This window comes from Somniosus microcephalus, chromosome 4, assembly GCF_052327205.1.
Source record: "Somniosus microcephalus isolate GS21.2 chromosome 4, FLI_Smic_1.0, whole genome shotgun sequence".
Taxonomy (NCBI): Eukaryota; Metazoa; Chordata; class Chondrichthyes; order Squaliformes; family Somniosidae; genus Somniosus; species Somniosus microcephalus.
Window position 1 is genome coordinate 68929473 of NC_140990.1, and position 56351 is coordinate 68985823.

Below are 56351 nucleotides of genomic sequence, written 5' to 3' on the forward strand. Positions count from 1 at the left end.
GGAGATTGGTGTCAGTGACTATGGGATTGGTTTATATCAGACAGGAGGAGATTGGTGTCGGTGACTGTGGGGTTGGTTTATATCAGACAGGAGGAGATTGGTGACAGTGACTATGGGATTGGTTTATATCAGACAGGAGGAGATTGGTGTCAGTGACTGTGGGGTTGGTTTATATCAGACAGGAGGAGATTGGTGTCAGTGACTATGGGGTTGGTTTATATCAGACAGGATATACTAGTCAGCATTGGAGATATATATTATATGATGTGTCAAAGAGTTGATTAACAGAGCGGGGAATCATCTCCCTTTGATTTCTATTTCTGACGCCAGGCAACAGAAAAAGGTCATTACAACATGACATAAACAGACTCTTCAGGTGTGAGACATCAGACTTCAGAACAACACGTCTGCCAGCTCTGGCCACAAACCTCAGTACAGTCAACCTTTCAGCAGCTGCAGCCCTGATTAAATAACTAGTAGTTTAACATGTCCAGTCGAGCTTTTGTATTTATATTCAAAATAGAAAAAAAATGCTCATTGCTGCTCATCAATATCCAAACAACAGGAATGGACACATTTAAATTCCAACATATTTCACTGTTTTTTGAGGATAGGTTTCCCTCCAAGGAGGACACACACCCTCTTTACCTGGTTCCCCTCCAAGGAGGACACTCGCCCTCTTTACCTGGCTCCCCTCCAAGAAGGATACACGCCCTCTACCTGGTTCCCCTCCAAGGAGAACACTCGCCCTCTTTACCTGGTTCCCCTCCAAGGAGGACACTTGCCCTCTTTACCTGGTTCCACCCCAAGGAGGACACTTGCCCTCTTTACCTGGTTCCACTCCAAGGATAACACTCGCCCTCTTTACCTGGTTCCCCTCCAAGGAGGACACTCGCCCTCTTTACCTGGTTCCCCTCCAAGTAGGACACTCACCCTCTTTACCTGGTTCCCCTCCAAGGAGGACACTTGCCCTCTTTACCTGGTTCCCCTCCAAGGAGGACACTTGCCCTCTTTACCTGGTTCCCCTCCAAGGAGGACACTCGCCCTCTTTACCTGGTTCCCCTCCAAGGAGGACACTTGCCCTCTTCACCTGGTTCCCCTCCAAGAAGGAACTCACCCTCTTTACCTGGTTCCCCTCCAGGGAGGACACACGCCCTCTTTGCCTGGTTCCCCTCCAAGGAGGACACTCGCCCTCTTTACGTGGTTCCTCTCCAAGGAGGACACTCGCCCTCTTTACCTGGTTCCCCTCCAAGGAGGACACTTGTCCTCTTTGTCTGGTTCCTCTCCAAGGAGGACAGTCGCCCTCTTTACCTGGTTCCCCTCCAAGGAGGACACTCGCCCTCTTTTCCTGGTTCCCCTCCAAGGAGGACGCTTGCCCTCTTCACCTGGTTCCCCTCCAAGGAGGACACTCGCCCTCTTTACCTGGTTCCCCTCCAAGGAGGACACTCGCCCTCTTCACCTGGTTCCCCTCCAAGGAGGACACTCACCCTCTCTACCTGGTTCCCCTCCAAGGAGGACACTCGCCCTCTTTACCTGGTTCCCCTCCCAGGAGAACACACGCCCTCTTTGCCTGGTTCCCCTCCAAGGAGGACACTTGCCCTCTTTACGTGGTTCCTCTCCAAGGCGGACACTCGTCCTCTTTACCTGGTTCCCCTCCAAGGAGGAAACTTTCCCTCTTTACCTGGCCACCCTCCAAGGAGGACACTCGCCCTCTTTACCTGGTTCCCCTCCAAGGAGGACACTTGCCCTCTTTACCTGGTTCCCCTCCAAGGAGGACACTCGCCCTCTTTACCTGGTTCCCCTCCAAGGAGGACACTCGCCCTCTTTACCTGGTTCCCCTCCAAGTAGGACACTCACCCTCTTTACCTGGTTCCCCTCCAAGGAGGACACTCACCCTCTTTTCCTGGTTCCCCTCCAAGGAGGACACTTGCCCTCTTTACCTGGTTCCCCTCCAAGGAGGACACTCACCCTCTTTACCTGGTTCCTTTCCAATGAGGACACTCGCCCTCTTTGCCTCGTTTCCCTCCAAGGAGGACACTCGCCCTCTTTACCTGGTTCCTTTCCAAGGAGGACACTCGCCCTCTTTGCCTGGTTCCCCTCCAAGGAGGACACTCACCTCAGTCCGTCTCCACCACTCCCACTGCACATGCTCAGAGCACAGTCCAGTGATGAGCCGGCGCACTAGGATCGGGTTGTCATTGATAGGGCTGATTCTGCCGTGTCACAAATTCCGGGTGAAGAATTGAAACCCTGAATTGGTGAAGAGAAAATTCATTTTTTTGTCGTCCGATTGACATTGGGCCATTTCTCACCACCTGTAGGGGTGACTCTAAGTTACCCCAGTGACACCAGATGGGAGCAAAACCCATTGAGGCAAGTGCCCCAGTGCCCCACAGATATTAAACAAACAATAACCGGTTACTTGGGTTTATAAACAGAGGAATAGAATATAAAATCAAAGAGATGATGCTGGAACTTCATAAATCACAGGTTAGGCCCCAGCTGGAGTGTGGTGGACAATTCTGGGCCCCACACTTGAGGAAAGGTGTAAAGGCCTTAGAAAGGGCCCAGAGGAGGTTTACCAGGATGTTACCCGGGATGAGGGACTTCAGTTATGAGGAGAGGTTGGAAAAGTTCGGAATGTCCTCCTTGGAACAGAGAAGGTTCAGAGGTGACTTAATAGAGGTTTTCAAGATGGTGAGAGATTTTGACAGAATAAATAGCGAAAGAAACATTCGCTCTGGTGAGTGGGTCAGTAACTAGAGGTCAAAGATTCAAAAATATTGTCAGAAGATCTAGAGGGGAGATGAGGAGAAATGTTTCCACTCAGAGAGTTGTGGGGATCGGGAACGCTCGACCTGAAAAGATGGTGGAAGCTGATTCCGTTAATAATTGTAAAGCAGAGTTGGACGGGAACTGGAGCAACTGACAGGGTTACGGACAAAAAGTGAGGATGTGGGACTAAACACGACGACTCTTTCAAAGAGCCGGCACAGGCACGACGGGCCGAATGGCCTCCTTCTGTGCTGCAAGTTTCTATGAATCTATTCTATGAATAATAACTGTGTACAATACAGCGACACTCTCAAATAATAATTACATCATAATGTGATTGTGAGGATCGATTATCGCCCCTTTAACCCGAGGTGCCCACCGGTCGAGGAAGGTATCAAGTGAACCGGTGGACACCGCCTGCTCCCTCTCCAGGGCCACCCGGGCAGGGACAAGACCGAGGCAGGCAGTCAGAGCGAACCCGGCCACCATCGGCCCCATTGATCCTGGTCCTACAGATTGCTGTTTTCGCCAGGCCCAAGAACAGGTCCAGGAGAAGATCCTCCGACTTACCCACCCCCCTCCGCACCGGGCGGGCAAAGATTAGGAGCGTGGGGCTAAAGTGTAACCAAGAGTTGAGGAGCAGCCCCTTCAGGTAACTATACAGGGGCTGCAACCTCTCACACTGTATACACGGCCCATGGACTCCTCTAGGCTGCAAACATCACATCTGGCCTTGGAGTCCGGAAAGGAGTTTAAAAACTGTTGCGCACGACAGCTCCCTGCAACAGTTTCCACCCCAGAACCCCAATGGTGCAGGGAAGGACCCCCGCTTAGAGAGCCCTCCATTGGGGGAACCCCATCTCTGTCAGACGGCAAGATGACCCACCAGGCCGGTTGAGCTTTTCGTTTAGATTCATTCCTGGGATGTGGGCATCACTGGCATGGCCAGCATTTATTACCCATCCCTAATTGCCCTTGAGAAGGTGGTGGTGAGCCGCTTTCTTGAACCGCTGCAGTCCACGTGGTGAACGTACTCCCACAGTGCGGTTAGGGAGTTCCAGGATTTTGACCCAGCGACGATGAAGGATCGACGATATACTTCCAACTCAGGATGGTGTGTGACTTGGAGGGGAAGCTGGAGGTGATGGTGTTCCCATGCGCCTGCTGCCCTTTGTCCTTCTAGGTGGTAGAGGTCGCGGGTTTGGGAGTTGCTGCCGAAGAAGCCTTGGTGAGTTGCTGCAGTGCATGCTGTAGATGGTATACACTGCAGCCACAGTACGCCGGTGCTGGAGGGAGTGAATGTTTTAAGAAGCCTTGGCGAGTTGCTGCAGTGCATGTTGTAGATGGTACACACTGCAGCCACGGTACGCCGGTGCTGGAGGGAGTAAATGTTTTAAGAAGCCTTGGCGAGTTGCTGCAGTGCATCTTGTAGATGGTACACACTGCAGCCACTGTACGCCGGTGGTGGAGGGAGTGAATGTTTAAAGTGGTGGATGGGGTGCCAATCAAGCAGGCTGCTTTGTCCTGGATGGTGTCGTTTCTTGAGTGTTGTTGGAGCTGCACTCATCCAGCAAGTGGAAAGTATTCCATCATACTCCTGACTTGTGCCTTTTAGATGGTGGAAAGGCTTTGGGGAGTCAGGAGGTGAGACACTCGCCGCAGAATACCCAGCCTCTGACCTGCTCCTTTAGCCACAGTATTTATGTGGCTGGTCCAGTTAAGTTTCTGGTTAATGATGACCCCCCAGGATGTTGATGGTGGGGGATTCGGCGATGGTAATGCCGTTGAATGACAAGGGGCGGTGGTTAGACTCTCTCTTGTTGGAGATAGTCATTGCCTGGCACTTGTGCAGCGCGAATGTTACTTACCACTTAGCAGGCCAAGCCTGAATGTCATCCAGGTCGTGCTGCATGTGGGCATGGACTGCTTCATTATCTGAGGAGTTGCGAATGGAACTGAACATTGTGCAGTCATCAGCGAACATCCCCACTTCTGACATTATGATAGAGGGAAGGTTATTGATGAAGTAGCTGAAGATGGTTGGGCCGAGGACACTGCCCTGCAATATTGGGCATTAAACAAAATTAATAAATAAATTAGACAGAAACCTGAGTTCCCGGGTCCTCAGCCCTGGTGCAAAGGACATTAGCCTCCACTTTTCCATTCCTAACTCACACCTCAGGTCCCGCCCAGTCTGGTTTAATTGCTGAATGTTTTCTAACTGTGATTTCTAACTCGAGTTCAGGCCTGTCATTCTGACGGAAACATACAAGGCCTCATTTTTTTGTGTGACTTATCTGGGAAGTTTTTAAGTTTTAATAAACTGGCAAAAAGATTTTTTTTAAAACACACGGGATGGAGAAATCCGTCAGAGCCCCTGCCACAGGACTCGATATCCACCCCCTCCACCACTGGGGCACTATGTCTGTAATATGTACGGTCTACAAGATGACCACGGTCAGGCCGTGTGGAGTCAAAGGTCAGGCCATGTGGAGTCAAGGGCCAGGCAGCAAAATGGATGGAAAGATGGCAACAAACTTCCCTCAACTCCAACCCTCTGATTTCTGTTTTACATAAGAACATAAGAATCAGGAGCAGGAGTGGGCCATACGGCCCCTCGAGCCTGCTCCACCATTAATAAGATCATGGCTGATCTTCTACCTCATCTCCACTTTCCTGCCCTATCCCCATATCTCTTGATTCCTCTGGAGTCCAAATATCGAACTATCTCAGCCTTGAATATACTCAACGACTGAGCATCCACAGCACTTTGGGGCAGAGAATTCCAAAGATTCACCACCCTCTGTGTGAAGACATTTCTCCTGATCTCCATCTTAAAAGGCCGACCCCTTATCCTGAGACTATGGCCCCTAGTTCTAGACTCTCCAGCCAGGGGAAACAGCCTCTCAGCATCTACCCTGTCAATCTCCTTCAGAATCTTGTATGTTTTAATGAGATCACCTCTCATTCTTCTAAACTCCAGAGCGTATAGGCCCAATCTACTCAATCTCTCCTCATAGGACAACTCTCTTGAAGGGATTATTACTAGTCCTAGCCCCTTTAGAGCTACCCCGGATCAGGCGTATTCCCCAGACGTTCACTTTCAACTAAAGTTAGAGGTAGCCGAATCCTAAAGATGCTTAATTAGGTCTAAAGGTCCAGACTATCTCTCCCTAAAGGAAAGAAACAACCTGAAGATGTTACCATCCTCCAGATAGCACTTTTAATAAGTTTAGCTAGACTGTAACGTTCCGGATATTATGAGGGTCCGGAAAACTCCCTCAGAATTCTGCAACTCCTCACCAAAGAGCGTACAGAGATTGAGTTCGCGAGTTTGATACAGAAGTACTATGTGAAACAATTCTAAAAATATATAGATTTATTAAAGAACCGACATGTAATGACAGTAGGTGTTTCAATCGCGACATTAACAGTTCCAAGTACAAAAAACTTTTACAATCTTATTATCAGAGATCCTTCTTCTCAAATCTTAGCTTCTCTACATTTTTACAGTTCTTAGTTTATTCCAGGATATCCACCAAAATCAAATACATTTGATACCTTGATCCCCGAGACTCAGAGTTGTAGACTTACAGAGCTTGCCTCTGAAGCCGAGAATTGCTTTGCCCCTTCAAGCGAATCTGTCTTCCCATTTAAAAGTTCAATTTTTATACTCTTTCTCAGTGGTATTTCCTTTGAAGTTTTCTGCTGATGTAAGCTAATTATCTCTCGTCATTTTTCTGTTGACCCCTGCTATTTTTACAGTTAGATCAGCTTGTAGCATTAAGAATTATATCTCCTGTGTAGGTGTCTCAAGCTTAACACAAAAACAATGTGATGGCTGGTGCATCTGTTTGATGTCATTCTTACCACGGTCTTCTGTTTGTATCTTTTTACAACATGTAAATTAAAAACACCTCAACCGGGTGCACCATTGTCTTCTTAGTTACCTCAACTGGTTGTAACACAGACTCGTGTCTCCGTGTTTCATTTGATGTCATTTTTACGAAGGCATATGTTTCTTTAATTTATGTGATTCTTTACGAAGTGTTGGTTTAAGACACTTTAACTGGGTGTACCATTGTGTTCTTTCCAAAACTTCAGACTTTCAGGAACCTTTAACCTTCTGTTTCAATAAGGTGATTGATTCAGTGTCAACAACTTATTTTATCTCAATAGCTTGTATGCTGTTTACAGCTTTTCCATTGTTAAGGCTTTTAGATTTTCAAGCCCAGTATGTCATGTTTCAATAAAGTCAGAATTCTTCCATAGGATGGTGTATTTTTCTGAATAGGTATATTGCTTATTCCTTCACACTCTCATCCCAGGGATCAATCTAGTGAACCTTCGTTGCACCACCTCTAAGGCACGTATGTCCTTCCTTAGATAAGGAGACCAAAACTGTGCACAGTACTCCAGGTGTGGTCTCACCAAGGCCCTGTACAATTGTAGCAAGACTTCCTTACTCTTATACTCCAACCCCATTGCTATAAAGGCCAACATGCCATTTGCCTTCCTTATTGCTTGCTGTACCTGCATGCTAGCTTTCCATGTTTCTTGTATGAGGACACCTAAATCTCTCTGGACACCAACATTTAATAGTGTGAGCTATGGGGGCGGTTTGTGGTGGATGGACGGTATGTGGCCACCAGATGGAGACAAAGTCCCCCTCTCACTCCAATTCAGGTGAAGGCCACACACCTCCAACACACCTGAGGCAAATCTACCCATTAGCTCAGCAGTTTAAAAGGCAAACCAGTGCATCCCTACAGGGCTAGTACCTGAGGAGAAAACCAGCTTGCAGCTATCACAGAGAGGTTTACTATTGAACCCGGGTGGAATATTGGTTCGTTCTGAGAGCTTGATATGATCCCTGGACCGGCTGAGAAAGCTCCAGTGGTAAAGTAACCCTGGCTTATTGTTTTTGGAGGAAATTGATTTAAGGACTGCCTTCCTAACCACCTGGGGTGGGTGATGGTTTTGTTCTTCACTTTTCCTTTTGAATGTCATATGTTGGTGGATTTTGCCAGATGTGAACCTTTTTTCTGTTTTCTAAAATAAAACACAGCTAACTGCTGTTTTTCATTTACCAATCTTGTGACTGTGCTTGTGTCCTCCATCCCCCACATCAATGCACCCTTCGGTCTAGGTGGTGCTAACATTTGGTGGAGAATGCTGGCTTTAGCCCTCTGGTGGCTGGGAGGACAAAGCACACATTGTTGAAAACCCTTTGGTGAAGACCGAGCTTGGTGAAGACCGAGCTTGGTGAAGACCGAGCTTGGTGAAGGCTAGTGGGGTGATGTCAAGCCCCAGGGTTCATTGTGGGACCACTGACATTTCTCATTTACATTACTGACTTGGATTCAGAAACGAAATGTGGGTTGGTCAGGTTTGCAGATGATACCAAAGTCAGAGGGGCAGTGGAGTTGAAGGAGGCATCCCACAAAGTCAGTGATGTGGTGATTCATGGTGAGGATTGGTCCACTCACCTGCTCCAAGTACAAGCAGTACTTCAGTCCCTAAGGGAAGCTGGGTTGACTGCTAACCTGAAGAAATGTGAAGTGGGGTGGTCAGAAACTGAATACCTCGGGTTTACAATTGGCAGAGGTAATGTTAAGCCACAAGTGAGGAAATTGGAGCCTATCTGAAATTGGCCCAGGCCTGGAAACAAGAAGCAAGTAAGAGCATTTCTGGGACTGACTGGTTGGTTATTACCAGAGATTTATTCCTAATTTTGCTTCAATAGTGTCTCCCCTGACAGACTTGATGCAGAAGCGCAGATACAGCATGGTAGCAGAGAATGGTTGCCTAAAGGTGGAGGTTGGAAACTATGATTTTTTTGTTTGGGACATAAAACTTGAAAGCCTAGTGGCCATTGTGGAAAATGGCAGAAAGCAAGTGTAAATCATTGAGATACGATTACCCTCCAATGTTCTTGGAGTTTGAACCGTATGACCAGTGGAAGAATGAGGTTGATATACGGACACAGGTTACCACACTACCAAAGAGAAAACACCTTGGCGATGTCGCTTCCTGAATGAAGTGAAATCAGAAGTAAGGTGTTTTCTGAGATTGATGCAACTCAGTTGGATAATGATCAAGGTTTTGACTCTAATAAAATTTCTGGATAAAATCTACAAGAAAGATGACCTGTTAAATGCCTGAGGCCTGGACAGAATATGATGGCTTTTGGAAATCGGACTGTTACACAATATCATGGACTTTAACAAATTGTACAAAAGGTTGACAGTTCAATTTGGGAAGTTCACTCCCTGGATCAATACTAGCATTTAAGTTACTAGATTGTGCTAAAGTGTCTCAAATGGGCAGGCAGCTGGTCCTAACTGGAGTCCAGTTCTCAGAAAAGGGGAGTCTGATGCCTTTGGAAAGTTTCATGGGAATCAGTCATTCCCTTCAGCCTTCAGGGAACAAATGAGACATTCCGCTGTGACACAAGAATAGAAGATTCGATGGTTACCAGGTCTCGAAATATTCCAGATACAGGCGTCAAAGTAAAAAGGATTAAAGACAGACAGTGGTCTGGTACCCGCCATGGGAATGCTGATGCCCTCTCCAGATGTGAGGCCCTTTGGTCTGCCTGTGCCCCTTCCTGGAAGTCGGGGGGGGGGGGGAGAGAGATATGTGAGCTATGGGGGTGGTTTGTGGTGGATGGACGGGGGGGGAGAGGAGATATGTGAGCTATGGGGGTGGTTTGTGGTGGATGGACGGTATGTGGCCACCAGATGGAGACTAAGTCCCCCCTCACTCCAATTCAGGTGAAGGCCACACACCTGAGGCAAATCTACCCATTAGCTCAGCAGTTTAAAAGGCAAACCAGTGCATCCCTTCAGGGCCAGTACCTGAGGACAAAGCCAAGACTGTTGTTGAAAACCAGCTTGCAGCTACCACAGAGAGGTTTACTATTGAACCCAGGTGGAATATTGGTTAGTTTTGAGAGCCTGATATGATCCCTGGACCGGCTGAGAAAGATCTGGTGGTAAAGTAACCCTGGCTTATTATTTTTGGAGGAAATTGATTTAAGGACTGCCTTCCTAACCACCTGGGGCGGGTGATGGTTTTGTTCTTCACTTTTCCTTTTGAACGTCATATGTTGGTGGATTTTGCCAGACGTGAACCTTTTTTCCCTGTTTTCTAAAATAAAACACAGCTAACTGCTGTTTTTCATTTACCAATCTTGTGACTGTGCTTGTGTCCTCCACCCCCCACATCAACACACCCTTCGGTCTAGGTGGTGGTTGATTACAATAGTTTACCACCATTTAAAAAAATTATTTTTCTGTTCGTCCTACCAAAGTGAATAACCTCACATTTCCCCACATTGTACTCAATCTGCCACCTTTTTGCCCACTCATTTAACCTGTCCATAGCCCTTTGCTGACTCTGTGTTTCCTCACAGCTTACTGTCCCACCTAGCATTATCATCAGCAAACTTGGACACATTGCACTTGGTCAATTCAGCTAGATCATTAATATAGATTGTAAATAGCTGAGGCACTGACCCTTGTGGTGCCCCACTAGTTACAGCCTGCCAATCTGAAAATGACCCATTTATTCCTACACTCTTTTCTGTCTGTTAACCAATCCTCTATCCATGCCAATACATTGCCTCCAACCCCATGTGTCCTTATCTTGCTTAACAACCTCTTATGTGGCACCTTATCGAATGCCTTGCAGAAATCCAAATGTACTACATCCACTGGTTCCCCTTTATCTACCCTGCTAGTTACATCCTCCAAAAACTCTAATAAATTTGTCAAACACGATTTCCCTTTCATAAAACCATGTTGACTCTGCCTAATATTATGATTTTCCAAGTGCCCGGTTATCACTTCCTTAATAATGGATTCCAGCATTTTCCTGACAACCGACGTCCGGCTAACTGGTCTGTAGTCTCTCCCTCCTTTCTTGAATAGCGGGGTCACATTTACTACCTTCCAATCTGCTGGGACCATTCCTGAATTTAGGGATTTTGAAATGTTTTGGAAGATCACAACCAATGAACCCACTATCTCCACGGCCTCCTGTTTTAGAACCCGAGGATGTAGGCCATCGGGTCCAGGGGATTTGTCAGCTTTTAGCCCCATTAGTTTCTCAAGTACTTTTTCTCTACTGATATTAATTACTTAAGTTCCTCGCTCTCAGTAGCCCCTTGGTTCCCCACTATTTTTGCAATACTTTTTGTGTCTTCCACTGTGAAGACAATAAAAAATATTTAATTCAAGTCTCTGCCATTTCCTTGTTCCCCAATTTAATTTCTCCTGTCTCAGCCTCTAATGGACCAACACTTGCTTTTGCTGCTCTTGTCCTTTTTACATACTAGAAGCTCTTACAGACTGTCTTTATATTTCTTGCTAATTTACTCTCATTCTATTTTCTCAATTTTTGTCAATTGTTTGGTGTTGTAGCCATCTTTCTATCCATTCTGCTGCCTGGCCCTTCACGCCACACGGCCTGACCTTGGTCAACTTGTAGACCATACAAACTGTTATGGATCGCAAGCTGGTTACAAAACAGGAAACAGAGTCGCAGTTAAGAGTAGTTACTCAGACTGACAAAAGGTGGGGATTGGTGCTGGGACCACTGTTGTTCACTATTTACAGAAACAATTTGGGGCTCGGGAATCGGAAGTACAATTTCAAAATTTGTCGATGACATCAAATTGGGAGGTAGAGTTAATACTGAGGAAGACTGCGACAAAATGCAAGAAGACATTAATAAATTTGTAGAATGGGCGGTTAATTGCCAAATAAATTTCCGTATAGATCAGTGTGAGGTGGTGTGTTTTGGTAGGAAGAATGAGGCCACACACTATTTGGAAAATAAGAGTTTAAATGGGGTAGAGGAGCAAAGGGATCTCGGGGTCCAGATTGACATCAAGGCAGCATTTGATCGAGTGTGGCATCAAGGAGCCCCAGCAAAACTGAAGTCAATGGGAATCAAGGGGAAAACTCTCCATTGGTTGGAATCATACCTAGCACAAAGGAAGTTGGCTGTGGCTGTTGGAGGTCATTCATCTCAATCACATGACATCACTGCAGGAGTTCCTCAGGGCAGTGTCCTAGGCCCAACCATCTTCAGCTGTTTCATCAATGACCTTCCCTCCATCATAAGGTCAGAAGTGGGGATGTTCGCTGATGATTGCACACTGTTCAGCACCATTCGAGACTCGTCAGATACTGACGCAGTCCGTGTCCATATGCAGCAAGACCTGGACAACATTCAGACTTGGGCTGACAAGTGGCAAGTAACATTCGCACCAGGCAATGACCATCTCCCCTTGACATTCAATGGCATTACCATCGCTGAATCCCCCACTATCAACATCCTGGGGGTTAGCATTGATCAGAAACTGAACTGGACCAGCCATATAAATACTGTGGCTACAAGAGCAGGCCAGAGGCTGGGAATTCTGCGGCGAGTGTCTCACCTCCTGACTCCCAAAGCCTTTCCACCATCTACAAGGCACAAGTCAGGAGTGTGATGGAATACTCTCCACTTGCCTGGATGAGTGCAGCTCCAACAACACTAGAAGCTCGACACCATTCAGGATAAAGTAGCCTGCTTGATTGGCACTCCATCCACCACTTTCAACATTCACTCCCTCCACCACCGGCGCACTGTGGCTGCAGTGTGTATCATCTACAAGATGCACTGCAGCAACTCGCCAAAGCTCCTTCAACAGCACCTTCCAAACCCGCGACCTCTACCACTTAGAAGGACAAGGGCAGCAGACGCATGGGAACATCACCACCTACAAGTTCCCCTCCAAGCCATCAGGTCCTGACTTGGACCTGTATCGCCGTTCCTTCACTGTCGCTGGGCCAAAATCCTGGAACTCCCTTCCTAACAGCATTGTGGGTGTACCTACACCATATGGACTGCAGCAGTTCAAGGCGGCAGCTCACCACCATCTTCTCAAGGGCAATTAGGGATGGCCAGCGACGCCCACATCCCATCAATGAATAAAAAAAAAAAAATACACAAATCACTAAAAGTAGCGACACAGGTTAATGAGGCCATAAAAGAAGCAACCAATGGACTGGGGATCATTTCTAGAGGAGCCTTCTGCTCCGGGCCTGGGAGCTTGGAACCATGGCCGAGAGTGGCTGGGACACATTTCTTACACACCTCAAGAAAGGCCAAAGTGCCGTTTGCCCCGCTCAGTGTGACCCTGAAGGACTGTGTCCAGGCTGAAGTTCTGTTCCCCCCCCATACGATCCTCCCACAGATTGTCCTTTCTGAGCTCCAGCCAGGTGATGCTAAACACTCAGGTGGGAAAGATGAAAATCTGCAACAATGTGTTGAACACAAAGCTGATTTATTTGACATCTATCCAGAATATTAAACTCCAGCCCAGTTATAGGGGTTAGTAACATCAGCAGAAACAAACCCCAACTGTCAGAATGAACATGGTTCAGTCCTGGATTTGATTAACAGCAGCAATAACAGCAGAATCCAACCCCTGCAGTCAGTTGTGAACTCGCTGGTGTGTCAGCAGGGTGGATGAATGAGTGAATCTCTTCCCACACGTGGAGCAGGTGAACGGCCTCTCCCCAGTGTGAACTCGCTGGTGTACAGTGAGTTCAGATGATCGCCTGAACCCAGACCCACAGTGAGAGCACCTGAACGATCTCTCGTTACTGTGAACACGTCGATGGCATGTCAGTTCCCCAGAACTTTTATAGCACTTCCCACAGTCCGGGCAGTTAAATGGTCTCTCGTCAGTGTGAACTCGCTGGTGATTCAGCAGGGTAGATGACTGAGTGAATCCCTTCCCACACTCAGGGCAGATGAATGGCCTCTCCCCAGTGTGAACTCGCTGGTGTGTCAGCAGGTGCGATGAACGAGTGAATCCCTTCCCACACTCAGAGCAGGTGAACGGCCTCTCCCCGGTGTGAATTCGCTGGTGTGTTAGAAGATCGGATGAATTAGTGAATCTCGTCCCACACTCAGAGCAGGTGAACGGCCTCTCCCCAGTGTGAACTCGCTTGTGTTTCAGCAGGGTGGATGACTGTGTAAATCCCTTCCCACACACGGAGCAGGTGAACGGCCTCTCCCCAGTGTGAGTGCGTTGGTGTACAGTGAGTTCAGATGATCGCCTGAACCCAGTCCCGCAGTGAGAGCACCTGAACGGTCTCTCCCCAGTGTGAACACGTTGATGGCATGTCAATTCCCCGGAACTTTTATAGCACTTCCCACAGTCCGAGCAGTTAAAAGGTCTCTCATCAGTGTGAACTCGCTGGTGACTCAGCAGGTTGGATGACTGTGTGAATCCCTTCCCACACATGGAGCAAGTGAATGATCTCTCCCCAGTGTGAACTCGCTGGTGTCTCAGTAGGTGGGATGAATTAGTGAATCCCTTCCCACACTCAGAGCAGGTGAACGGCCTCTCCCCGGTGTGACTACGATTGTGTGTCGATAGGCCAGATGATCGGCTGAAGCCTCGTCCACACACAGAACACGTGTACGGTTTCTCCCCGCTGTGAACGGTGCTTTTTGCTTCCATATTCAAAGGCTAATGATATTCAAGTTCCAATGAGTCGAGTGACTGTCAGATCTTGACGTGATGTTTGGTTTGAGCTTCCCATCTGCAAATCCTCCCCTTCTAATACCCTGTAAAATTAATTTAAAACAGGGACCGTGAGAGAGAACCCACTAAAGAGGCAGGTTGTGAAATTGAGCTCAATGAATCTGGTCATTTGTGGGGCCGGCACTAGAAAAAAGTGACCATGAAACCTGCCGGATTGTCATAAAAACCCAACTGGTTCACTAATGTCCCTTCTGAACTGTAACCATTCTATGATTCTATTAAATATTAACATAGAAACATAGCAGATAGGAGCAGGAGTAGGCCATTCGGTCCCTCGAGCCTGCTCCGTCATTCAATGAGATCATGGCTGATCATCCAAATTCAGTACCCTGTCTCTGCCTTCTCCCCAGAGAGGGTTGTTGAGGGCAATGCGGTTAACGTGGTGTACATGGATTTCCACCTGGTCTGGGCCTACACAAGACTCTGATCTCTATGGGAGGAGAGAGAGGTGGGAGTAGGAGCGGGAGGGGGCGAAGGAGATGGACTTTATACATCTGCAACTTGACCAGAACTTTGACAGAACCTCCAAAACCCGCAACCTCCACCGAGAAAGACAAAGGCAGAAGGTGCATGGGAGCACCATCATCTCCAAGTTCCCCAAGTCACACACCATCCTGACTTGGACATATATCGCCGTTGCTACATTGTCGCTGGGTGAAAATCCTGGAACTCCTCACAACAGCATTGTGGGAGTACCTTCACCACACGGACTGCAGCGGTTCAAGGCGGCGGCTCACCATCACCTTCTCAACGGGAAGCTGGGGATTGGTCATATATGCTGGCCTTGCTAGCGACGCCCACACCCCAAGAATGAATTAAACAAATCTGTATATGTAAACTGGATTAAAAGCCTCTACAGTTGTTCCTAAAACAATACTCTTTTACATTGTCGGGACAGTGTCTGTTTAACAACCTAATCTCCCCCAGAATCCACCTCCCTTGACAGTCCCACATTGGAAATTGTTGGGTCCTCCTGGGCTCAGAAGTACTGGGGGTTAAACCCAACAGCTCCTCCTCCATCTCCACTCCAGCTCAAACTGAAGCAACAAAAAGACCGACACAGGCGGCCAGGGACCGACTTCCGCATCCAGCGCCCGCCCTGATACAAGCCGGCTCTGGATTGGCGGCTCTGCTGTGTCGATCCAGTTGTGGTTTCTCCTGTCTGGGGGAGGCGCTGCACCCTGGGTTTCCTGGTGCCGGGCCCTGGCCGCACGTCCGCCGGGCCCGGCCGCTCTGATTCTGATTGAGTTTTTGATGAGGTAACAGAGAGGGTTGATGAGGGCAATGCGGTTAACGTGGTGTAAATGGATTTCCAAAAGGCGTTTGACAAAGTGCCACATAATAGGCTTGCCAGTAAAGTTGAAGCCCATGGAATAAAAGGGACAGTGGCAGCATGGATACGAAATTGGCTAAGTGACAGAAAACAGAGAATAGTGGTGAACGGTTGTTTTTCAGACTGGAGGAAGGTACACAGTGGTGTTCCCCAGGGGTCGGTACTAGGACCACTGCTTTTCTTGATATATATTAATGACTTAGACTTGGGTGTACAGGGCACAATTTCAAAATTTGTAGATGACACAAAACTTGGAAGTACAGTGAACAGTGAGGAGGATAGTGATAGACTTCAAGAGGACATAGACAGGCTGGTGGAATGGGCGGACACGTGGCAGATAAAATTTAACGCAGAAAAGTGCGAAGTGATACATTTTGTTAGGAAGAACGAGGAGAGGTAAAATAAACTAAAGGGTACAATTCTAAAGTGGGTGCATGAACAGAGAGACCTGGGGGTATGTGTGCACAAATCATTGAAGGTGGCATGGCAGGTTGAGAAAGGGTTAAAAAAGCATACGGGATCCTGGGCTTTATAAATAGAGGCATAGAGTCCAAAAGCAAGGAGGTTATGATGAACCTTTATAAAACACTGGTTCGGCCTCAACTGGAGTATTGTGTCCAATTCTGGGCACCGCACTTTATGTAGGATGTGAAGGCCTTAGAGAAGGTGCAGAATAGATTTACAAGCATGGTTCCAGGGATGAGGGACTTCAGTTATGTGGATAGACTGGAGAAGCTGGGGTTGTTCTCCTTAGAGCAGAGAAGGTTGAGAGGAGATTTGATAGAGGTGTTCAAAATCATGAGGGGTCTAGACAGAGTAGAGAGAAACTGTTCCCATTGGCGGAAGGGTCGAGAACCAGAGGACACAGATTTAAGGTGATTGACAGAAGAACCAAAGGCGACATGAGGAAAAACTTTTTTACGCAGCGAGTGGTTAGGATCTGGAATGCACTGCCTGAAAGGGTGGTGGAGGCAGATTCAATCACAGCTTTCAAAAGGGAATTGGATAAGTACCTGAAGTAAAGAAATTTGCAGGGTTACGGGGAAAGGGCGGGGAGTGGGACTTGCTGAAGTGGGCTTGCAGAGAGCCGGCACGGGCTCGACGGGCCGAATGGCCTCCTTCTGGGCTGTAACCATTCTATGATTCAATAAAATATTAACATAGAAGATAGGAGCAGGAGTAGGCCATTCTGCCCCTCGAGCCTGCTCCGCCATTCAATGAGATCATGGCTGATCATCCAAACTCAGTACCCTGTCCCTGCTTTCTCGCAATATCCCTTGATCCCTTTAGCCTTAAGAACTATATCCAACTCCTTCTTAAATATATTTAATGAATTGGCCTCAACTGCCTTCTGTGGTAGAGAATTCCACAGGTTCACCACTCTCTGGGTGAAGAAATTCCTCCTCATCTCTGTCCTAAATGGCTTACCCCTTATCTTTAGACTGTGACTCCTGGTTCTGGACTCCCCGGCCATCGGGAACATCCTTCCTGCATCTAGTCTGTCTAGTCCTGTTGGAATTTTATAAGTTTCAATGAGATCCTCTCTAATTCTTCTAAACTCCAGCAAATATAAGATTAATCGACCCAATCTCTCTTCATACGTCATTCCTGCCATCCCAGGTATCAGCCTGGTGAATCTTCGCTGCACTCCCTCCATGGCAAGAACATCCTTCCTCAGATAAGATGACCAAAATTGCACGCAATACTCAAGGTGCGGTCTCACCAAGGCCCTGTACAACTGCAGCAAGACATCCTTGTTCCTGTGCTTGAATTATCTCACTACGAAGGCCAACATACTATTTGCCTTCTTAACCGTCTAATGCACCTGCATGCTTACCTTCAGTGACTGGTGCACAAGGACGCCCAGGTCTCGTTGCACTTCCCCTTCTCCCAATCTATTGCCATTCAGATAATAAGCTGCCTTCCTGTTTTTGCCACCAAAGTGGATAACCTCGCATTTATCCACATTATACTGCATCTGCCATACATCTGCCCAATCACCCAACCTGTCCAAATCATCCTGGAGTTTCTCTGCATCCTCCTCACAGAACACACGCCCACCCAGCTTTGTGTCATCTGCATACTTGGAGATATTACATCTAGTTCCCTCGTCTAGATCATTAATACATATTGTGAATAGCTGGGGTCCTAGCACTGATCCCTGCGGTACCCCACTAGTCACTGCCTGCCACTCGGAAAAAGACCTGTTTATTCCAACTCTTTGCTTCCTGTCTGCCAGCCAGTTCTCTATCCAAGTCAGTACCTTGCCCCCAATCCCATGCGCTTTAACTTTACATGCTAATCTCTTATGCAGGACCTTATCAAAAGCCTTCTGAAAGTCCAAATACACCACATCCAGTGGTTCTCCCTTATCTATTCTACCAGTTACATCCTCAAAAAATTCCAGTAGATTAGTCAAGCATGATTTACCTTTTGTAAATCCATGTTGACTTTGTCCGATCCTGTCACTGTTTTCCAAGTGCTCTGCTATTACATCTTTTATAATGGACTCAAGCATTTTCCCCACTACCGATGTCAGGCTTACTGGTCTATAATTCCCCGTTTTCTCTCCACTACCTCTTTTGAATAGTGGGGTAAATATTTTGTTCTACAGAACCACGGGGCTTATAGAAACATAGAAGATAGGAGCAGGAGTAGGCCATTCGGCCTCTCGAGCTTGCTCCGCCATTCAACGAGATCATGGCTGATCATCCAAACTCAGTACCCTGTCCCTGCCTTCTCCCCATATCCCTTGATCCCTTTAGCCTTAAGAAATATATCTAACTCCTTCTTGAATATATTTAATGAATTGGCCTCCACTGCCTTCTGTGGTAGAGAATTCCACAGGTTCACCACTCTCTGGGTGAAGAAATTCCTCCTCATCTCTGTCCTAAAAGGCCTACCCCTTATCCTTAGACTATGACCCCTGGTTCTGGAATCCCCGGCCATCGGGAACATCCTTCCTGCATCTAGTCTGTCTAGTCCTGTTAGAATTTTATAAGTTTCAATGAGATCCCCTCTCATTCTTCTAAACTCCAGCGAGCATAAGCCCAATCGACCCAATCTCCTCTCATACGTCATTCCTGCCATCCCAGGTATCAGCCTGGTGAATCTTCGCTGCACTCCTTCCATGGCAAGAACATCCTTCCTCAGATAAGGCAACCAAAACTGCACACAATACTCAAGATGTGGTCTCACCAAGGCCCTGTACAACTGCAGCAAGACATCCTTGCTCCTGTACTCGAACCCTCTCGCTACAAAGGCCAACATACCATTTACCGCCTGCTGCACCTGCATGCTTACCTTCAGCGACTGGCGCACAAGGATACCCAGGTCTCGTTGCACTTCCCCTTCTCCCAATCTATTGACGTTCAGATAATAATCTGCCTTCCTGTTTTTGCCACCAAAGTGGATAACCTCGCATTTATCCACATTATACTGCATCTGCCATGCATCTGCCCAATCACCCAACCTGTCCAAATCATACTGGAGTTTCTCGGCATCCTCCTCACAGCACACATGCCCACTGAGCTTTGTGTCGTCTGCAAACTTGGAGCTATTACATCTAGTTCCCTCTGCTTTTATTGATGAATTTAAAAAGTCTGTATTAAAATCTGAGCCAGTGTGTTGTGAGTCAAAGAGCCTTGTGTCCAATAAGGGGAATAAAGGCCCACAGCCTCCCCTGGCCCCGGGCCCTGAACAAGGGACTGGAGAAACTTGCTGCCCTGCGGATCAATCAGCCGACGCTAATCCCACCCCTCGGGTTCCCCAATTTGTTGGAGGACCCGCCGCCAGCTCGCTCCTCCAGCCCCGCCCCGCTCGCTCCCTATTGGTCGGAAGCTCCCGTCAATCAGGCTGCGGGCCCGGGTCACGTGTCACCGAGGAGATCACGTGCACTGTCCAACTGACTGCGCTCAGTCCGGGGCCTCGCGGACTCTCAGGCTTTTCTATTTCTCTTTATTCTCTCCCGATCCACCCCTCCCCCCCCCCACCCCGCACGATTCTCCACCCAATCGGAGCGGAGAAAACTCACTTTGCGTCACCGATCGCGACTCTGTAACCGACACCATGGCCTTTCCCCGGAATGCCCTGCGCCGACTCCGTCCGGCAGGATCCGAGTGCACAGGTGCAGCTCCGAGTGGGGGAGGGGGTTTGGTGTCCTCTGGGCATGCGCGGTTGTTACCCTTGGTGACCGGGAGGGGTTGTTGTGCCGGACTCGGCCCAAACCGCCGTCCCGAGTGCGCATGCGCAGACTCTCAGCTGTCAATCAACCATCAGCCAGAACAGGTCGCTGGTGAGACCAGTGAAGAAAGAAAGACTTGCATTTATGTAGCGCCTTTCACCACCACCGGACCACCCAAAGTGCTTTACAGCCAATGAAGTACTTTTGAAGTGTAGTCACTGTTGTAATGTAGGAAACGCGGCAGTCAGTTAGCGCACAGCAAGCTCCCACAAACTGCAATGTGATAATGACCAGATAATCTATCATTTTGTTAACTCTGTTTCTCTCTCCACAGATGCTGCCTGGCCTGCTGAGTGTTTCCAGCATTGTCTGTTGTTATTTCAGATTTCCAGCATCCGCAGTATTTTGCTATTATCCTTTTGTTATGTTGATTGAGGGATAAACATTGGCTAGGACACCGGGGATATTTCCCTGCTCTTTCCCACATTACAACAGTGACTACACCTCAAAAGTACTTCATTGGCTGTAAAGCACTTCAAGACGTCTGGTGGTCATGAAGGCACTATATAAATGCAAGTCTTTCTTTCTTGAAATAGTGTCATGGGATCTTTTACATCCACCTGAGAGAGCAGACAGGGCCTCAGTTTAATGTCTCATCCGAAAGACGCCACCTCTGACAGTGCCTCAGTACTGCACTGGAGTGTCAGCCTGGATTTTTGTGCTCAAGTCTCTGGAGTGGGACTTGAACTGACAACCTTATGCCTCAGAGGCGAGAGTGCTACCAACTGTCATCTTCCAAAATTCTATAGATTATGGAATAGTTCCTGCAGATTGGAGGCTGGCAAATGTAACCCCACTATTTAAAATAGGAGGTAGCGAGAAAACAGGGAACTACAGACCGGTTAGCCTAACATAAGTAGTAGGGAAAATGCTAGAGTCGATTATGAAGGATGTGGTAACAGGACACTTAGAAAATATCAATGAGATTAGACAAAGTCAACATGGATTTATGAAAGGGAAATCGTGTTTGACAAACCTACTGGAGTTTTTTGAGGATGTAACTGGTAGAATAGATAAGGGAGAACCAGTGGATGTGGTGTATTTGGATTTTCAGAAGGCCTTTGATAAAAACCCACATAAGAGGTTAGTGTGCAAAATTAAAGCACATGGGATTGGGGGTAATAAACTGGCATGGATTGAAAATCGGTTAACAGACAGGAAACAGAGAACAGGAATAAATGGGTCTTTTTCGGGGTGGCAGGCGGTGACTAGTGGGGTACCACAGGGATCAGTGCTTGGGTCCCAGCTATTCACAATATATATCAATGATCTGGATGAGGGAACCAAATGTAATATTTCCAAGTTTGCTGACGACACGAAACTAGGTGGGATTGTGAGTTGTGAGGAGGATGCAAAGAGGCTTCAAGGCGATTTAGACAAGTTGAGCGAGTGGGCAAATACATGGCAGATGCAGTATAACGTGGATAAATGTGAAGTTATCCACTTCAGTAGGAAAAACAGAAAGGCAGAGTATTATTTAAATGGTGATAGATTGGGAAATGCTGATGTACAGAGGGACATGGGTGTCCTTGTACACCAGTCACTGAAAGCAAACATGCAGGTGCAGCAAGCAGTTAGGAAGGCAAATGGCATGTTGGCCTTCATTGCAAGAGGATTTGAGTACAGGAGCAAGGATGTCTTACTACAGTTATACAGGGCCTTGGTGAGACCACACCTGGAGTACTGTGTGCAGTTTTGGTCTCCTTATCTAAGAAAGGATGTACTTGCCATAGCAGGAGTGCAGCGAAGGTTCACCAGACTGATTCCTGGGATGGCAGGACTGTCGTATGAGGAGAGATTGGGTCGACTTGACCTGTTTTCACTAGTGTTTCGAAGAATGAGAGGGGATCTCATTGAAACGTATAAAATTCTGACATGGCTAGACAGACTGGATGCAGGGAGGATGTTTCCTCTGGCTGGGAGTCTAGAACGAGGGGTCACAGTCTCAGGATACGGGGTAGGACATTGAGGACTGAGATGAGGAGAAATTTCTTCACTCAGAGGGTGGTGAACCTGTGGAATTCTCTACCACAGAAGGCTGTGGAGGCCAAGTCACTGAATATATTTAAGAAGGAGATAGATAGATTTTTAGACAAAAAAGGCATCAAGGGGTATGGGGAGAGCGCGGGAATATGGTGTTGAGATAGAGGATCAGCCATGATTATATTGAATGGCGGAGCAGGCTCGAAGGGCCGAATGGCCAACTCCTGCTCCTATTTTTCTATGTTTCACTATGTTTCTAAGCTGCGACTACACTGGCGATATTTATATTTAACTTGTTTACTACATTATTGACCTGGCCCTGCCCAAACCATAACCACAAGGATATCTGTCATTGTTCTGACTGTGACCACAAGGCTGTGTCACTATCACACACACAGACCGTTTCCTTCTTTCACATCTCCATACACAGACCATCTCTTTACACATCCCCTTCCATCCTCAATCAACGTCAGTAAAACAGATTATCTGGTCAATACCACATTGCTGTTTGTGGGAGCTTGCTGTGCACAAATTGGCTGCTGGTTTTCCTACATTAGAACAGTGACTACACTTCAAAAGTACTTCCTTGTCTGTAAAGCGCTTTGGGACGTCCTGAGGTTGTGAAAGGTGCGATAGAAATACAAGTCTTTTTCCTTGGATAACAGCAATAGTTACACTGGGGTAAATCTTCAGTCATTTTCTATTACAGGCTCTCTGGAAGGTGTGGGGAGCTGGGACTTGAGAGTAACTGAAGGTGTTAGAACTGAGATAATCTAGAGTTAGAAAGGAGAAAGGGCCCAAAAATGGAACAGTCGGTAACAGGACATCAATTAGTCTCCTCTTACCTTGGAGGAAAGAAATACTCAACACTGTGCATCTGACATTTATCCAGAATATTAAACTCCAGCCCAGTTACAGGAGGTATTCTCATCAGTAGGAACAAACCTCACGTCAGAATGAACATGGTTCAGTCCTTGATGTGATTAACAGCAGCAATAACAGCAGAATCCAACCCCTGCAGTCACTTGTGAACTCGTTGGTGTGTCAGCAGGTTGGATGACTGAGTGAATCCCTTCCCACAGTCAGAGCAGGTAAATGGCATCTCCCCAGTGTGAACTCGCTGGTGTCTCGGCAGGTTGGATGACCGAGTGAATCCTTTCCCATACACGGAGCAGGTGAATGGCCTCTCCCCAGTGTGAACTCGCTGGTGTCTCAGCAGGTTGGATGACTGAGTGAATCCCTTCCCACAGTCAGAGCAGGTAAATGGCATCTCCCCAGTGTGAACTCGCTGGTGTCTCGGCCGGTTGGATGACCGAGTGAATCCTTTCCCACACACGGAGCAGGTGAACGGCCTCTTCCCAGTGTGAACTCGCTGGTGTCTCAGCAGAGTGGATGAATCAATGAATCCCTTCCCACACACGGAGCAGGTGAACGGCCTCTCCCCAGTGTGAACTCGCTGGTGTCTCAGCAGAGTGGATGACCGAATGAATCCTTTCGCACACACAGAGCAGGTGAACGGCCTCTCCCCAGTGTGAACTCGCTGGTGTCTCAGCAGATCTAGTATGCTTTTAAAGATCTTCTCACACTTAGAACATTTGAAGGGTCTCTTTTCAGTGTGAACAAGTTGGTGTTCAGTGAGGTTGGTTAATCGAGCAAATCCTTTCCCACACACAGTGCAGGTGAACGGTCTCTCCCCAGTGTGAACCCGCTGGTGTCTCACCAGCTGGGATGACTGACTGAATCCCTTCCCACACGTGGAGCAGGTGAACAGCCCCTCCCCGGTGTGACTGCGTCAATGAGTTTTCAGCCGGGATGGGGAGCTGAATCCCTTCCCACAGTCCTCACATTTGCACAGTTTCTCCGTGGTGCGGGTGTCCTTGTGTCTCTCCAGGTCGAACGATTAGTTGAAGCCTCGTCCACACACAGAACACGTGTACGGTTTCTCCCCGCTGTGAATGATGGGTGTGTGTGTCTCGGTGCTTTTCCAGTCACACTGATGTTTGATATCTTTTCCCACAGACAGAACAGGCAAACATTTCTCCTTCCACATTCAAAGGCTGATGATATTCCCTGTAAAAGCAGTTTACAAAAGACATCACTGTAAATTCAGGATAAAAATGCAGAACAGATAATTCTAGTTTCTATGGAACATTCTTTCCTCTCTTATTACATAGAATTACATAGATTGGTCTGTTTCTGTGCTGTACAATCGGCCCAACTGGTCCATGTGGTGTTTATTCTCCACACGAGCCTCCTCCCATCTCTCTTCATCTCACCCTATCAGCATCTCCTTCTATTCCTTTCTCCCATGTGTTTATCCAGCTTCCCCTTAAATGCATCCATGCTCTTCACCTCAACTACTCCCTGTGGCAGCATGTTCCACATTCTCAGCACTCTCTGGGTGAAGGAGTTTAATCTAAATAGGACTTTCCTGGGCAGCCAATGAGCACTGCTGCCTCTTCTGTGCATTTCCTGGCGAGGCTAAACAGTTGATATTTTCTGATCAAAAAGAGCTGAGCTCGGCAGCATTAGTCCTGTTTTGCATCCTTTGGAGACCAGGTGTACGAGCAGAGTGAGCGCAGCCTTCACAGCAACCGAAATAAAATTGTTGCAGTTGTGAAGGAACCGTGTGTCAGTGCACTGGACCACAAACAAAGTATGTGTGTCGATTATTGTCTGACTGCGCGACTGTGAAGTGCCTTGGGATGTTTTAAAGGCTCTATATAAATGTGAAGAGAAAAAGATTGGTGAAGTCAAGCGTAGATTCCTTGCAGTCAGAATCAGGGGAATTTATAATGGGGAACAAAGAAATGGCCGACCAATACATACTTTGGTTCTGTCTTCACAAGGGAGGACACAAATAACCTCCCAGAGATGTCAGGGAACATAGGGTCTAATGAGAGGGAGGAACTGAAAGAAATCAGTATTTGTAGGGAAATGGTGTTAGGGAAATTGATGGGATTGAAGGCCAATAAATCCCCAGGGCCTGATAATCTACATCCTAGGGTACTCAAGGAAGTGGCCCTAGAAATAGTAGATGCATTGCTGGTCATCTTCCAAAATTCTATAGACTCTGGAACAGTTCCCATGGATTGGAGGGTAGATAATGTTACCCCACTATTCAAAAAAGGTGGTGGAGAGAAAACAGGGAATTATAGACCGGTAAGCCTGACATCGGTCGTGGGGAAAATGCTAGAGTCCATTTTATAAAAGATGTAATAGCAGAGCACTTGGAAAACAGTGACAGGATCGGACAAAGTCAACATAGATTTACAAAAGGTAAATCGTGCTTGACTAATCTACTGGAATTTTTTGAGGATGTAACTGGTAAAATAGATAAGGGAGAACCAGTGGATGTGGTGTATTTGGACTTTCAGAAGGCTTTCGATAAGGTCCCGCATAAGAGGTTAGCATGTAAAGTTGAGGCACATGGGATTGGGGGCAAGGTACTGACTTAGATAGAGAACTGGTTGGCAGACAGGAAGCAAAGAGTTGGAATAAATGGGTCTTTTTCCGAGTGACAGGCAGTGACTAGTGGGGTACCGCAGGGATCGGTCCTAGGACCCCAGCTATTCACAATACAGGAAACTCTTTTTTATCCAGCACCGACAGGACCAGTGTGGTGCCGGTTTATCAAAAAGTCCGGATTACAGAGAGATATAGTTAAAAGTTACGAGAGCTCCGTACACAGCAACAAATCCAGGCTTCCCTGTTGCTTAGCAACAGCTGCAGGAACCCTTGCCACATACCAAGCGTCCCTGTTGCTTAGCAACAAGTGCAGGAACCTGTGGATTTCTGTACCACAGAAGGCAGTTGAGGCCAATTCATTAAATATATTCAAGAAGGAGTTAGATATATTTCTTAAGGCTAAAGGGATCAAGGGATATGGGGAGAAGGCAGGGACCGGGTACTGAGTTTGGATGATCAGCCATGATCTCATTGAATGGCGGAGCAGGCTCGAGGGGTCGAATGGCCTACTCCTGCTCCTATTTTCTATGTTTCTATGTAAGTTGTTGTTGGTGTTCCGTTTAAATTTAGTGAAATGATCGATAACCAAGGAAGATCATTTCTTTAATAACAACAGAAAATGCTGGAAACACTCAGCAGGCCAGGCAGCATCCGTGGAGAGAGAAACAGAGTTAACGTTTCAGGTCTGGGACCCTTCATCAGAACTGGAGAAGGCGAGAGATGTGAACACAGATTGGGCGACCGCTTTGCGGAACACCTCCGTTCAGTCCGTAAGGGTGACCCCGAGCTTCCGGTCGCCTGTCACTTTAATTCTCCGCTTCACTCCCACTCTGATCTCTCTGTCCTCAGCCTCTTACACTGTTCCAATGAAGCTCAATGTAAGCTCGAGGAACAGCACCTCATCTTTCGATTAGACACTTTACAGCCTTCTGGACTCAACACTGAGTTCAACAATTTCAGACTATAACCCCTGCCCCCATTTTTCAGGCTGTTTATGGTTTTGCCGTCCCCATTTGCAACATTTTCTCTCTCCTGCCTCCTACCCTAGCACAGACTGTTCCGTCGTCCCCTCCCCCGGCCTCTGCACCTGCTTAAAATCTGTTTCCAGCATTTTCTGTTGTTATTTCAGATTTCCAGCATCCGCAGTATTTTGCTGTTGTATCAGATCATTTCTTTGTTGGTTCTGTTAGTTTTCATAGAATCATCCACCCTGTCCAAGATGGCGGCCAGAGATCCCGGGCGGCCGGGCCTGTCCCCGCGGGGTAAACCCGGGGCCTGAAGCCTACACCCGGTGTTTATGAAGCTTCCCAGCCCAGTCGCGGGTCCAATTCCTCCCCAAGCCCACAATTTCCGACCGTCTCTTACGCGTCACTCTATCGCCAACACTCGCACTGCGCATGCTCAGAGCTCTGCCCGGTCCCACGGCTGCGCACTGGACTCCTGTGGTCATTGATAGTGCACATTCTGCAGCGCGGGGGATTCCGGGTAAACACCCCGCCATTGAAAGCTCCAATTGGAGTAGAGGACATTTTAAAATTATTCCATCGAAATTCGGGCCGGAGGGCAATCAAAAAAATTAATTAATAAATTATACAGAAACCCACATGCCCGGTCCCTCCACCATTGTGTGAAGTACATCCCAGGGTTCTTAAGGAAGTGGCCCCAGAAATATTAGATGCATTGCTGGTCATCTTCCAAAATTCAATAGACTCTGGAACAGTTCCCATGGATTGGAGGGTAGCTAATGCAACCCCACTATTCAAAAAAGGTGGTAGAGAGAAAACAGGGGATTATAGACCAGTTAGCCTGACATCGGTAGTGGGGAAAATGCTAGAGTCCATTATAAAAGATGTAATAGCAGAGCACTTGGAAAACAGTGACAGGATCAGACAAAGTCAACATGGATTTACAAAAAGTAAATCATGCTTGACAAATCTACTGGAATTTTTTAAGAACATAAGAACATAAGAAATAGGAGCAGGAGTAGGCCAATCGGCCCCTCGAGCCTCCTCTGCCATTCAATAAGATCATGGCTGATCTGATCCTAACCGCCAATCTACTATCACAGAACCATCTCCTGAATCTAACAGAATTAGACACATGAAATAGGAGCAGGATCAGGCTACACCGCCCCTGGGCCCGCTCCGCTACCCACAGGGCCATGTCCGATATGAACCTAGACTCATGTCCAAATTCCTGCCCGCTCCCCGTAACCCTTAATTCCCTTTACTTCTAGGAAACTGTCTATTTCTGTTTTAAATTTATGTAATGATGTAGCTTCTACAGCTTTTTGGGGCAGCATATTCCATGGACCTACCACCCTCTGAGTGAAGTAGTTCATCCTCATCTCAGTTTTGAAAAAGCAGCCCCTTATTCTAAGACTATGCCCCCTAGTTCTAGTTTCACCCATCATCGGGAACATCCTGCCTGCATCCACCTGATCCAACCCCTTCACAATCTTATATGTTTCAATAAGATCGCCTCTCATTCTTCTGAACTCCAATGAGTAGAGTCCCAATCTACTCAACCTCTCCTCATATGTCCATCCCCTCATCCCTGGGATTAACCGAGTGAACATTCTTTGTACTGACTCGAGAGCAAGTATGTCTTTCCTTAAGTATGGACACCAAAACTGCATACAGTATTCCAGGTGCGGTCTCACCAATACCTTGTACAACTGAAGCAATACCTCCCTATTTTTATATTCTATCCCCCTAGCAATGAAAGCCAACATTCCATTGGCCTTCTTAATCACTTGCTGCACCTGCATACTAACCTTTTGAGTTTCGTGCACCAGGACCCCCAGATCCCTTTGTACTTCAGTACTTTCCAGTTTCTTGCCATTAAGATAATAACTTGCTGTACGATTTTTCCTGCCAAAGTGCATAACCTCACACTTTCCAGTATTGTATTCCATCTGCCAAATCTCTGCCCACTTACTTAGCCTGTCTATGTCCCCTTGCAGGTTTTTTATGTCCTCCTCACTCACTACTTTCCCTCCCATCTTAGTATCATCTGCAAACTTTGATATGTTACACTTGGTCCCCTCCTCCAAATCGTTAATGTAGATTGTAAAGAGTTGGGGACCCAGCACTGACCCCTGCAGAACACCACTAGTTACTGATTGCCAGTCTGAGAATGAACCATTTATCCCAACTCTCTGCCTTCTCTTAGATAGCCAATCCTCTATCCATGCCAGAATATTACCCCCAATCCCGTGATTTTTTATCTTAAGCAATAATCTTTTGTGTGGCACCTTGTCAAATGCCTTTTGGAAGTCTAAATACACTACGTCCACTGGTTCCCCTTTATCCACCCTATATGTTACTTCCTCAAAGAACTCCAGCAAATTTGTCAAACATGACTTCCCCTTCATGAAACCATGCTGAGTTTGTCCTATTAAATTATGTTTATCCAAATGTCCTGTTACTGTCTCCTTAATAATGGACTCTAACATTTTACCAACCACAGATGTTAGGCTAACAGGTCTATAGTTTCCAGCCTTCTGCCTACTACCCTTTTTAAATAAGGGTGTTACATTAGCAGTTTTCCAATCTGCCGGGACCTTTGCTGAGTCCAGGGAGTTTTGGAAAATTATTACCAATGCATCCACAATCCCTACTGCCACTTCCCTCAAGACCCTAGGATGTAAGCCATCAGGTCCAGGGGATTTATCCGGCTTAAGTCCCATTATTTTACCAAGTACCACTTCCTTAGTGATTTTAATCATATTTAGCTCCTCTCCCCTTAGAGCCCCCTGTTTGTCCAGTGTTGGGATATTCTTAGTGTCCTCTACTGTAAAGACTGATACAAAATATTCATTCAGTGTTTTTGCCATCTCCATATTTCCCACCATCAATTTCCTGGTGTCATCCTCTAAGGGACCAACATTTACTTTAGCCACCCTTTTTCTTTTTGTATAACTATAAAAACTCTTACTATCTGTTTTTATGTTTTTTGCTAATTTACTTTCATAATCTATTTTCCCTTTCTTAATCAATCTTTTTGTTATTTTTTGCTGTATTTTAAAGCTTTCCCAATCCTCCATCCTCCCACTAGATTTGGCTACCTTATATGCCCTTGTTTTTAGTCGAATACTATCCTTAATTTCTTTACTTAGCCACGGATGGCTGTCTTTTCTTTTACACACTTTTCTTCTCAGTGGAATATATATTTTTTCGAAGTTGTAAAATAACTCCTTAAATGTACACCACTGATCATGTATCGTCTTACACTTTAATCTATTTTCCCAATCCACTCTACTCAATTCCGCTCTCATACCTTCATAGTCTCCTTTATTCAAGCTTAGCACGCTTGTTTGAGACCCAACCTTCTCACCCTCTAATTGAATATGGAATTCAACCATGTTATGGTCACTCATTCCAAGGGGATCCTTTACTAGGACATTTTTAATTAATCCTGTCTCGATACACAGGACCAGATCTAAGGTTGCTTGCCCCCTGGTCGGTTCAGTTACATACTGCTCAAGAAACCCATCCCTAATACACTCAATGAACTCATCCTCAAGGCAGCCCTGCCCAATTTGATTTGTCCAATTAATATGATAGTTAAAATCCCCCATAATTATAGATGTTCCCTTATTACAAGCCTCAACTATTTCCTGATTGATACTCCGTCCAACAGAGTTGCAACTGTTCGGAGGCCTATAGACTATGCCCACTAGTGTTTTTTTCCCCTTATTATTCCTTACCTCCAGGATGTAACTGGTAGAATTGATAAGGGAGAACCAGTGGATGTGGTGTATTTGGACTTTCAGAAGGCTTTCGACAATATCCTGCATAGGAGACTTGCATGCAAAGTTAAAGCACATGGGATTGGTGGTAAGGTACTGACTTGGATAGAGAACTGGTTGGCAGACAGGAAGCAAAGAGTTGGAATAAACGGGTATTTTTCCGAGTGGCAGGCAGTGACTGGTGGGGTACCGCAGGGATCGGTGCTAGGACCCCAGCTATCCACAATATATATTAATGATTTAGACGAGGGAACTAGATGTAATATCTCCAAGTTTGCAGATGACACAAAGCTGGATGGGCGTGTGTGCTGTGAGGAGGATGCAGAGAAACTCCAGTATGATTTGGACAGGTTGGGTGATTGGGCAAATGCATGGCAGATGCAGTATAATGTGGATAAATGTTAGGCTATCCACTTTGGTGGCAAAAACAGGAAGGCAGATTATTATCTGAACGGCAATAGATTGGGAAAAGGGGAGGAGCAACGAGACCTGGGTGTTCTTGTGCACCAGTCGCTGAAGGTAAGCATGCAGGTGCAGCAGGCGGTTAAGATGGCAAATGGTACGTTGGCCTTCATGGCGAGAGGATTCGAGTACAGGAGCAGGGATGTCTTGCTGCAGTTGTACAGGGCCTTGGTGAGACCACACCTTGAGTATTTTGTGCAGTTTTGGTCGCCTTATCTGACAAAGGATGTTCTTGCCATGGAGGGAGTGCAGCGAAGATTCACCAGACTGATACCTGGGATGGCAGGGATGATGTATGAGGAGAGATTGAGTCAATTAGGCTTATATTCACTGGAGTTTAGAAGAATGAGAGGGGATCTCATTGAAACTTAATGTGGTAAACCACTGTTATTGTATATTGTTACTTCTGGGTGGCGCTGTGTACCAAGGCATGCCTCAGCTGGCTCCGCCCACATGACCAGGAATAAAGGTGGGGCTTTCGCCGACTCACTTCTTTCTTGGAACCAGCCACCCACGAGAGGCATGCTCTGTTCTCTAGTTAATAAAAGCCTTTTCATCACCTTCCTGATTCATCGTCTTTTATGGAGTAATTGATAAGCGTATCAATTTTATTAACTAGAAGTAAAATGGCGACACCTGAACAGCAACAACAGCAGGCGTTGCTGCGAGCCCTCAGACCGGCATGCCTGGACCTCGACCCTCAAGCAGCGGGTTCATCAACCAATTTCGAACACTGGCTGAGCTGCTTTGAATCCTTCCTAGGAGCCTCCGCCGTGACATCGGAGGAGAACAAACTAAAAGTTTTGACCGCCCAGGTGAGCCCTCAAGTATATACGCTCATCCGGGACGCTACTACGTACACGGCGGCCCTCGAACTACTAAAAGGGCAATACACGCGCCGAGTGAACACGATTTACGCCAGACACCTCTTGGGATCCCGCAGGCAGCAACCGGGGGAATCGGTAGAGGCATTTTTACGGGCGTTACAGACACTCTGCAGAGACTGCGACTGTAAGGAGGTAACGGCTGCAGGGCACGCGGAGGGGCTTACTTGTGATGCCTTCGTCAGGGGCCTCCAGTCCGACTACTCCCGGCAGAGACTGCTCGAAAGCAAGGAGCTCGACCTGAAGACGGCCGTAGCCCTTGCGCTCTCGCTAGATGCGGCCCACCGAAACCTCGAAGCATACTCACATAACGGCGCCGCGCCATGGCCATCGCGACTGTGGGACATGGGACCGCCGCCCCCGGCACCAACTGCTGCAGCGATGTCCCGAAATCAACTGGGACAGCCGCCCCCGGTAAGAACCGCAGCGATGCCCCGTGACCAGGCCCAAAAATGCTATTTCTGTGGCCAGTTAAAACACCCTAGAGCGCACTGCTCGGCTAAGACCGCTACCTGCTCGGGCTGCGGGAAGAAAGGCCATTACGCCAATGCCTGCAGGGGGAAACCAGCGAACGCCAGCAGCGCCGCGTGCGAACCATGGGGGCAGCCATCTTATCTGCCATTTTGTGCACCTCCAGCCGCATGGCCGCCGCCATTTTATCCGCCGCACCCAACCGCCACTTCGTCTCCGGACTCGACCACCGTCTCGTCGGACGACCATACCGACTCACTAAGCCATACACTGGCCTCTGTTACGCTGGATCAAGCCCTCCCTCACCATCTATCCAGCTCCATGATGGATATCACGGTAAACGGCCGCGCCACCACTTGCCTAATCGACAGCGGGAGCACAGAGAGTTTTATTCACCCAGACACGGTACGTAGCCACTCCCTCACGGTCCTGCCGACGCGCCATCGGATTTCTATGGCGTCCAAGTCCCATTCAATGGACGTCGGCGGCTACTGTGTGGTGACCCTTTCGGTTGGGGGCACAGAATATAAAAATTTTAAACTTCTAGTCCTGCCCCGTCTCTGCGCTGCCGTGCTGCTAGGGTTGGATTTTCAGTGCCACCTTAAAAGTGTCACATTAGCATACGGTGGACCCCTCCCCCCACTCACAGTCTGCAACCAACACCTTTTAAATCGCCCGCCGCAAACCACCTGCAGCCTTTCCACACTAAAAGTCCCCCCCCCTCCCTTGTTCGCTAACCTCACCCACGACTGTAAACCCATCGCTACCAAGAGCAGGCGGTACAGCGCCGGGGACAGAGCTTTCATTAGCTCTGAGGTGGAGCGGCTCTTGAAGGAGGGCATTATCGAAGGGAGCACTAGCCCCTGGCGAGCCCAGGTTGTAGTCGTTAAAACCACTGATAAACGCCGCCTGGTCATTGACTACAGCCAAACCATAAACCGGTACACTCAGCTGGACGTATACCCCCTTCCTCGCATATCTGATATGGTCAACCAGATTGCGCAATACAAAGTATTCTCCACCATTGACCTTAAGTCAGCATACCACCAGCTCCCCATCCACCATGAGGACCGCCAGTATACTGCCTTCGAGGCGAACGGCCGCCTCTACCACTTCCTTAGGGTTCCCTTCGGCGTCACCAACGGGGTTTCGGTCTTCCAAAGGGAGATGGACCGGATGGTTGACGAGAACGCGCTGCAGGCCACCTTTCCCTATCTGGATAACGTCACCATCTGTGGCCACGACCAGCAGGACCATGACGTTAATCTAGAAAAATTCCTCCGTACGGCCCAACGGCTGAACCTAACGTACAATAAAGAGAAATGTATGTTTCGCACCAAACGCCTCGCCATTCTCGGCTGCGTGGTGGAGAACGGAGTCATCGGGCCCGACCCCGACAGAATGCGCCCCCTAATGGAGCTACCCCTCCCCCACTGCCAAAAAGCACTGAAGAGATGCCTGGGGTTTTTCTCCTACTATGCCCAGTGGGTGCCCCACTATGCAGACAAAGCTAGACCCCTCATCAAATCCACCTCCTTCCCCTTGACACCAGAGGCGTGTGCAGCCTTCACTCTTATCAAGAGCGATATCGCGAAGGCCACAATGCACGCAGTGGATGAGTCGATCCCCTTCCAAGTGGAGAGCGATGCATCCGACTTCGCCCTAGCTGCGACCCTTAACCAGGCGGGCAGACCCGTGGCCTTTTTCTCAAGGACCCTCCAGGGCCCCGAGACCCGACACTCCTCTGTCGAAAAGGAGGCCCAGGCTATTGTGGAAGCGGTGCGTCACTGGAGGCATTACCTGGCCGGAAAACGGTTTACCCTGCTCACTGACCAGCGTTCAGTAGCTTTTATGTTTAATAATAAGCAGAGGGGCAAAATCAAGAACGACAAGATCTTGAGGTGGCGAATCGAACTCTCCACCTACAATTACGATATCTTGTACCGGCCCGGGAAACTAAATGAGCCCCCAGACGCCCTATCACGTGGTACATGCGCCAACGCGCAGGTTGATAGACTGCAGACCCTCCACAATGACCTCTGCCACCCGGGGGTCACCAGGTTCTTCCATTTCATCAAATCCCGTAACCTGCCCTACTCCATCGAGGAGGTCAGGACCATGACCAGGAACTGCCAAATCTGTGCCGAGTGCAAACCGCACTTTTATAGGCCGGACAGAGCAAGCCTGATCAAGGCCACTCGCCCCTTCGAGCGCCTGAGCGTCAATTTTAAAGGGCCCCTCCCCTCCTCTGACCGCAATGTGTACTTCCTCAACATAATTGATGAGTACTCCTGTTTCCCGTTTGCCATCCCTTGCCCAGACATGACCAGTACCACGGTCATCAAATGTCTGAATGACCTCTTTGCCTTGTTCGGGTTCCCTAGCTATATACATAGCGACAGGGGCTCATCTTTCATGAGCGACGAACTTCGGCAGTACCTGCTAGCGAGAGGTATTGCTACGAGCAGAACCACCAGCTACAACCCCCGGGGGAACGGCCAGGTGGAAAGAGAGAACGCGACGGTTTGGAAGGCCGTCCTCTTAGCCTTAAAATCTAAGGGCCTTCCGACCTCTCGCTGGCAGGAGGTCCTCCCTGCGGCGCTCCACTCCATCCGGTCACTGCTTTGTACTGCCACTAATGCCAGCCCTCATGAGCAAATGTTCGTTTTCCCCAGGAAGTCCACATCGGGACCCTCGCTACCGGCGTGGCTGACTTCTCCTGGGCCCGTCCTACTGCGGAGGCACGTAAGGACCCATAAAATGGACCCCCTGGTCGAGAGGGTGCACCTCCTACACGCCAACCCCCAGTATGCCTGGGTGACATACCCAGACGGGCGGGAGGACACGGTCTCCATACGAGATCTCGCACCCTCAGGTACCCCTGAACTACCACCGTTATCCCCCACCACCCCTCCCAATCCAACCCCTGTAGACGACATGCCGGAGCCCCAGGACCCTTCGTTGACCACCCAGACACCAGATCCGACGTTGGATGCTGCAACACCGTCGCCGCCACCACGACGATCAGGACGTCAGACAAGGCCTCCTGATAGACTTAACTACACGAACTTGTAGTACCCTTCACCCCGCCGGACTTAATTTTAAACAAGGGGTGAATGTGGTAAACCACTGTTATTGTATATTGTTACCTCTGGGTGGCGCTGTGTACCAAGGCATGCCTCAGCTGACTCCGCCCACATGACCAGGTATAAAGGTGGGGGTTTCGCCGACTCACTTCCTTCTTGGAACCAGCCACCCACGAGAGGCATGCTCTGTTCTCTAGTTAATAAAAGCCTTTTCATCACCTTCCTGATTCATCGTCTTTTATGGAGTAATTGATAAGCGTATCACTTATAAAATTCTAACAGGACTAGGCAGACTAGATGCAGGAAGGATGTCCCCAATGGCGGGAGAGTCCAGAACCAGGGGTCACAGTTTAAGGATAAGGGGTAAGCCATTTAGGACAGAGATGAGGAGGAATTTCTTCACCCAGAGAGTGGTGAACCTGTGGAATTCTCTACCACAGAAGGCAGTTGAGGCCAATTCATTAAATATATTCAAGAAGGAGTTAGATATAGTTCTTAAGGCTAAAGGGATCAAGGGATATGGGGAGAAGGCAGGGACAGGGTACTGAATTTGGATGATCAGCCATGATCTTATTGAATGGCAGAGCAGGCTCGAGGGGCCGAATGGCCCACTCCTGCTCCTATCTTCTATGTTTCTATGTAAGTATGTTGGCCGCCACTTTTCGGTTACCAACTCGTACCTTAGGCCCCGCCCAGTCCGGTTTAATTGCTAAATGTTTTCTTATTTCAGTGCAGTCCTGTTATTTTGTAAGTCTTATTTGAGAAGCTGTTAATGGCAGCAATTTTTTTCCAAGGTGGAAATAGGTGAAAAACGCCACTAGCGATCCATCAAAACACTCGGGACAGAGAAGTTCACTTCAGCAGCACACGCCACAGGACTCAATATCGATCCCCTCCCTCACTGTTGCACTTTGCCTGCAGTGTGTACGATCTACAAGATGACCAAAGGTCAGATTTTGTGGAGTCAAAGGTCAGGCCGTGTGGAGTCAAGGGCCAAGTAGCATGTTTTGGTGAAAAGATGGCTACAAAACAGAAATCAGAGAGTAAGAGCTAAGGGAAGTTTCTCAGACTGGCAGAAAGTGTGAAGATCTGTGCTGGGACCCGTGTTGTTCACTGTTATATGGGCTCAAAAATTGGAGGCATGTTGCCGAAATTTGCAGCTGATACCAAGTCTTCACACTGAGGACACCCTCCATTGTATTGTGCGGCACTACCACTGTACTAAGTGACATAGACTGAGAACAGACCTAACAGCTCAAAACTGGGCAGCCACGAGGCGCTGTGGGCAATCAGCAATTGCAGAATGTATTCCACCACAAACTGCAACTGGGAAAGTAAGCTGCAAGGAGGACACAAAGAGCCTGCAAAGGGGTATAAACAGGTGAGTGGGCAATAAGGTGGCAGATGGAGTATAATGTGAGGAAATGTGAGGTTATTCACTTTGATCGGAAGAATAGAGAAACAGAATATTTTTTAAATGGTGAGAAACTATTAAATGTTGGTGTTTGGAGAGATTTAGGTGTCCTCGTACAGGAAACACAGGAAGTCATGAGGGGTCTGGACAGAGTAGAGAGAGAGAAACTGTTCCCATTGGCAGAAGGGTCGAGAACCAGAGGACACAGATTTAAGGTGATTGGCAGAAGAACCAAAGGCGACATGAGGAAGAACTTTTTTATGCAGCGAGTGGTTAGGATCTGGAATGCACTGCCTGAAAGGGTGGTGGAGGCAGATTCAATCACTGCTTTCAAAAGGGAATTGGATAAGTGCCTGAAGTAAAGAAATGTGCACGGTTACGGGGACAGGGCGGGGGAGTGGGACTCGCTGAAGTGAATTTGCAGAGAGCTGGCACGGGCTCGACGGACCGAATGGCCTCTTTCTGTGCTGTAACCATTCTATGATTCTATAAAAGTTAGCATGCAGGTACAGCAAACAATAAGGAATGCAAATGGCATATTGGCCTTTATTGCAAAGGGGTTGGAGTGTAAGAGTAAGGAAGTTTTACTACAATTGTACAGGGCTCTGGTGAGACCACACCTGGAGTACTGTGCACAGTTTTGGTCTCCTTATCTAAGGAAGGATATACTTACCTAGGAGGTGGTGCAACGAAGGTTCACTAGATTGATTCCTGGGATGAGAGGGCTGTCCTATGAGGAGAGATTGAGTAGTTTGGGCCTATACTCTCTGGAGTTTAGAAGAATGAGAGGTGATCTCATTGAAATATATAATATTCTGAGGGGGATTGACAGGGTAGATGCTGAGAGGTTGTTTCCCCTGCCTGGAGTGTCTAGAACTAGGGGGCATAGTCTCAGGATTAGGGGTCGGCCATTTAAGGCTGAGATAAGGAGGAATTTCTTCACTCAGAGGGTTGTAAGTCTTTGTAATTCTCGATACCATATGGCTGTGAATGCTGAGTCGTTGAGTATATTCAAGGCTGAGATAGATAGATTTTTGGACTCTAGGGGAATCAAGGAATATGGGGTTCGGGCGAGAAAGTGGAGTTGAGGTCAATGATCAGCCATGATCTTATTAAATGGGGGAGCAGGCTCGAAGGGCTATATATCCTACTCCTGCTCCTAATTCTTACGTTCTTATAACCTCATGGCCCAGCATACCCCTCACTCCTCTATCATCATCAAACCAGAGGACTAACCCTGATTCAAAGAGGAGTGCAGAAGTGCATGCTGGGAACAGCACCAGGTGTACCTGAAATGAGAAGCCAACTCGGTGAAGCTAAAACACAGGACTACATGCATGCTAAACAGAGGAAGCAGCATGCCAAGCAATCCCACAATCAAAGCATCAGATCAAAGCTCTGCAGTCCTGCCACATCTAGTCACGACTGGTAGTGGACAATTAAGCAACTAACAGGAGGAGGAGGCTCCATGAACATCCCCATCCTCAATGATGGCGGAGACCATCATATAAGTGCAAAGGACAAGGCTGAATCATTTGTAACAATCTTCAGTCAGAAGTGTCGAGTGGATGATCCTTCTCTACCTGCTCCTGAGTCAACAACAACAACTTGCATTTATATAGCACCTTTACTGCAGTAAAATGTTCCCAAGCTCTTCACAAGAATGTTATCAGACAAAATGTGACACCAAACCACGTAAGGAGATATTAGGAGAGGCAAAAATCTTGGTCAAAGAGATAGTTTTTAAGGATCATCTTCAAGAAGGAGAGAGGCAGGTAGGTTTTCTGAATCCCAGACCTGCGGCCTCGGCAGCTGAAGGCACGGCCGCCAATAGCGGAGCAATAAATATCAGGGATGTTCAAGAGGCCAGAATTAGAGGAGCGCAGATAATTTGGAGGGTTGTAGGGCTGGAGGAGGTTTTAGAGATGGGGAGGAGCAAGGCCACGGAGGGAATTGAAAACAAGGATGAATGTTTTAAATTTGAGGTGTTGCCAGATAGGGAGCCAGTGTAGGTCGGTGAGCACAGGGGTGATGGGTGAACGAGACTTGGTGTGAGCCAGGAGATGGGCAGCAGAGTTCTGGAGGAGCTGAAGCTTATGGAGGGCGAAAGATGGGAGGCTGACTAGGAGAGCATTGGTATAGTCGAGTCTGGAGGCAACAAAGGCATGGATGAGGGTTTTAGCAGCAGATGGGCGGAGGCAGAGGTGGAGTTAGGCAATGTTACAGAGGTGGAAGGAGGAGGTGTTGGTAACAGAGAGAATATGTGGTCGGAAGCTCAGCTCAGGGTCAAATGGGATGTCGAGGTTGTGAACAGTCTGGTCCAGCCTCAGACAGTCGGCAGGAAAGGGATGGAGGTGGTCGCTTGGGAATGAGAGTGGCGGGGGCCTCGTAGGCCTGAGCATTAACCCACTTCCTGGGTAAGGGTTCCCTAGGCCCGAGCATTAATCCACCCCCCAGGGAAAGGGTTCCCTCAGCCCGAGCATTAATCCACTTCCTGGGTAAGGGTTCCCTAGGCCCGAGCATTAACCCACCCCTGGATAAGTGTCTCGCAGTGGGAGAGCTATAGTGATAGGGGATTCGATTGTAAGGGGAATAGATAGGCGTTTCTGCAGCCACAAACGAGACTCCAGGATGGTATGTTGCCTACCTGGTGCAAGGGTCAAGGATGTCTCAGAACGGCTACAGAACATTTTGGAAGGGGAGGGTGAACAGCCAGTTGTCGTGGTGCATATAGGTACCAACGATATAGGTAAAAAACAGGATAAGGTCCTAAAAGCTGAATATAGGGAGTTAGGAGGTAAATTAAAAACTAGGACCTCAAAGGTAGTAATCTCAGGATTGCTACCAGTGCCACGTGCTAGTCAGAGTAGAAATAGAAGGATATTTCAGCCGAATACGTGGCTAGAGGAATGGTACAAGGGGGAGGGATTCAAATTCCTGGGACATTGGAACCAGTTCTGGGGGAGGTGAGACCAGTGCAAAATGGACGGTTTGCACCTGGGCAGGACTGGGACCGATGTCCAAGGGGGAGTGTTTGCTAGTGCTGTGGGGGAGGGTTTAAACTAAAATGGCAGGGGGTTGGGAACCTGTGCAGGGAGACAGAGGAAAGGGAAACGAGGATAGAAGCAAAAGACAGGAAGGAGAAAAGCAAAAGTGGCAGTCAGAGTAATCAAGGGTTTAAATCAAACATGGCCACAGTAAATAATAATTCTAAAAGGTCGAAGAGTGTTAAAAAAACAAGCCTGAAGGCTTTGTGTCTTAAAGCGAGGAGCATTCGTAATAAGGTGGATGAATTAGCTGCGCAAATAGATGTAAACAGATATGATATGATTGGGATTATGGAAACATGGTGCCAGGGTGACCAGGGCTGGGTACTCAACATCCAGGGGTATTCAATATTCAGGAAAGATAGGCAAAAAGGAAAAGGAAGTGGGGTAGCATTGCTGGTTAAAGAGGAGATTAACACAATTGTAAGGAAGGATATTAGCTCTGATGATGTAGAATCTGTATGGGTAGAGCTGAGAAATACCAAGGGACAGAAAAAGTTAGTGGGAGTTGTATACAGACCCCCAAACAGTAATGCAGAGGTTGGGGATGGCATTAAATGGGAAATTAGAGATGCGTGCAATAAGGGCACAGCAGTTATCATGGGTGACTTTAATCTACATATAGATTGGGCTAACCAAATTAGTAACAATAATGTGGAGGAGGAATTCCTGGATTGTATACGGGATGGTTTCCTGGACCAACACGTCGAGGAACCAACTAGCGATCAGGCCATCTTAGACTGGGTATTATATAATGAGAAAGGAATAATTTACAATCTTGTTGTGCGAGGCCCTTTGGGGCGCAGTGCTCATAATATCATAGAATTCTTCATTAAGATGAAGAGTGAAGTATTTGACTCAGAGATTGGGTCCTGAATTTAAATAAAGGAAACTACGATGGTACGAGGTGCGAGTTGAGTAGGATTAATTGGGGAATGTCACTCAAAGGGTTAACGGTGGATAGGCAATGGCAAACATTCAAAGATCGCATGGATGAACTACAGAATTTGTTTATCCCTGTTTGGCATAAAAATAAAACAAAAAAGGTGAATCAACCGTGGCTAACAAGGGAAATTAGAGATAGCATAAGATCCAAGGAGAGGACATATAAATTGGCCAGACAAAGCAGCAAACCTGAGGATTTGGAGCAGTTTAGGATTCAACAAAGGAGGACAAAGGGATTAATTAAGAGGGGGAAAATAGAGTACGAGAGAAAGCTTGCAGAGAACATAAAAACTGACTGTAAAAGCTTCTATAGATATGTGAAGAGAAAAAGATTGGTGAAGTCAAGCATAGGTCTCTTGCAGTCAGAATCAGGGGAATTTATAATGGGGAACAAAGAAATGGCAGACCAATTAAATACATACTTTGGTTCTGTCTTCACAAAGGAGGACACAAATAACCTCCCAGAGATGTCAGGGGACATAGGGTCTAATGAGAGGGAGGAACTGAAAGAAATCAGTATTTGTAGGGAAATGGTGTTAGGGAAATTGACGGGATTGAAGGCCGATAAATCCCCAGGGCCTGATAATCTACATCCTAGGGTACTCAAGGAAGTGGCCCTAGAAATAGTAGATACATTGCTGGTCATCTTCCAAAATTCTATAGATTCTGGTACAGTTCCCATGGATTGGAGAGTAGCTAATTTTACCCCACTATTCAAAAAGGTGGTAGAGAGCAAACAGGGAATTATAGATCGGTAAGCCTGACATCGGTAGTGGGGAAAATGCTTGAGTCCATTATAAAAGATGTAATAGCAGAGCACTTGGAAAACAGTGACAGGATCGGACAAAGTCAACATGGATTTACAAAAGGTAAATCATGCTTGACTAATCTACTGGAATTTTTTGAGGATGTAACTGGTAAAATAGACAAGGGAGAACCAGTGGATGTGGTGTACTTGGACTTTCAGAAGGCTTTCGATAAGGTCCCGCATAAGAGATTAGCGTGTAAAGTTAAGGCACATGGGATTGGGGGTAAGGTACCGACTTGGATAGAGAACTGGTTGGCAGACAGGAAGCAAAGAGTTGGAATAAACGGGTCTTTATTCGAGTGGCAGACAGTGACTAGTGGGGTGCCATGGGGATCAGTCCTAGGACCCCAGCTATTCACAATATATATAAATGATCTAGATGAGGGAACTATATGTAATATCTCAAGTTTGCACACGACACAAAGCTGGGTGGACGTATGTACTGTGAGTAGGATGCCAAGAAACTCCAGTATGATTGGGACAGGTTGGGTGATTGGGCAGAAGCATGGCAGATGCAGTATAATGTGGATGAATGCGAGGTAATCCATTTTGGCAGCAAAAACAGGAAGGCAGATTATTATCTGAACGGCAATAGATTGGGAGAAGGGGAAGTGCAACGAGACCTGGGTGTCCTTGTGCACCAGTCGCTGAAGGTAAGCATGCAGGTGCAGCAGGCGGTTAAGAAGGCAAATGGTATGTTGGCCTTCGTAGCAAGAGGCTTCGAGTACAGGAACAAGGATGTCTTGCTACTGTTGTACAAGGCCTTGGTGAGACCACACCTCGAGTATTCTGTGCAGTTTTGGTCACCTTATCTGTGGAAGGATGTTCTTGCCATGGAGAGAGTGCAGCGAAGATTCACCAGGCTGATACCTGGGATGGCAGGAATGACATATGAGGAGAGATTGCGTCAATTGGGCTTATACTCACTGGAGTTTTGAAGAATGAGAGGGGATCTCATTGAAACTTATAAACTTCTAACAGGACTAGACAGACTAGATGCAGGAAGGATGTCCCCAATGGCAGGGGAGTCCAGAACCAGGGGTCACAGTCTAAGGATAAGGGGTAAGCCATTTAGGACAGAGATGAGGAGGAATTTCTTCACCCAGAGAGTGGTGAACCTGTGGAATTCTCTACCACAGAAGGCAGTTGAGGCCAATTCATTAAATATATTCAAGAAGGAGTTAGATATATTTCTTAAGGCTAAAGGGATCAAGGGATATTGGGAGAAGGCAGGGACAGGGTACTGAATTTGGATGATCAGCCATGATCTCATTGAATGGCGGAGCAGGCTCGAGGGGCCGAATGGCCTACTCCTGCTCCTATCTTCTATGTTTCTACCGCCCCCGGGGAAGGGCTCCCTAGGCCCGAGCATTAATGCACTTCCTGGGTAATGATCCTGTAGCCCCGAGCATTAATCCATCCCTGGCGAAGACCCCGTAGGCCCGAGCATTAATCCACACCCCTAAATGCTATCCTCTGAATTCTGTTTTGTTGCCGTCTTTCCATCCATTCTGTTACCTGACCATTGACCCCACACAGCCTGATTTTGGTCATCTTGTAGACCGTACATACTGCAGGCACAGTGCACCAGTGGTGGAGGGGATCGAATGTGGCAGATGCGCTGATGAAGTGGATTTCTCTGTCCCGTGTGTTTTGGTGGATCACGAGTGCCGTTTTTCACCTCTTTCCACCTTGAAAAAAATTGCTGCCAGCTTATTAAAGCCATTAACAGCTTCTTATGTAGGACACAAAAAATGGTGGCTCGAAAGTTTCCCTCTAAATAACAGGTTTGCACTGAAGTTAGAAAACACAGTTAGTAAATATTTAGCAAATAAAGCAGACTGGACGGGGCCTGAGGTACGAGTTAATAACTGAAAAGTGGCGGCCACTTCACACGATGGCGGAGGGCCCGGGCATGTGGGTTTCTGTATAATTTATTAATTGATTTTGTTTATTGCCTCTCCGGCCCCAATCTCGATGGAATGATTTAAAAAAGTTTCGCTCAATAATTGCGGCTTTCAATGGCAGGGTAGTTCCCCAGAATCCCCCGCGTGGCAGCATGTGCCCCATCAATGACAACAGGAGCCCAGTGCGCAGGCGCAGGACTGGGCTGTGCTATGAGCATGCGCAGTGCATCTGATGGCGCTGGTCTGAAACGGAAGAGATGGCAGCGGGCGGTGGTAGTATATTGTGGGTTCGGGGAGGAATTGGACCCGCGGCTGGGCTGGGAAGCAACACAAACACTTGGTGTAGGTCTGAGGCCCCGAATAAGTGCCCACAGGCCCCGTGTTTGCCCCGCGGTGACAGGTCCGGCTGCCCGGGTCAGCGGGGTCACTGGCCGCCATTTTGGACAGGGCGAGGTTGCGGCGCATGCGCGGCCATCTTGGCCAGGAACAAAGAGTGGGCGGGGCTTCAGGGTCCCAGTGACCAGGAGAGACAATCATTGACTCATTGATTTTATTCTCACTCTGCACACAGCGGGTGTAGAACTGAACCCAACCAGAGTAGAGGGAGAGGGAAAACTGGGAGTGGAGGAAAGAAATGTTGGAGATGGTGCGATGGGTTTGGATTTCAGCACAGGGAGGAGGGAAGAGTGTGTGGGACGGGGATTTACAGCTTTGGGGGAACAAGAGAGGAAAGAATGTTCTACAGAAAGCAGAATTGTCTGTTCTGAATTTCTATCCTGCACTTACAGTGATGACTTTTGTAAACTCCTTTTACAGGGTATTAGAAGGGCAGGAATTGCAGTCAGGATACTCAAACCAAACATCACGTCAAGATCTGACAGAGTCATTCCATTCATCAGGACCTGAATATCATCGGCCTTTGAATGTGGAAGGAGAAATGTTCGTCTGTTCTGTCTGTGGGAAAAGATTTCAAACATCAGTGTGACTGGAAAAGCACCAAGACACACACACCCGAGTGAGAGTGTTCCAGTGCACTGACTGTGGAAAGAGCTTTAACCAGTTACACAGCCTGAAAAACATCGCACCATTCACAGCGGGGAGAAACCGTACACATGTTCTGTGTGTGGATGAGGCTTCAACCGATCGTCCAACCTGGAGATATACAAGGATACCTGCACCACGGAGAAACCGTGGAAATGTGGGGACTGTGGGAAGGGATTCAGTTCTCCGTCCCAGCTGAAAGCTCATGGATGCAGTCACACTGGGGAGAGGCCGTTCACCTGTTCCATGTGTGGGAAGGGATTCACTTGGCCATGCCACCTGATAAGACACCAGAGAGTTCACACTGATGAGAAACCTTTTAAATGCTCTGTCTGTGAGAACAACTTTAAAAGCTCTGAGGGACTGATTAGACACCAGCGAGTTCACACTGAAGTGAGACTATTCAGTTGCTCTCACTGCGGAAAGAGATTCAAGCACTCATCCAATCTCACTGAACACCAGCGTGTTCACACTGGGGAGAGGCCTTTTCAATGCTCTGACTGTGGGAACAGCTTTAAAAGCGCTGGTGAGCTGAGTAGACACCAGCGAGTTCACACCGACGAGAGACCATTTAACTGCACTGACTGTGGAAACAGCTTTAAACGTGTTGCAGATCTGATTAAACACCAGCGAGTTCACACTGATGAGAGACCGTTTAAATGCTTGGACTGTGGGAGCAGTTTTAAACGCTCTGTGGGTCTAATTAGACACCAGCGAGTTCACACTGATGAGAGGCCTTTTAAATGCTCTGACTGTGGGAGCAGATTTAAACGCTCTGTGGGTCTGATTAGACACCAGCGAGTTCACACTGACGAGAGACCATTTCAGTGCTCTGACTGTGGGAACAGATTTAAAAGTTCAGAGGGATTGATTAGACACCAGCGAGTTCACACTGACAAGAGACCATTTCAATGCTCTGACTGTGGGAATAGCTTTAAAAGTGCTGCAGAGCTGATTAAACACCAGCGTATTCACACTGACGAGAGACCTTTTAAATGCTCTGAATGTGGGAACAGATTTAAAAGTTCAGAGGGAGTGATTAAACACCAGCGTGTTCACACTGATGAGAGACCGTTTCAATGCTCTGAATGTGGGAACAGCTTTAAACGCTCGGCAGAACTGGTGAGACACCGGCGAGTTCACTCTGGGGAGAGACCTTTTAAATGCTTGGACTGCGGGAAAAGCTTTAAACGCTCTGTGAGTCTGATTAAACACCAGCGAGTTCACACTGATGAGAGACCGTTTAGTTGCTCTCACTGCGGGAAGAGGTTCATCCAAACTTATGGCACACCAGTGTGTTCACACGAGGGGGCGGCCATTATCTGCTTCGTGTGTGCAAAGGAATTCTCCCAGTCATCCAACCTGCTGGCAGACCAGCGAGTTTACGTGTGACAGCAGAGGTTGGATTCTGCTGTTTTTGCTGCTGTTAATCACATCCAGGACTGAACCATGTTCATTCTGGCAGTTAGGATTGTTTTTGCTGGTGTTAATAAACTCCAGCCCAGTTAGAAGGGTTAATATTAAAAGAAAGACTTATATTTGTATAGCGCCTTTTATGACCACCGGGCGTCCCAAAGCGCTTTACAGTCAATGAGATGCTTTTTTTTGGAAGTGTAATCACTGTTGTAATGTTGGAAAAATGACAGCCAATTTGGGCACAGCAAGCTCCCACAAATAGCAATGTGATAATGACCAGATAATCTGTTTCAGTGACGTTGATTCTGGATATATGCCAAATAAATCAGCTTTGTTTTACACAGTGTGTCAATTCCTTGGTTTTTTCCATGATAAGAGGAGACGAATGGATTTCCTGCTACCAATTGTTCCATTTTTGGGCCTTTTCTCCTGTCTTACTCTAGAATTTTTATGTTCTCATAAATTTGGTTACCCTCATGGACAAGTCCCATCTCCCCATATCTTTCAGAGAGCCCCTCCTAGCCTTGGTAGCCTAACTAAGATCCTATGATTTGATTGGGATTACGGAAACATGGCTCCAGGGTGGCGAAGGCTGGGAACTCAACATCCAGGGGTATTCAATGTTCAGGAAAGATAGGCAAAAAGGAAAAGGAGGTGGGGTAGCATTACTGGTTAAAGAAGGGATTAACACAATTGTAAGGAAGGATATTAGCTCTGATGATGTGGAATCTGTATGGGTAGAACTGAGAAATATCAAGGGGCAGAAAACGTTAGTGGGAGTGGTATATAGTAATGTGGAGGTTGGGGATGGCATTAAAAGGGAAATTAGAGAAGCGTGCAAAAAGGGCACAGCAGTCATCATGGGTGACTTTAATCTACATATAGATTGGGCTAACCAAATTAGTAACAATACTATGGAGGAGGAATTCCTGGAGTGTTTACGGGATGGTTTCCTGGACCAATATGTCGAGGAACCAACCAGAGATCAGGCCATCTTAGACTGGGTATTATGTAACGAGAAAGGATTAATTAGCAATCTTCTTGTACGAGGCCCCTTGGGTCGGAGCGATCATAATATGATCGAATTCTTCATTAAGATGGAGAATGAAGTCGTTGATTCAGAGATTAGGGTCCTGAATTTAAATAAAGGAAAATACGATGGTCTGAGGCACGAATTGGGTAGGATTGATTGGGGAATGTCACTCAAAGGGTTAACGGTGGATAGGCAATGGCAAACATTCAAAGACCGCATGGATGAACTACAGAATTTGTTCATCCCAGTTTGGCATAAAAATAAAACAAAAAAGTTGACTCAACCGTGGCTAACGAGGGAAAACTAGGGATAGCATAAGATCCAAGGAGAGGACATATAAATTGGCCAAAAAAAGCAGTAATCCAGAGGATTGGGAGCAGTTTAGGATTCAACAAAGGAGGACAAAGGGATTAATTAAGAAAGGGAAAATAGAATATGAGAGTAAGCTTTCAGGGAACATAAAAACTGATTGTAAAAGCTTTTATAGATATGTGAAGAAAAAAAGATTGGTGAAGTCAAGCGTAGGTCCCTTGCAGTCAGAATCAGGGGAATTTATAATGGGGAACAAAGAAATGGCAGACCAATTGAATACATATTTTGGTTCTGTCTTCAAAAAGGAGGACACAAATAACCTCCCAGAAATGTCGGGGAACATAGGGTCTGATGAAAGGGTAGAACTGAAAGAAATCAGTATTTGTAGGGAAATGGTGTTAGGGAAATTGATGGGATTGAAGGCCGATAAATCCCCAGGGCCTGATAATCTACATCCTAGGGTACTTAAGGAAGTGGCCCTAGAAATAGTAGATGCATTGCTGATCATCTTCCAACATTCGATGGAATCTGGAACAGTACCCATGGATTGGAGGATAGCTGGTGGTAGAGAGAAAATGGGTAATTACAGACCGGTAAGCCTGACATCGGTAGTGGGGAAAATACTAGCGTCCATTATAAAGGATGTAATAGCAGAGCACTTAGAAAACAGTGACAGGATCGGACAAAGTCAACATGGATTTACAAAAGGTAAATCGTGCTCGACTAATCTACTGGAATTTTTTGAGGATGTAACTAGTAAAATAGATAAGGGAGAACCAGTGGATGTGGTGTATTTGGACTTTCAGAAGGCTTTCAATAAGGTCCCACATAAGAGATTAGTGTGTAAAATTAAGGCACATGGCATTGGGGGCAAGGTATTAACTTGGATAGAGAACTGGTTGGCAGATAGAAAGCAAAGAGTTGGAATAAACTGGTCTTTTTTTGAGTGGCAGGCAGTGACTAGTGGGGTACCGCAGGGATCGGCCCTTGGACCCCAGCTATTCACAATATATATTAATGATCTAGACAAGGGAACTAGATGTAATATCTCCAAATTTGCAGACGACACAAAGCTGGGTGGGCATATGTGCTGTGAGGAGGATGCCGAGAAACTACAGGATGATTTGGACAGGTTGGGTGATTGGGCAGAAACATGGCAGATGCAATATAACGTGAATAAATGTGAGGTTATCCACTTTGGTGGCAAAAACAGGAAGGCAGATTATTATCTGAATGGCAATAGATTGGGAGAAGGGGAAGTGCAACGAGACCTGGGTGTCCTTGTTCACCAGTCGCTGAAGGTAAGCATGCAGGTGCAGCAGGCGGTTAGGAAGGCAAATGGTATGTTGGCCTTCATAGCGAGAGGGTTTGAGTACAAGAACAAGGATGTTTTGCTGCAGTTGTACAGGGCCTTGGTGAGACCACTGATACGCTTATCAATTACTCCATAAAAGGCAATGAATTTGGAAAGTAATGAAAAGGTTTTTATTAACTAAAGAACAGAGCATGCCTCTCGTGGACGACTGGTTCCAAGAAAGAAGTGGGTTGCCGGGCAGCCACCTTTATACCAGGTCATGTAGGCGGAGCCAGCTGAGGCATGCATTGGTACACAGTGAGTAGCAAGAGGTAACAATGTGCAATAACGATAACAGTAGTGAACCACATTCACCCCTTGTTTAAAATTGAGTCTGGCGGGGTGAAGTGTACTAAAAGTCTATCAGGAGGCCTTGTATGCCGTCCTGATCATCATAGCAGTGGCGGCGGTGCTGCAGTATCCAACGTCGAGTCTGGTGTCTGAGTGGTCGACGAAGGGTCCTGGGGCTCTGGCATGCCGTCTACAGGGGTTGGGTTGGGAGAAGTGGTGGATAATAACGGTGGTGATTCAGGGGCGCCCGAGGGTGCGAGGTCTCGTATGGAGACCGTGTCCTCCTGCCCGTCTGGGTATGCCACGTAGGCATACTGGGGGTTGGCGTGTAGAATGTTCACCCTCTCGACCAGGGGGTCCGTTTTATGGGTCCTCACGTGCCTCCGCAGTAGGACGGGCCCAGGAGAAGTCAGCCATGTCGGTAGCGAGGTTCCCGATGTGGACTTCCTGGGGAAAACGAACAGTTGCTCATGAGGGGTGGCATTAGTGGCAGTACAAAGCAGTGACCGGATGGAGTGGAGCGCCGCAGGGAGGGCCTCCTGCCAGCGAGAGGTCGGAAGGCCCTTAGATTTTAAGGCTAAGAGGACGGCCTTCCAAACCTTCGCGTTCTTTCTTTCCACCTGGCCGTTCCCCCGGGGGTTGTAGCTGGTGGTCCTGCTCGTAGCAATACCTCTCGCGAGCAGGTACTGACGAAGTTCGTCGCTCATGAAGATGAGCCCCGGTCGCTATGTATATAGCTGGGGAACCCGAACAAGGCGAAGAGGTCATTCAGACATTTGATGACCGTGGTGCTAGTCATGTCTGGGCAAGGGATGGCAAACGGGAAACGGGAGTACTCATCAACAATGTTGAGGAAGTACACGTTGCGGTCAGAGGAAGTGAGGGGCCCCTTAAAGTCGATGCTCAAGCGCTCGAAGGGGCGAGTGGCCTTGATCAGGCTTGCTCTGTCTGGCCTATAAAAATGCGGTTTGCATTCAGCACAGATTTGGCAGTTCCTGGTCATAGTTCTGACCTCCTCGATGGAGTAGGGCAGGTTGCGGGACTTAATGACGTGGCAGAATCTGGTGACCCCGGGGTGGCAGAGGTCATTGTGGAGGGTCTGCAGTCTATCAACTTGCGCGTTGGCGCATGTACCTCGAGATAGAGCATCTGGGGGCTCATTGAGTTTCCCGGGCCGGTACAAGATATCGTAATTGTAGGTGGAAAGTTCAATTCTCCACCTCAAGATCTTGTCGTTCTTGATTTTGCCCCTCTGCTTATTATTGAACATAAAAGCAACTGAACGCTGGTCAGTGAGAAGGGTAAATCATTTTCCGGCCAGGTAATGCCTCCAGTGTCGCACCGCTTCCACAATAGCCTGGGCCTCCTTTTCAACAGAGGAGTGTCGAATCTCGGGGCCCTGGAGGGTCCTTGAGAAAAAGGCCACGGGTCTCCCCGCCTGGTTAAGGGTTGCAGCTAGGGCGAAGTCGGATGCATCGCTCTCCACTTGGAAAGGGATGGACGCATCCACTGCGTGCATTGTGGCCTTCGCAATATCACTCTTGATAAGAGTGAAGGCAGCACCCGCCTCTGATGTCAGGGGGAAGGAGGTGGACTTGATGAGGGGTCTGGCTTTGTCCGCATAGTTGGGCACCCACTGAGCATAGTAAGAGAAAAACCCCAGGCATCTCTTCAGTGCTTTTAGGCAGTGGGGGAGGGGGAGCTCCATAAGGGGGCGCATTCTGTCGGGGTCGGGCCCGATGACTCCGTTCTCCACTACGCAGCCGAGGATGGCAAGGCGCGTGGTGTGAAACATACATTTCTCTTTATTGTATGTTAGATTCAGCCGCTGGGCCGTACGGAGGAATTTCGCTAGATTAACGTCATGGTCCTGCTGGTCGTGGCCGCAGATGGTGACGTTATCCAGATAGGGAAAGGTGGCCTGTAGCGCGTTCTGGTCAACCATCCGGTCCATCTCCCTTTGGAAGACCGAAACCCCGTTGGTGACGCCGAAGGGGACCCTAAGGAAGTGGTAGAGGCGGCCGTTTGCCTCGAAGGCAGTATACTGGCGGTCCTCATGGCGGATAGGGAGTTGGTGGTATGCTGACTTAAGGTCAATGGTGGAGAATACCCTGTATTGCACAATCTGATTGACCATATCAGATATGCGGGGAAGGGGGTATGCATCCAGCTGGGTGTACCGGTTTATGGTTTGGCTGTAGTCGATGACCAGGCGGCGTTTATCGGCGGTCTTAATGACTACAACCTGGGCTCGCCATGGGCTGGTGCTCCCTTCGATAATGCCCTCCTTCAGGAGTCGCTCCACCTCAGCGCTAATAAAAGCTCTGTCCCCGGCGCTGTACCACCTGCTCTTGGTAGCGATGGGTTTACAGTCGCGGGTGAGGTTAGCGAACAAGGGAGGGGGGGGACTTTGAGTGTGGAAAGGCTGCAAGTTGTGCGCGGCGGGCGATTTAAAAGCTGTTGGTTGCAGACTGTGAGTGGGGGAAGGGGTCCACCGTATGCCAATGTGACACTTTTGAGGTGGCACTGAAAATCCAACCCTAGCAGAACGGCAGCGCAAAGACGGGGCAGGACAAGAAGTTTAAAATTTTTATATTCAGTGCCCCTAACCGAAAGGGTCACCACACAGTAGCCGCCGACGTCCGTTGCATGGGACTTGGACGCCATAGAAATCCGATGGCGCGTTGGCAGGACCGTGAGGGAGTGGCTACGCACCGTGTCGGGGTGAATAAAACTCTCCGTGCTCCCGCTGCCAAACAGGCAAGTAGTGGTGCGGCCGTTTACCGTAATGTCCATCATGGACCTGGACAGATGATGAGGGAGGGCTTGATCCAGCGTAACGGAGGCCAGTGTATGGCTGAGTGAGCTGATATGGTCGTCCGACGAGACGGTGGTCGAGTCCGGAGACAAATTGGCGGTTGAGTGCAGCGGGCAAAATGGCGGCGGCCATGATTCCGATCCCCACGCGGCCGGAGGTGCACAAAATGGCGGAGAAGATGGCTGCCCCCACGGTTCACACACGGCGCTGCTGGCGTTCGCGGGTTTCCCTCTGCAGGCGTTGGCGTAATGGCCTTTCTTCCCGCAGCCAGAGCAGGTAGCGGTCTTCGCCGGGCAGCGCGCTCTGGGATGTTTTAACTGGCCACAGAAATAGCATTTTTGGGCCTGGTTACGGGACATCATTGCAGTAGTTGGTACCGGGGGGCGGCGGTCCCGGTTGCTTTCGGGACATCGCTGCAGTAGTTGGTACCGGGGGCGGCGGTCCCATGTCCCAAGGTCGCGATGACCATGGCGCGGCCCCGTTACGTGCGTATGCTTCGAGGTTTCGGTGGGCCGCATCTAGTGAGAGCGCGAGGGCTACGGCTGTCTTCAGGTCGAGCTCCTTGCTTTTGAGCAGTCTCTGCTGGGAGTAGTCGGACTGGAGGCCCTTAATGAAGGCATCACAGGTAAGTCTCTCCGTGTGCGCCGCAGCCATTACCGCCTTACAGTCGCAGTCCCTGCGGAGTGTCTGTAACGCCCGTAAAAATGCCTCTACCGATTCCCCCGGTTGCTGCCTGCGGGATCCCAGGAGGTGTCTGGCATAAATCGTATTCACTGGGCGCGTGTATTGCCCTTTTAGCAGGTCGAGAGCCACCGTGTACGTAGTAGCGTCCCGGATGAGTGTATATACTTGAGGGCTCACCTGGGCGGTCAGGACTTTTAATTTGTTCTCCTCCGATGTCACGGCAGAGGCTTCTAGGAAGGATTCAAAGCAGCTCAGCCAGTGTTCGAAATTGGTAGATGAACCCGCCGCTTGGGGGTCGAGGTTCAGGCATGCTGGTCTGAGGGCTCGCAGCAACGCCTGCTGTTGTTGCTGCTCAGTTTCGGACATTTTACTTTTAGTTAATAAAATTGATACGCTTATCAATTACTCCATAAAAGGCGATGAATTAGGAAAGTAATGAAAAGGTTTTTATTAACTAAAGAACAGAGCATGCCTCTCGTGGACGACTGGTTCCAAGAAGGAAGTGGGTTGCCGGGCAGCCACCTTTATACCAGGTCATGTAGGCGTAGCCAGCTGAGGCATGCATTGGTACACAGTGAGTAGCAAGAGGTAACAATGTGCAATAACGATAACAGTAGTGAACAACAATGAAAACAATAACAGTGGTTTACCACAACCACATCTTGAGTATTGTGTGCAGTTTTGGTCGCCTTATCTGAGGAAGGATATTCTTGCCATGGAAGGAGTTCAGCGAAGATTCACCAGGCTGATACCTGGGATGGCAGGAATGACGTATGAGGAGAGATTAGGTTGATTGGGCTTGTACTCGCTGGAGTTTAGAAGAATGAGAGGGGATCTCATTGAAACTTATAACATTCTGGCAGGACTGGACAGACTAGATGCAGGGAGGATGTTCCCAATGGTCGGGGAATCCAGAACCAGAGGTCACAGTCTAAGGATAAGGGGTAGGCCTTTTAGGACAGAAATGAGGAGGAATTCCGTCACCCAGAGAGTGGTGAACCTGTGGAATTCTCAACCACAGAAGGCAGTAGAGGCCAATTCATTAAATATATTCAAGAAGGAGTTGGATATATATCTTAAGGCTAAAGGGATCAAGGGGTATGGGGAGAAAGCAGGGACCGGGTACTGAACTTGGATGATCAGCCATGATCGCATTGAATGGCCGAGCAGGCTAGAGGGGCCGAATGTCCTACTCCTGCTCCTATCTTCTATGTTTCTAACCTGAATCATTAACATAATCCCTAAACCCAACCCCTGACTGTATCACCCTAACCACGGTCCTCACATCTATCACTGATCCCTAAAGTGCCCAGTCTCAATAGTAATTGTGATGTCAACGGGGTTGCAGAGGTCAATGGCCATGTTATTTTTTAATATATAACTTGCCAAGGCTTCTTCAGCAGCAACTCCCAAACTCGCGACCTCTTCCACCTAGAAGGACAAAGGCAGCAGGCGCATGGGAACATCACCCCTCCAAGTCACACACTGTCCTGACTTGCAACTATATTGCTGTTACTTCATCGTCACTGGGTCAAAATCCTGGAACTCCTTCCCTAACAGCACTGTGGGCGTACCTTCACCACATGGACTGCAACGGTTCAAGAAGGCGGCTCTCCACCCCCTTCTTAAGGACAATTAGGGATGGGTAATAAATGCTGGCCTTGCAGTTAAGAAGGCAAATGCTATGTTGGCCTTCGTAGCGAGAGGGTCCGCGTACAGGAACAAGGATGTCCTGCTGCAGTTGTACAGGGCCTTGGTGAGACCACACCTTGAGTATTGTGTGCAATTTTGGTCATCTTATCTGAGGAAGGATGTTCTTGCCATGGAGGGAGTGCAGCAAAGATTCACCAGACTGATACCTGAGATGGCAGGAATGACGTATGAGGACAGATTGGGTCGATTGGGCTTATACTCGCTGGAGTTTAGAAGAATGAGAGGGGAATCTCATTGAAACTTATAAAATTCTAACACGACTAGACAGACTAGATGCAGAAGGATGTTCCCGATGGTGGGGGAGTCCAGAACCAGGGGTCACAGTCTAAGGATAAGGGGTAAGCCATTTAGGACAGAAATGAGGAGGAATTTCTTCACCCAGAGAGTGGTGAACCTGTGGAATTCTCTACCACAGAAGGCAGTAGAGGCCAATTGTTCTCACAGACAGAGCATTTACATAGAAACATAGAAACACAGAAGATAGGAGCAGGAGTAGGCCATTCGGCCCCTCGAGCCTGCTCCGCCATTCAATGAGATCATGGCTGATCATCCAAATTCAGTACCCTGTCCCTGCCTTCTCCCATATCCCTTGATCCCTTTAGCCTTAAGAAATATATCTACCTCCTTCTTGAATATATTTAATGAATTGGCCTCCACTGCCTTCTGTGGTAGAGAATTCCACAGGTTCACCACTCTCTGGGTGAAGAAATTCCTCCTCATTTCTGTTCTAACTGGCTTACCCCTTATCCTTAATAACAACAGAAAATGCTGGAAAAACTCAGCAGGTCAGGCAACATCCGTGGAGAGAAATTTGAGTTGACGTTTTGGGTTGGACCCTTCTTCAAAACTGGAAAGAAAAGAAACTAGATCGGAGGCAGGGCTGCGATCGGACAAAAGAATAAAAGAAACAAAAGAAGTAAAAGAGATTAGAAGCTAGACGAGATAGTAATAGGCTGGGATTAGGTGTAAAGTGTACTGGCAGGGCAAAAGATAGCTGCCAGGTGTGAGAGAGAAACAAAAGGAAAGGGGGGGGGGGGAAAGGAGTGGAACAGTTACAAGAGAAAATGAAATGGGGGCCGAGCTTATGATCTGAAATTGTTGAACTCGATATTGAGTCCGGAAGGCTGCAGACTGCCTAATCGGAAGATGAGGTGCTGTTCCTCGAGTTTACATTGCGCTTCCGTGGAACAATACAAGAGGCCAAGGACGGTGAGGTCCGAGTGGGAATGGAGCGGTGAATTAAAATGACAGGCGACCGGAAGCTCGGGGTCACCCTTACGGACTGAACGGAGGTGTTCCGCAAAGCGGTCACCCAATCTGCGTTTGGTCTCCCCAATGTAGAGGAGACCGCATCGTGAGCAGCGAATACAGTATACTAGATTGCGAGAAGTACAAGTAAATCGCTGTTTCACCTGGAAGGGGTGTTTGGGGCCCTGGACAGTGGGAAGGGGGGAGGTATAGGGGCAGGTGTTACATCTCCTCCGCTTGCACGGGAAGGTGCCAGGCGAAGAGGAAGGGCTGTTTGGGGTGATGGAGGAGTGGACTAGGGTGTCTCGGAGGGAGCGGTCCCTGCGGAATGCTGAAAGGGGAGGGGAGGGGAAGATACGTTTGGTGGTGGGATCACTTTGGAGGTGGCGGAAATGCCGGAGGATGATCCGTTGAATGTGGAGGCTGGTGGGGTGAAAGGTGAGGACAAGGGGAACCCTATCGTGGTTCCGGGAGGGAGGGGCAGGGGTGAGGGCAGAAGTGCGGGAGATAGAACGGACACGGTCGAGGGCAGTGTCAACCACGGTAGAGGGGAATCCTCGGTTGCGGAAAAAGGAAGACATGTCTGAAGCACTGGTGTGGAAGGTGGCGTCGTCGGAGCAGATACGGCGGAGACGGAGAAACTGGGAGAATAGAATAGAGTCCTTACAGGAGGCGGGGTGGGAGGAAGTGTAGTCCAGGTAGCTGTGGGAGTCAGTGGGCTTGTAGTAAATATTGGTCGATAACCTATCCCCAGAGATGGAGACGGAGAAGTCGAGGAAGGGAAGGGAAGAGTCCGAGATGGACCATGTGAAGGTGAGGGAAGGGTGGAAATTGGAGGCAAAGTGAATGAAATTGTCAAGTTCGGGGCGAGAGCAGGAAACGGCACCAATACAGTCATCAATGTATCGGAAAAAGAGGTGAGGGAGGGGACCCGAGTAGGACTGGAACAAAGATTGTTCCACATAGCCCACGAAAAGGCAGGCATAGCTAGGACCCATGCGGGTACCCATGGCAACACCTTTGATCCACTCCTTTTCCCCCCCCCGCCTTTCCTTTTGTTTCTCTCTCACACCTGGCAGCTATCTTTTGCCCTGCCAGTACACTTTACACCTAATCCCAGCCTATTACTATCTCGTCTAGCTTCTAATCTCTTTTACTTCTTTTGTTTCTTTTACTCTTTTGTCCGATCGCAGCCCTGCCTCCGATCTAGTTTCTTTTCTTTCCAGTTTTGAAGAAGGGTCCAACCTGAAA

At 48.0% G+C, this 56351-nt stretch overlaps 2 protein-coding genes across 3 annotated transcripts; one reads left to right on the top strand and one right to left on the bottom strand.

The window, feature by feature from the left end:
• Positions 1 to 6145: 6145 nt before the first annotated feature.
• Positions 6146 to 43628, bottom strand: LOC147119142 (uncharacterized). The gene is made up of 3 exons (XM_085984040.1): positions 43528 to 43628; positions 22971 to 23732; positions 6146 to 14276 (listed from the first exon to the last, which is right to left on the bottom strand). Exons 1-3 carry the CDS (start codon positions 43626 to 43628, stop codon positions 13265 to 13267), a joined length of 1875 nt encoding a protein of 624 aa, XP_085840166.1. The 3' UTR covers positions 6146 to 13264.
• Positions 43389 to 45986, top strand: LOC147119143 (uncharacterized). Of its 2 annotated transcripts, none has more exons than XM_085984863.1 (2): positions 43389 to 43473; positions 44007 to 45986. In XM_085984863.1, exon 2 carries the CDS (start codon positions 44478 to 44480, stop codon positions 45621 to 45623), a length of 1146 nt encoding a protein of 381 aa, XP_085840989.1. In that variant the 5' UTR covers positions 43389 to 43473; positions 44007 to 44477; the 3' UTR covers positions 45624 to 45986. The 2 variants fall into 2 exon arrangements, with proteins under 2 accessions (XP_085840989.1, XP_085840988.1); XM_085984862.1 differs by having other exon boundaries at positions 43407 to 43532.
• The last annotated feature ends 10365 nt before the right edge of the window (positions 45987 to 56351 follow it).

Bases quoted from the DNA above. Each gene is read 5' to 3' on its own strand.
- LOC147119142 (XM_085984040.1), bottom strand. From the start codon at position 43,628: ATGGCGGCCAGTGACCCCGCTGACCCGGGCAGCCGGACCTGTCACCGC. The intron at 23,733-43,527 runs GTGTTTGTGTTG...TCATTGACGCAG, and splicing joins GGGCCTCAGACCTACACCAA to TCACACCGGGGAGGGGCTGT. The intron at 14,277-22,970 runs GTGACTGCAGGG...CACCGTTCACAG, and splicing joins ACACACCAACGAGTTCACAA to CGGGGAGAAACCGTACACGT.
- LOC147119143 (XM_085984863.1), top strand. From the start codon at position 44,478: ATGTGTGGGAAGGGATTCACTTGGCCATGCCACCTGATAAGACACCAG.